Source organism: Achroia grisella, unplaced genomic scaffold, assembly GCF_030625045.1.
Source record: "Achroia grisella isolate CSIRO2021 unplaced genomic scaffold, CSIRO_AGI_Agris_v1 utg1112, whole genome shotgun sequence".
Classification (NCBI taxonomy): Eukaryota; Metazoa; Arthropoda; class Insecta; order Lepidoptera; family Pyralidae; genus Achroia; species Achroia grisella.
This window is the reverse complement of record NW_026712582.1, coordinates 1,161,729-1,233,817: the sequence shown is the minus strand read 5'-3', so window position 1 is coordinate 1,233,817 and position 72,089 is coordinate 1,161,729. Positions and strand designations below refer to the sequence as shown.

The following is a 72,089-nucleotide window of genomic DNA, read 5'->3' as shown; positions in this document are numbered from 1 at the left end:
GTTAAGTTTAAACTAAACTTAAATCTATGTTATCTGGAGAGGAAGAGTCTCGAGTGTTGACAGATATATTAAATAAACGTAAACACACACGCTAAAGAAATCATTTTGTAACTGAAGTCAGTTTGAGATTCGATTTTTTTAGAAACCCTAAAATTAGATGGTTTTAAATCGCTACCGCTTTTCACCAAGGCAGTATATAAGAGAGTGCTGACATGTAGTTGTATGTTATATAATTTTAGCTACGGCAGGTCACGTTGGTAAATCTGCTTGTTTAGTACCATATTGCTTACTGGACAGGTCTACCAGGAATTACACAAACTAAGGATAACGTATACAGTATAATATACCTTAATAATCCGGAATAAGATTTTTTTCGAACTTGTTACTTAAACTTAGAATCATAGGCTGAACACACTTAAAAAATTTTCTGTTACCAGTGTTCATAGGAATAAGCATGCTTTTAAACCCGATACTAGGAATAATAGTATGCTTAGGTACTAAAATCTTTCAAATCAACTGCATAAATTCCGTACTACGCTTAGTACGAGAGATTACAAATAATTGTTACGTTCTATCCAAAGACACTTTTAAACCCGCCAATGAATTATTAAAACCTCTTTTATATGAGGAACATATAAAAACATTTGTTCAACACGGAACAGTGTCGGCGACAAACAAATTCCTCGTCTCCACAAAATATTTCTAGTTTTATGCGCGACGCAATTTGGCGACCAATCTCTTTATCCCACTAAATTGCAAAAAGATTTGAATACATTGTAATAAATTTATGTTATGAAGGCAAATCTGCGCGTTTTAAGGATTTGTTCAACCTTCGGGAATGGAAAAGAATCGGAATGAAAATGAAAGGACAATAAATCGAGGATCGTGTGAGAGTAATTCAATTGATTTGATTGCTATGTATTCTTCTGGAGGTCAATTGCTGACAGTGTCCCATCTGCGTACGGTCCTTACTCTGTATAAATCAACTGGAACTATAAAGATTGGACGCTCCTGTAATTCTAACTATATAACATACTTACTTTTTTATATTATTCACTTTACTTCAGCCAACTTAATATTATTTATATAAAAATATCTGTCTTCAAATTCCAATTCAAAAATCATTTATTCATGTATGACTTTTTAGCCGTTTATAACCGTCAAATTTTTTATAGTATAACTTTTTATCTACGGTCCAGTTCAGTATATAGATCCAATTGAGAAGAACTGACAAGAAACTGAATTGAATTACTTTTTTTTAAAACCAGTTTATTCACAATGTATATAATATTTATATGGGTGTCTATGTCTAACATTAAATAAAAATCCCGTGCATGAACATTGAACATGAACTGTTGCCATGCACGCTCATTAAGTACTAACATATAAATAAAATATTAAAATTCTGGTCATCACACTCACTATGACAAGGTACGACGGTACACTCTCTTCGGCTAGTAGTCTTCCTTCATGACAATGGACAGAATGTTGGTCCCCACTAACATATCGCCCACCAGGGCCACAAATGCTTTGAAGCTCGTGTTGTGACTTGGTTCCAGCTGCGTCATCCTCAGGTTCAGATTACTCTTGATCCGAATATAGTCGAAGAATCAGAACGAGTAGAGGACCAGGTTGGTCCATGGCATAGTGTAAGCGGAGCAGGTACACTGCCGAAGTTGGTGTTGCAACATGCAAAAGAGTTGGGTCCAGTTGGTGCAGAATAGAATAGAAAATCCTTTATTCATATAAACTTAATTTAAGCACTTTTGAAGAGTCATAAACAATTTTTTTAATCTTCCACTCCTTCAGAATGCAGATTCATCACAAGAAGAATGAGCAAGAAAATTGTGTGTTGCTCTTTGCAAAGCCACAACATGTCGATAAAGTGACTTATTGTGTCATTATTTTTCTTACTTCTTTTTTCTCTAGCTTGGAAAATAACGACGAATTTGACGATCTTGGTGGAATAGCGGTCTAGCACACCGCTTTACATCCGATGGTCGCGGGTTCGATGAGTATGATTGTTTGTGTCGGTCTGGGTGTTTTCTATATATATAATATGTATGTATTTACGAAAAAAAAAATATCTATGTATTTGTACGAGTATCAGTTGTCTAGTACCCAAGCCTTAGCTAGCTTTACTTGGGTCTAGATGGCGCTGTGTGAATTGTTCTGAGAAAATAAAAAAAAATAGTTTTGACTTTGACTCTCGTTAGCTCCTATAACCACTATAAAAGTCATACATCTCGGACAAAAGTTTACCAGGTTGTAAGTGAGATATTCAGAAATGTTTATTAGTTCATTTTATGTCTCGTAACTCAGAAATACGGGCAAAAGTGACGTCAACTACGTAACTATAAGTCCGACAAAGTCTTCCTACATTTCCTTTACTAAAACTAACTTCGCAAATATGTGGGGCGACAGTTTCCCTGAAATGGCCTATGTAATACAGATAGTATATAACTTGTTATAACCGTTTAAGAGAGGTATATCCTCGGTAGAATGTGTATATATATATTTCATTTCAATAGAATAGCTAATAATCTAACAGATCACCCAGAAAACAAACTTTCCTGTTCATTCTCCTTGTGATTAGACAACTTTTTGAATGAGCATTAGATTAAAAAAATAAGTATTATTCAAATTGGCAAATATTTCAGTTTGTTTAAATAATGATTTCATCATTCTATTCCATTAATATATAACTCAAATGTGACTGACATAGTGATCTATCAACGCACAGCCCAAACCACTGGACATATCGGGCTGAGTGGTCGGTGGTCTAGCGGTTTAGCAGACCGCCTTAATTGCGATGGTCCCGGGTTCGATTTCTTGCAAGTCATATACGTTTGTATTCATGAGTATGATTGTTTGTATCGGTCTGTGTGTTTTCTATGCATAATATGTATGTAATTACGAAAAAATATTGTATTTTTATCAGTTATCTATTACCCATAACACATGTTTTAGCTAACTTGACTTGGGACTAGATGGCGCTGTGAATTGTCCTGAGATTACTATTATTATTGTAAAAAGAACTGTCAAAAGTGGTAAACAATTTATAAATTTATGTAATTGCAAGTAGCATGTATCATTTATTTTATTTAATTTAATTAAGTACTCTTTGTTTATCAATGTCGACTATTAATTAATTAAAATCACATCTCTTTAATTTGCAATCGGATATTTTGATATTAATCTGTTCCAATTACATAGAGTCGAATTATAACATGTACGTTTATACCTTGTCAGTTTAATATTCCACGAATGCAAATTAAAAATGTTCGAAATTTCCAATAATGCCAATATGACAAAGTACTAAAGTAAAAATAACATACAGTTACGTTTCCAAACGCATTGTCAACTATCTGTACATTCTTCATAGTAACATTTGACATGTTCCCTTTTTGCTGAGTATATGAGTTCAAATTTTCGCTATTCCGATTGATTCCCCGTTCAATTCAAATGGGATTAAAAATAAAAAGATCTGAGCTGTTGTTCGAACTCTTAGCGGTGCCTTCACACTAAGGTCTCTCCATCAGGCAGGAGTTTTATTTCGATCGCTCCATACGTCCTTTCACGCATTTGGACCACCATCTGTACTTGCCTTCTATCGTTCGATGAAGCTGTAAATGCGAGCGTCTGCTAACAGCAGAATAGTTCGAGAAAAAAATCTTCCGCTGTCTCTAGGATTAATTTAATTTGTCATCAACGTGTCCAGTAACGTCATCATCATTATCAGTAGTAATTCATTTCAAGGTTTTGTTGTTAATGATGAGAAAGATGCACTTCCTTATTTTAACCATGTATATTGCCAGATTAATTCTGGAAGATATGATTATGAATACAGGTCAATATGTTTGTCTATCTGTCTGTATTGTATCAGTAATATAAAGATATTTTAAGGCTCACCTGATGGTAAGTGATTACCGCCGCCCATGAGCACCCGCAACACCAGGGGAATTGCAAGTACGTTGTCGGCCTTTTAAAAAGGAATAAGCTCTTTTCTTGAGGGTTTCAATATCGTATCGGTTCGGAAATACCATTGCTGGAAGGTGATTCCACAATGTGGTTGTGCGTAGATATTACTGAGGTAAACTTTTTAAAATATATTTTTTTTATATGTTTGTTTGCGCCTTTTAGTGAGAAGAGGGTCTTGATGGTGTAATGCAAATCGGAGATTCCTGGCTGGTTTTTAATTTACTTGAAAATGGTTTACAATGTTTATGTATGATAATGCGTATGCGATCGTTAGTTAATTTCGAATCTGAACTTATAACGTATCATATTGTCTCTGGCACGCTGAAGATCAGACGTTGCAGGGTTGTTATATAAAAATAATATTTTTACATTTCTCTCGAACAAGTTAATCACTAATGTAGTTTTTTTTTTAAGATCAAAATCTGTATTAAACAAACTTATTACTATAACATTGCCTTTCCTCGATTATCATATGGTTAGTATTAAACAACTTATTACCTTTCCTTAGACCTTCCTAGCACTCCATGGAATAGTAGGTGCTGTTTGCGGATAATCTATTATTAAATTCCAGCAAAACATGTAAATTGTGTATAAAATTTACACTTCCTAATGTAAGACTAAATACAGTTATTGCTTAATAACGAAATAGTAAATTTTGTTAATGATACAGTTTTTAGGTATAACAGTGGACTCGAAATTACAATGTAACATGCGTATACCGGGTTCTTGTGTGGCAGGAAGAGAAACCCCAAGTAGCGCCCGAGACTTGTTACTTGTTGTATTGTGTAGTTCCAAAGGGCCCTATTAGAATGCATTAACTTATCTCCACCATAGGCGCCATTCTCACAACCTCAATAAATCCATCATGAACCTGCTAATGCCTCCAATATTTAAAATTATCTTTTCTCCTCCGTCATACTCGTGAACGAGTGCTGTTTGTAGGGACTGGTCTATCACTACAACTGATTCATTCTTATTGTATATTTATATTTGATCCTAATTAGTTAGTGCTGGTTGGTAGTTTGTTTGAATAAATGATTTTCTATTGTATTCTATTCTTTATGTTTGATAATCATCAATCAATTTAACGATCAGTTAACGATCAATCTACTTGCAAGAATTGCACCTTTTTTTTGCCCGCATTTAACTTTAAACTCTACCTTAGTCAATGATCAATCTACTTGCAAGTATTGCCTTTTTTTTCCCCACAGACATATAGTCCGTGCACTTATTATTTTTGTTTCCTTTTTGTTCCATTATGCTAAGCTTAATTATCCTACTTGTCAATTTTGCACCTTTTCTTTGACTATAGACATATAGTCCATGCTCTTATTAATTTGTTTTTTTTTCCGTTATAATATGCTAATCTTCTTATTTTATTCTCTCATTACTGTTTACAAGTTCGATTCTTATTCGAATTATACTGTATCTCAGATGACACATTCCTTCCCAGGGTGCATAATATTTCATTTAATAATATTTGCTATAGCCTATTTGCCATTCAAATCAAAATTCGCTAATCACTATGACTGATTTCCTCTTATTAATTGTTTAACCAGTTGGTTATATACTTAACATTTTTTCTATTTGAGTATTTAATTCAATTAGTGCTAAATGGTAGCTTGTATTCACACACTTAAACTTCAAAAAGTAAAAAAGGAATAAAATTATTTAAAACAGCAACACGCAAGTTTCTTGCTCGTTCTTCTTGTGATGAGACAGCTTTCCGAATTAGCGGTAGATTTAAAAAATGTGATGACTATTCAAAAGTGCTTCAATGTAAGTTTATTTGAATAAACGATTTTCTATTCTATTCTATTCGAAATAAAAACCTGACTGGAGCCTCCATAGTAAATAATGTAACCAGAAATAGCTGTTACTAGCAACTAAATAAATACGTTTACTTACTAGACTTATATTATCAAGACATTAAATCACCTAAACGAGTATTTTCCCCTCTTTCAGGGAAGGAGGTCAGGGTCAAAACAGAAATAGCACACGATAAAATATATATTAGAATGGCTCTTATTCAAACAGACCTAATTGGAAATAGCACTTCATCTGGGTGATAACATCTGCTGATATAAGTTCTAAGAGACCGCCGACCAGCAAACAGTACTGATAATAGTTTTGTGTCATGATACAATTAATTAATGACTTTTCTTTACCAAAGTATATGTATATAAAAATATATATGTATGTTTATTTTTTTATAGCAAACGATAAACGAACCGCACACCTAATGGTAAGTGATTACCGCCGTCCATAGGCGTCCAGTGCACTAGCAACATCAGGAGAATTAAAAATGCGTTGCAAATATTTAAGAAGGAATAAATCTTTTCTTGAATTGGTTTCAATATCATATCGGTTCGGAAATGTTACCGTTTGAGTTATATATATTTAGATAATACTTTTATTATTCTTAAATTTATATTTTTGAAGAGTTCTTTTTTATATGTCATGTTATCTAAATATATAAATTTAAGAATTGAATAAAAGTTCCTATATTTAGATAACAAATATTTGAACGTTTTTTTGGCGGTCGGTCGTCAACAGTTATAATTAAAGTAATATATAATTACAGTTATATTAAACCTTTTACATTCAAGTTAAACGGTGTCGACTTGTAAGTTAGTTCTTTATCACATCATTTGACAGCAACTTTGAAGTAGTGATTAAAGTGTAACAACTACTTCAAAGATGGTGTCCAAAAAAAAACATTAAATAACATTCTTTAACTGTGTTATTTTTCTTTGAAACTTAGTTCGAGAATAACAACAGGAAACGCTTCCGTAAACTTCGATCCTGGGCAATTGAACTTTAGTCCTCACATGAGAAAGCGCTTAAGAAATTTATCTCAAGAAACAACTCAGATTGTTCGTAGTATAGACTGTTATCTCACTCTTTAGAGAAATTCTAAGATTAACTCTGTTTTTCGGATTCTTTTCTAATAATTTAACTGCCTGCTGCTGTCTGCTTGTTCACTATATATATGGAGTGTCTGTTCGTAATATTGAAATAACCGTTTTTTACTACATGCATATGAATATAAATACGGTATATACACCAAAATAACATTTTTTACAATTTTTGTCTGTCTGGCTGTCTGTTTGTTATGGCTCTACCAATTTTGACGGGACTTTTTTTGGCAGGTAGCTGATGTAATAAGGAGTAACTTAGGCTAGTTTTATTGTAGAAAAGTTAAGTTAAATTTCAACTCCTCTATTATATAACAAATAGTTTTATTATATTTTCCCAAAACAAAAGCATCCATGATATATGTACATTTGACAGAATAGTCTATCTATATGTGTTCAATTTATGACATACATACACGAATTGCTAAATTCAGCGTTGAAAACTCGTTCATTGGAGAATGTAACGTTGGCAAAAATTGTTGGAATATCACAAAACACGATGGTTTTTCATTTTGGAAGAGTGATGGTGACTCTTTCATTCGACATGTAGGACCGAGTTTAAATTAACTCAATTTAGAATATTTTTTAAGCACTAGCGTATACTTGGTGCGTGCACCAAGTATACGTGGTTTCATGTTATGTAGCGATGTTTGTTTTATTTATAACTGTTATAAATGAAACAACTAGCTGTACACGTGAATTTAAATTTATTTTTCTATACCAAAAATTTTGTTTAATCTGTAATTTTAAATAAATAAATTTAATTTCAGGGCGCGCTTCGTCCAACTAGTTTTATCTGGTACTGATTCCCGCGACTTCGTCCGCGAGAAATATAACTTTATTTTTTTTAAATAAAAGTTTTTTTTCTAAAATTAAAGTAGCCTAACTTACTTCTTATTATATCAGCTACCTGCCAAAAAAAGTCCCGTCAAAATCCGTCCAGCCATTTCAGAGATTAGCCGGAACAAACAGACAGACAGACAAAAATTGTAAAAAATTTTATTTTGGTGTATGTACCGTATTTATATTCATATGCATGTGTAGTTATAGCAAAAAATGAGTTATTTCAATAGTACAAAAACAGTACAATTTTATTTATATGTTATAGATATGTATATATAGATACGCATGTGTGTGTATACATTCTTAATATTTCGTTAATGATTATATGTGTACAAAAACGAATTCATTCTATGGTAATTGCATAAGATTTTATAATAAACTGCCAGAATCTGCATTAAATCTGACAGAGAGGCAATTCAAATCTTATATTAAACAATTTTTATGTAAGAAAGCCTATTACAGGATAGACGAATTCATAGATGACAACATATCAAGTAAATAATTAGTTTATTAGCATACAACGTTATAATTTAATTTTCTCGTTCCTTTCTTGATTTAATTGATTGATTTTGGAAATATGAAAGCGTAGCGGTTTTTGTATTGATTGCCGCATGCATTCTTATGTAAAATGTGAATACTATAACTATCAGATGGCAATTGTAAGTAGCTTTGACGTAGTCTAGTGTTTTGAGTAGTCATGCTCACTAAAATGTCCAGACTTGTGGCGGCGTGGTGGGCCGGGTCATTGGGCTCCCTAAAATATGGTCGAGCGCAGTGATGGCTGGCTCATCCGTCATACTCGTGAACGGGTGCTGCTTGTAGGGACTGGTCTGCTCTAATCACTATGACTGATTTCCTCTTATTAATTGTTTAACCAGTTGGTTATATATTCAATATTTTTTCTATTTGAGTATTTAATTGAATTAGTGCTAATTGGTGGTTTGTATTCACACACTTAAACTTAAAAATGTAAAGTAATAATAAAATTATTTAAAAGAGCAACAAACAAGTTTCTTGCTCGTTCTTCTTGTGATGAGACAGCTTTCCGAACGAGCGGTAGATTAAAAAAAATGTAATGACTATTCAAAAGTGCTTCAATGTAAGTTTATTTGAATAAATGATTTTCTATTCTATTTTATTCTAAATTATTGACAATACATATTTCCTTTTGTTCTTTCTTCTTTCTTTCTAGATTATAAAATACCTACTTTCGATGTTTAACAAATCCACCGTCAAGATATCAAAGCTAGCAAGAATCTATCCACCATAATCCTAACATCCCTCATAATCTCTATCTTGAATAGGATTTTCTCGGCGGTGGCGTTATGTTTCAAGGATATTCTCTTGATATATACGTCGATTATTTCCGATTTATAACAAAAAAATATTTATCTATACATGTAAATAAAATTGGAGTAACTGTTTGTAATATTGAAATAACCGTATTTTACTACATGCATATGAATATAAATACGGTACGTACAGCAAAATAATATTTTTTTTTAATTTTTGTCTGTCTGTCTGTCAGTTTGTTACGGATAATTCAAATTCAAATTCAAAATCATTTATTCATGTAGGACATTTTAGCCGCTTATTAACGTCAAACTTTTACATTATAGTTTTAATTTTCTCCCTACCGTCCAGTTCGGTATATAGATCCAATTGAGAACTGGCCAGAAACTCAATTGAATTACTTTTGTTTTAAAAGCCAGTTTATTTACAATGTATATTCATATAGGTGTCTATGTCTAACATTAAATGAAAATCCCGTGCAGGAACAACTATTGCCATGCACGCTCGTCATTCAAGTAATCGTTTAGTGAGTAGGCCTTGCTCAGTAAATATGATTTAACAAATCTTTTGAATTTATTTAAGGGTAATTCCAATATATCCTTTGGTATCTTATTGTAAATTTTTATACCTATTCTGATAGACATAGATATGTTAATGAGTGATAGATAATCTCTGAAATGGGTGGACCGATTTTAATGAGACTCTTTTTGACAGGTACCTGATGTAATTAGGAATAACTTAGGCTACTTTTATTTTTGAAAAATACAGTTAAATTCCCTAGACCACCGCAGGAATGTTTTGGCATGAATCTCCTTTCATTCCGAAAGGAAATAATAAAATCATGTTAGACGTAAATAATAATAATAATATATATCAAATATATATACACTAGCTTTAAATATATATGTTGTACATAATCTTATATATAAAATTCTCGTGTCACAGTTTTAGTTCCCATACTCCTCCGAAACGGCTCGACCGATTCTCTTAAAATTTTGTGAGCGTATTGAGTAGGTCTGAGAATCGGCCAACATCTATTTTTCATCCCCCTAAATGTTAGGGATAGTCCACCCCTAATTTTTTTTTTATTTTAAGGCAAAGCAACTTTTGCCCGCCGTTTGCCGGGACAGCATATTCATATAAAACGCAATATAACATATATATAATTACAAGTTTTGTATTAACTCAAACTAACTTGTAGCACAGCATAAGAGTCAAAATATACTGTTAGTTAACACAATAAATCAGTCAAAGAGATCATAGAAGACCAGTCCCTACAACAGCGACTCACGAGCATGACATTCAGTTATGTCAAAGGAAACCAAATAAGCAATACATTTGTGGATATTGACAAGCAATTCTGAAACAATACAAATGTCTTCTGGACGTCTCATTGGTCCGGTGATATAATACATGAATGGACATAATTATAAACATTTATCAAATACCGACAATCAAACCTTTCAATATAACGACGGACTCCATTATTTATATTATTAACCGGGTCTTAACACGAACGTTAAGACCCGGTTAATAATATAAATAAAGGTATTTACCTCTCTAGACAGAAAAGTTCAGTAGCAAAAAATATCACAACCGAGGACTTTAAAAAAAATAGAAATTTCTTATAAAATATTTATTACTTATTACACCATTGGCAGCTCCACGATGGAAGCAGATTCTTACAATTCTCTTGAAATATAGTTTTACATTTAATAGGAAAGTGCTGCATCGTCAGCGAAATTGCACGTGGATGAATTTTGTAGCTGACGGTGCAGCCCAGATACAGATATAGTAAATTCATGTACTGTAAAGGTTGTTACACACTATTATATTAAGATAGGTACATATTATTGGTTACTAATTATTGTCCTGTATACACGTATATAACAAGCATCAATAGTCAATAAGTGTATGGATACCGAGTGCTGTGTGTTGCGAACTTTTGTTGAATAATCTAGTGACGGTAGAGGAAAAAACTGCTGTCACCTATCTACATTGACATCGCTGTTACTCCAGTCAGCTCGTGACCAGGGCTAGTGCAATCTAGTCGAAACGTCGAGAGAGGTAAATACCTTTATTTGCCATAAAATTAGTTCGTGTTAAGACCCGGTTAATAATATAAATAATGTATATTAGACGGTGTCCATTGTTTGAATTCATATGGTCTGAATGAACTTTATTAATTCGTGATTGGTATAATTCTGTTAATTTGTTTTTTGGTAAGGAAAACCAAATTAAACTTGACCTCTTCTCATGAAGCGTTTATTGCAACAAACATTTTTAAGTTATGTAGGGGTGGAGTATCCACCCTCTCTATTGGTGCTCATATGTGTTGCGTGATAAGCGGTGCTTCTTATTGGTCGACAGTACTATGCCGTTATCGACACGACGCCCGATGTCGACCAGTGGTGGCTGAGGATGGCGCCTATGGTATTGACCATTATACTGCTCACAGCAGATTAGCTATTACTGTTTTAAGAAATTCTTTTATTATTTGTTTTTCATACTAATAAAACAAAAGCTTGTGAGGACTGGTCTACAGGTTACGAACACTGATTAGACTTTTTAAATAGACTATTTGCTTTTGCAATAGCACATGACTCTATTGTTCCAAATTTGAATTTTAAAATGAATCCGTATTATTGTAAACATGTATAACATTTATTTGAAAAGAATACGAGCTGAGTTACTTGTCAGTTCTTCTCATCTCGAAATCATTCCGAACTGATGGTAATAGACCATGTAGATGTAGATGAATAAAAAATATTTGAATTTGAATTCTATTTGAATACTATAAAAAGGAAAGTATTTATATTACTGTATAAATTGTATAAATTTTGATAAATAAGATGGTCGAAATTAGACTGTAATTAATTTTAATTATATTAAACCAAATTAAAAATCATTTATTCCTTTTTTTTATACTACTATGATAGAATACAAGCATATGGCCTATCTGATAGTAAATGGTTACCGTATACTATGGACTCCTGAAACACCAGAGGTGTTACGTACGCGTTGGTGACTCTAAAACAGCATTTTAGAACCGCTTATGAACTTCAAATCTTTTTCCCCAACATCCAGTTCATTATACAGATTAATTGAGAAGAACTGGCAAGAAACTCTGTACTTTTTTTTTCATAGGTTTCAATCAAATGTTTGTACCGTGCGAGGAATAGAACCCGCGACAGTCGGAAGTAAATCGATGCGCTAAACAGATAGACCACCGAAGCCGTTATAATAATAATAATCTCAGGACAATTCACACAGCGCCATCTAGACCCAAGTTAAGCTAGCTAAAGCTTGTGTTATGGGTACTAGATAATAGATACATATACATAGATATATTTTTTTTGTAAATACATACATATTATACATAGAAAACACCCAGACCGATACAAACAATCATACTCATGAATACAAATGTTTATGCCGTGCGAGGAATCGAACCCGCGACCATCGGTCGTAAAGCGGTGTGCTAGACCGCTAGACCACCGAGGTCGTCAAAATGTAGATTAATGATAATGTAGTCTCAATTATAAAGTTCAGATTTTGGATTATAATCAAACCATTGTACGCTGTGGGCCTATTGTGAAGTTAGATAACTATGGAAATTCTAAGTTAAACAAAGAGCAACTTGTAATACTATATTTCAATTATGTCTGATTGGGAAGAAATTGAGCGTTTGCACGACTTCAGCAATCATTGAACGAAGTAAATTTGAAATTAATTAAATCAACTAAAACTTTATTCATGTAGGTCTATGACAGACTATGGTATGTCAAATCTACCGTCAGTTCGGTATGCTTCGAGCTGAGAAGTACTGACAAGAAACTTAACTCGTATTCTTTTCAAATTAGCTTAAGCCTAATTACCAAAATACACAAAAAACTTTTAATTTTTTTTATGCCTTATTACTATTTCGTCGCACAACCACATTGTGGAATCACCTTCCAGCAATGGTATTTCCGAACCGATACGATATTGAAACCTTCAAGAAAAGAGCTTATTCCTTTTTAAAAGGCCGACAACATACTTGCAATTCCCTTGGTGTTGCGGGTGCTCATGGGCGGGTAATCACTTACCATCAGGTGAGCAGCATGCTCGTTTGTCCCCTGTGTTATAAAAAAAAAAAAACTAAAATACAGAAAATCTTTTAATTTTTTTATGCCTGATTACTAAAATACAGAAAATCTTTTAATTTTTTTATGCCTGATTACTAAAATACAGAAAATCTTTTAATTTTTTTTATGCCTGATTACTAAAATACAGATAAACTTTCATTTTATTTTTAAATTAAAGTTCAACAATATTGAATATGAGTATAATCACAGCTAGAAAACCTAGATTAGTTAAGAACATTATTAACTATTGTCGTTGTGGTAGAATAAAGAGTAGAAATAATCAGTAATCAAATGAACTGATTATAAGCACTTTTGTTTTTAAAACACTTTTAAGTTTTGTAAGATATGTCGCATACATTTCATATTTTGACTGTTTCGATGTTTGTATAACTAAAGAGTTCATTAAAGATGTAAAAGACAAAGTGTTTAGCTTCACGGCAGTCGAGCTTCAATCACCAACAAGTTAGAATGTGATCTATGTATATTGGGGTTGATCCGTACAATTGGCTGATAGTGATAAAATGATAATGTTGGTGATATGTACGAATATAATATTAGTATGAATAATAAATAAGTGTTCTAATTCAAAAATAATTTATTCATGCAAGACATTTTAGCCGCTTATGAACGTCAAATTTTTTATATTATATATTTGTCCCTACGGTCCAATATATAGATCCAATTGGGAAGAGCTGGCAAGAAACTCAATTGAATTACTTTTGTTTTAAATAGCCAGTTTATTTCAGTATCAGATAACTGACAAATATACTTTTTATTAATTCTTAATAAAAAGCTTATTGCTTAATAAAAAGTATACAAAAGGCGAGTTTAATGCCATATGGCATTCTATAATATACCAGCTAACATATAGGTTATTTTTTTATACCACTTAGGTGGCAAACAAGCATACGGCCCATCTGACGGTAAACGGTTACCGTAGCCTATGGACGCCTGAAACACCAGGGGTGTCCCTTAAGCGTTGCCGACCCTTAAGAAACCTTGGTAGGTTCCTACCTACCAAGGTTTCTTAAGGTTACCTACCTAACCTTCCTAGGTAGAAATAGAAATCGTGTCCTACAGGCAATGATGGCTAAAAACTATGACAACATTAATTTATTTATTTAACAATATTTCTTCATTTATTCATAGCAATAATTATTGTGTTGAATTTAAAAGTACAAAATTATAATCTAAATCTAAAATAATAATGTCAAAATATTCACATAAATTAAGAATAATAATAACCCTACCCGTGAAAATAATAATAATAATAACGAAGGAAGGAGAGGAAGGAGATTTCTGTCGTCATCATATTATTATGCATTATCCTCATAACTTTTAGACTCATCCACACTTGGCTAAGGCCCGCGTGTTTGAACGTATTACTCCCATAAAAAGAGAGATATATAAAATATATGTAAATAATAATAATAATAATGAAAACCAGCAAAGGCTGAGAAAATGTAGCGTAAATAATAATGATAATGACATTGCATTCTTCATTCTTCTTCACTGCAATTAAGGAATTCTAGCTACATAGAGCTAAAGAAATCCACTGCATTAGATACGTGTTCAATAGTTAGGAAATGTTTGAACAGTCCTGTGAACAATATTTAAAAATACAATTGTATAAACAAGTGACTTGGTGATATAAGCCCGTCCGTGTGATCACTATAATATAATGAATATTATTATGACACTGTAGAAATGATAACAATAAATACCAATAATAATTTCCGAATAATATGAATAATACTGTAATATATAAATAACTAAATAATATATATATATATTTATGTTAAATATTTCTTTGCATTGTACATGAAATCGAACTAGCAACCATCAAAAGTGAGAATGATAGCTACACCATTGCAGTTATCACAACAACAATTTCTTGATGCAAAATAACTCAAGTTTCTCTATCCTGATAACGAGTAGGGCATCTTCGAGGGCTCCCGGATAAAATGTTGTTCTTTTATGTGGCAATGGCCATAAAGCTTGTAAAAGAGAAGCGGCTATGATTAATACGAGTAAAGTTGGTAAAGTTAGAGACTTTGTAACTGTCGCAGTTGATAATAAAATGATAATTATCGTAATATTTATTGCAATTGCAGTTTTAAATTTGTAATACTTTGATTTTATAATATAATCTCGACGACGATATAATCGACGACCGGTGGTCTAGCGGTCTAGCACACCGCTTTACGACCGATGGTCGCGGGTTCGATTCCTCGCACGGCACAAACATTTGTATTCATGAGTATGATTATTGGTATCGGTCTGGGTGTCTTCTATGTATAATATGTATGTATTTACAAAAAAAATCTATGTATTTGTATCAGTTATCTAGTACCCATAACACAAGCTTTAGCTAGCTTAACTTGGGTCTAGATGGCGCTGTGTGAATTGTCCTGGGATTATTATTATTATTATTATTATTAATACGAGTTTTGAGATATTCGTTCCATATGTAATCATTATCGCATCCCGGAAGATGTCCACTGTTGGACTTGGCCTCCCCCAAAGATCTCCACGACGATCGGTCCTGCACTGCTCGCATCCAATGCCTTCCAGTGATCTTGACCAGATCGTCGGTCCACCTTGTCTTCCTACGCTGCGTCTTCCGGTCCGTGGTCGCCACTTGAGGGCATTACTATGTATGTAATATTACTAAATATATTTATTACTATATATGTAATAATAATAAAGAATCCTGAGCAATTAATATAGCGACATCTAGTCCAACGGTAAGCAGAGCTTGTGTTAAAGGTACTAGACAACTGATATAAATACTTAGATATATATTTTTTATAAATACGTTTACAAAAGTAAACGTATTTACATGCTACTGCTTGCCTATTTTGATTATATATATAAATATATATATATATATACACACATATGTAAGAAGCACTTGTATAAGATGATGACTTAGGCTTTGAAGCCGGCTACCGCAAGGGAAACCCCAAGTAGCGCCCGTGACTTGTGACACGGGTGTAGGTTAAAAAGACCCTTTTAGAATGCATTAACACTCACCTTCACTACTTGCAACTTCCCCCCAGGCCCAACTAAGACCGGGATAAACCCATTGCTATTACAATTCACTTTAATATCCAAAACACAACCGGCACGCTCTGCGCTCGGCAACAGAATGCCGCGGCTCACCCAACGAAAGAGGATTATTCAACTACCGACCTCCGTATTTATAGACCAAAGTCAGTGTAGTAGGTTGGTCTATAAATACTAGATGGCGCTATTTACAATATTCGTAATAATCCTTACATTGGGTACTTCATTAGTACTAAAAACAAAACTAACTTCGTTTAATATATTTTTAAAATATCGGATTTTTTCTACAATAATGATGTGAATTCTAACACATATTACCAAAATAGACCCTATAAAAGAAGCTGCAGGAGCAGAAATAATAATAATAATAATATATATTTATTACAATTTATTATCTGATGTATTAATAATTGAGCTAGAGGCATACACGCATAAGATTTCGGAGTCTAACCTCAACATAATTAAATACTGTCTAAAAGCAATATCTGGAATATCTACCAAAATTGAAAGTCAAATTATAATTAAGTTCGAAGTTCATAAATTGTGGAACAAACCACAGAACAGGCGTTGCAACGAGGCCACAGCTTCTCATAGTTGTGACGTAAGAGATACACAATATTACAGTGGAATTAACAACTCTAGAAGTTCCGTGGAACAAATTCAGGGCGCACTTCGTCCAACTAGTTTTATCCGGTAGTGATTCCCGCGACATCGTCCGTGAGAAATATAACTTTTTTTATTTTAAATAAAAGAATTTTTCTAAAATAAAAGTAGCCTATGTTACTCTTTATTATATCAGCTACCTGCCAAAAAAAGTCCCGTCAAAATCGGTCTAGCCATTTCAGAGATTAGACGGAACAAACAGACAGACTGACAAAATTGTAAAAAATGTTATTTTGGTGTATGTACCGTATTTATATTCATATGCATGTAGTAAAAAACGGTTATTTCAATTTACAAACAGACACTCCAATTTTATTTATATGTATAGATAAACTAGCAAGATTAAGTTATGGGAACTTCGGTACTACGAATCGAGTTGAGATGGTTTAATTTCGCGACTACATCTCGGATTTCTGTCTGTCTGTATATGGACAAATTGCTTCACTTCATTTCGTTCGGATTGGATTTAAAGTTATTTTCTTTATTTCACGACCTCGGTGTTGTTGAGGTTTAGTACGCCTTACTTCCGATGGTCGCGGGTTCGATTCCTTGTTCTGTACAAACATTTATATTCAGTATAATAGTTTGTATCAATCTGGGTGTTTTCTATCTATACTAGGTATGTATTTACAAAAATAATCATTTTTCGGACTACTCTAATGCTGTTGGGCGCAGCTGGTCCTTAGAGCTTCACCGGACGATAGGGGGCGAGTGCAGATGACACTCCAAATTCGCGGAAGGACTTATGGAGCAGCTGAAGGCCAACTCCCGCCTGACAGATACGACTTTAGTCTGAGGGCACCGCTAGGGATTCTAACCTCAGCTCAGACCGTCATAATATCTATCCCCGTTTGAATTAGACGGGAGATGGATCGGAGGGGGGTTACAAAAAGAACTTATATATCTAAAATATTTATATAAGTTACCTAGTACCCATAATACAAGCTCTACTTACCTTATAACTAAATGACAATGTGTAAATCGTCCAGATGTATTGATATTAATGTAGTATTTTAAGTAATACTACAATACTAATTAGTGGCACGCATACCCCAAGGGGTACTTGGAATATCAAGGGGTACATCCGGCTATTAGTACAGTATCCTCATCATCATCGTAAAAACACGGAGCACCGAGCACTGTGACAGTTCGTGCGCCATCCCGAGCATCTCGTCATTCGGCTGCCCCCGTCACACGTTCCCGCTTCCCACCAGTTCGTAAAAGGACTAAAGGCCCTATTGCTAGCAATGTACCATGGTCAGGTCGAAATCCACGCGATTCCTCCTGGAAACCATCGTGATAAGTTCATGGTGAATTTACCACGATAGGCTGACCTGTCCTAATGTTCGTCTTATGATCCTTCACTGGTGCCCCGCCAGTTTAAACCGTTAGCGCAGACCCACCTTTGTCATCCATAAAAAAAACTATTAGTGTGATTACTACAATAAGAGGTACGCAAGGTTTGAGGTCGTTTTTTGAAGTGGTACGCAGTAAAAACTATTTGGGAACTAAACTGAACTGGTGTATTATATTTACTAACCTCTAAATATAGATATTAAGTGCTGCTCTTTTTTTAAAAATACATGAGCATTTCGGAAGCAACCTGCCGTGGCGATCGTATGACTTACTATAATCTTGATACAGCAAACAGATTGCTCATAAATATGCGAGGTCGGCCCGAGGTGGGTCACATCGGAACTCGTGAATAAAATCTCAAAGAATTTTATGTTCCATGAAGTTTCACTTATGCGCTATGCATTTTATGAAATATGGCGTATGACAGATAAGGTTCTATGTGGAGTAAAATGTTTTGGAATTGACAGATTATTTCATCATTATAAATGCAAAAGATTTAATATATAAAAATTGTTGTAACAACACTGATGAATATTTTCGGAATGTATTGTTTGTTTATTTTTAAACAAACATAATTAATAATATGCATACGAGGTTATTAACTTGCTACGTATATTGTATATGTGATGTCTATTTATAAAGTTAATAAGTTATGACCTACAACACTTTTTTTTCTCTCTGGCAACACTGCCGATAACAGTCTTTGTCAGTTGGCTCTTATTTATTTATTGTTTTTAATTTATTACTTGTGAAATAACGATACTAGTGTATATAATCAGTGAGTTTTGGGCATAAGTAACGTCGATTATTGTTGGTGTGCAAATCTGTGATTTCTTTGTGACAAAAATCTACGTTACAAAATTTGTGGGACCGCCAACTGTCAAAGTATTGGTAATTTACAATAGAAGTCTTGGATTTCTATTGACTCCTTTAATAATTAAATACAGTTATTACACTTCACTATTACTATATCCGTTTACAAATAAACAATAATATTAAAGTTAAATATTCGATAGTGAAAATCGGTTGTTGTTGTTGAGAGGAAAAAAAAACTACCCACTAACATAAAATATTATTGTTATTGCAATACAGCTCATAAAATTTATTTATTATCATATTGATAATATATTCCAAATAGCTGTGCGAAACTAAACTTATGTATTTGATTAAATAACAATACAATATTAGTAATCCATAGCCATTGCTAGATATCATATGACAAATTAAGACATATTTACTGTAGTGGTAATATATAAGATTAATTATTTTTTTGTAACAGTATTGGTATTTAAAGTTTTTACTAACAATATTTATTTATTTATTTATTTATTATTAAATTATTTTATTGAAGGGAAATAGCGCACTTTCAACACTGTATTTCTTCTATTGAATAATATTCATTGTTGTCTTGTTTCGTAGATATTTAACATAATAATTAAAAATGATGTCCCGCAGAGCATGTGATCTTGATGCTAAGCTCAAGGTGACACTCTTAGAGTTAAAAAAATCCAATGAATTAAATAAGGCCTTATTACAGGAACGAGATGAAAGTGAGATTGAAATTAAGTTGATGTCTGATAAATATGTGGCTCTGAAGAATGACCTAGTGAAGATCAGTACAGACTTTGAAGTTCTACATATCGAAAATGAAAAACTTCAAGAAATTGTAAATAAATATGATCTGTGCAGAGACACATATGAGTCAGCATTGCAGAAAATCACTCATCTAGAGCGGCACCTTGAGGAAGTTCAATCACAAAATAAATCTTTGTTGGATCACAGGCGGTTGAGTAGGTATAACGAGACCATGGATCTGTATACAGAAATGTTAAATACTACTAGTGATCAAACATCTGCTCTGCCCCTTGTGACCATAGATTTGACAAATACACCAAGCTCCTATAGTCCTAATAAAGTACCTATTAATAGTAGTAAGAAGTTAAAAAAATATGTAAAATTAAATAAATTTATTCGAAAATCAGAAAATTTAGTGAAAAGTCATAAAAAGTGTTTAAAATCAATTATTACTAGGAAGCAAAAAATTGACTTATCAATAGAATTAAATAATTGTAAAGAAAAAATATATAACAAAGATTTAGAAATAGATGAATTATCACAAAAAATTAAACTATCAGAGAACTCGTTGTCCAATTTATCTTTGAAATACGAATCAGCTAAGAATGAAATACATGAATATTCTGATCAGTTGGATAATTTAATAAAATTAGGTAACTACAACATGGAGCGGTTTGTTTCTCTTACGGATAGATGTCACTGTAATTCACCAGAGTCTGATAACTATATCCAACCGTCCCACCATAATCAGTTGAACATTGATATCTCATCCGTCACGGAACCAGACGTTTCATGTTTACCCACACGAAACAGTACAAAAGTAAATAAATGCAGCACTGTACATGAAACCATCAGGAGAACAATTATTTATTCAGATGAATTTGGCAAGGATTTAGGTAATTTATTATCGAACTGTCTCTCGCAACAAGTAATAAATAATTGTTTTCCGGGATCAGGTATATATAAGATTATAAGAAATATAGTAAATGAAAAATATGATATTCACACGACCCTAGTAATAGCGTTAGGGAATTGTTTGCATATGCGTAAATCTGATATAGTTAATTTAATAAAATCATTATATAATATAGTGGAGCTTGGTATAGGTAAAATATTATTATGCGCATTTCCCTACTCTCAATCCCTGACTAATGAACAGAATAAGTTCATTTATAGTATAAATAATTTAATTTATTCGATGACATATCATTGTAATGATATATTTTATTTTGAAAGTAACAAATTTGTTACAAATTATTATATGACGGGAGGTAATTTTTATCTTCCTAAAAAACAAAAAAAGACTATTGCTAGTTTACTAGCGTATAACATTTATGATCCCATTATAAGTAGTATAACGGATTTAATTAGTAATATTAGTAATAATACTAATAATGTGACATGTGTTAATTTAAACTAATATCTACGACATTGGTTAAGCCACAGGATATGGTCATTATTCATCAAAATATTCGTGGCTTCTCCAGCAAAGAATTAGAATTAAGTCTATTCTTAGAATCTAACAATGTACGGGTGTTATGTCTGACAGAACATTGGCTTAAACAATATGAAATAATTTGTCCTTTTGAACATTATAATATAGCTAGTTTTTTTGCTAGGAACAATGCCATTCATGGCGGGTCAATTATTATTTTAAAAAATGATGTAGAATATAAAAACCGTCAAGACATTGTAAATATTTCTATTGAGCAAACAATTGAACTATCTTGCGTAGAATTAGTTACTTGTATAATAATTTGCGTTTATCGTCCGCCATCGGCTTGTTTTGATTCTTTTGAACTGGCTATGGAGGAAGCATTGAGACGAGTCGCACGGAGGAATAAAACATTATTTGTATGTGGCGATTTTAATGTTGATTTATTATCGGAATGCTCAATAAGCTTAAGATTGATTAACTTATTTAAATCATTTAATTTGCACAATCTTTTTTTAGAACCCACTAGGGTCGCAGAAAATTCTGCCACTTGTATAGATAATGTTTTTTGTAATTGTGAAGTAAAGGTGAAAATGAATTTCGACTGTCTTGGATCTGATCATTATGGACAAAAAGTTATAATTGAAACTAAGGGATCCAAAGGGACTCAAACAATTACATGCAGACAAATAACACAAAAGAATTTGGCACGTTTTAAAAATAAAATTGAACATAAAATATCTAGTGTCATAGTACCTCAATATGACCCGGACATTGTATGTGAACATATTTTTAATTTAATTGAACATGAAGCTAGCAGTGAATTTAAAACAAAAACCTTTTCAACTAGTGTAAAATCAAAGTTTTGTGACTGGGCCACGTTTGGTATTTATAAGTCTAGGGCTAATCTTTACGAACTTTACGAAAAACGAAGCTATATATCCGATCCCTTATTTCATGAACATGTAAAATCTTATTCGAAAATATTTAAAAAGGTTTGTCATACAGCTAAGTCTCTCTATTTAGGTAAAATAATAACTAAATCTAAAGATAAAATAAAAGCCACTTGGAAAGTAATAAATAGCGAAACTGGAAAAGTTAATTTTCAAAATAGTAAAATAGCTTTAAATATTAATAACAAATTGGTAAATTCCGACATAGAGGTCGCGGATACATTCGAATCTTATTTCACTAATATTCCATTAATTACGACACAGGCTCTAAAATCTTCCCCGTCTGCTGCTGAAACTTTACTAACAGACAATGTTAGCAAGTCATCAGCTGTATTTAACTTTAGACATACATCATCAGTAGAAATAATGAAAATATTCAAACTGCTTAATAATAAAAAAACAGAGGATCTATGGGGTATATCTGTTAAAATACTAGATAGTATAATGGAAATTATTGCGCCCTCTCTTGCTTTTATTTTCAATAAATGTATAGATGAAGGTAAATTTCCTAACATAATGAAAATTAGTAAAATCATACCGCTTTTTAAATCTGGAGATAGGAGTGACCCAATAAATTATAGACCTATATCTATACTCCCAGCACTCAGTAAAATTTTTGAAAAAATAATCCTTATGCAGCTTGTCAGTTATTTCAATTTAAATAATTTAATCCACAATAGTCAATTCGGTTTTTCCAAAGGTCGTTCAACTACAGACGCAGGTGCAGAGTTGCTTAGACACGTATTTGCTGCATGGGAAACTAAAATGGATGCGATAGGTGTTTTTTGTGACCTTTCTAAGGCTTTTGATTGCGTTGATCATAATACATTGCTAAAAAAACTTGCTTTTTATGGCGTCAAAGACAATGCTTTAAATTTAATAAAATCTTATCTATCTGATAGAATACAGAAAGTGAAGGTTAGCAACGCTACGTCTGACGGGTCACTTGTGCAAATGGGTGTACCTCAAGGATCTATTCTCGGTCCATTTTTATTCCTAGTTTACATTAATGATCTCCCATATGCCATGCAGGATAGATGCGGCATAGTATTATTTGCAGACGATACTTCATTGATTTTTAAAGTTAATAGAATGACTAATAATTATGACGATGTAAATAGTGCTTTGCGGCGTCTCCTGCACTGGTTTACAACTAACAATCTTATGTTAAACGCTAAAAAAACAAAATGTGTTAATTTCTCCCTGTCTAAAAGTTTTAATACTAATTGCAATATTAAATTAAATGACGAATCTCTCGAATTTATAGAATCTACTGTCTTTCTAGGAATCACACTAGATAATAAAACACAATGGGGTGCACAAATTCAAAGCCTTGCAGCGAAACTAAGTTCAGCAGCTTTTGCCGTGCGTAAGGTTAGACAGTACACTGATACTGATACTGCTAGATTAGTCTATTTTAGTTATTTTCATAGTTTACTCTCTTATGGAATATTACTATGGGGAAAAGCGGCAGATATTAAAAATATATTCATATTACAAAAACGTGCCGTTCGAGCGATCTACTGTATGAAGAGTCGTGACTCATTAAGAGAGAAATTCAAAGAGGCAAATATTCTCACCGTTGCTTCTCAATTTATATATTCAAATATCCTATATGTTCATAAAAATCTTGACTTATTTCCAAAAAACAGCAATATTCATAATATTAATACAAGATTTAAAGACAAACTTGCTGTCCCCAAGTATCGTTTAGAAAAAGTTAATAGGTCTTTTATGGGAATAGCTATAAAAATTTATAATAAGATACCAAAGGATATGTTGGAATTACCCTTAAATAAATTCAAAACATCTGTTAAATCATATTTACTGAGCAAAGCCTATTACTCACTAAACGATTACTTGAATGACGAGTGTGCATGGCAATAGTTGTTCATGCACTGAATTTTCATTTAATGTTAGACATAGACACCTATATAAATATACATTGTATATAAACTGGCTTTAAAAAAAAAAGTAATTCAATTGAGTTTCTTGCCAGTTCTTCTCAATTGGATCTATATACCGAACTGGACGGTAGGGAAAAAAATAAAATTATAATGTAAAAATTTGACGTTCATAAGCGGCTAAAATGTCCTACATGAATAAATGATTTTTGAATTTTGAATTTTGAATTTTGAACAAAACTAAGTGCATTAAATTCACGCTGCCTAATGTAAAACAAGTAAATACGCAGCTATTGCTTAATGATGAAATAGTAAATTTTGTTAATGATACAGTTTTTTTAGGAATAACAGTGGACTCGAAGTTACAATGGGGGCCCCATATTTCAAAATTAGCCAGTAGACTTAGTTCTGCTGCTTATGCAATTAGAAGGATAAGGCAATTAACAGACGTGGCGACGGCAAAACTTGTATATTTTAGTTATTTCCATAGCATTATGTCATATGGCATACTGCTATGGGGTAAAGCTGCCGATATAAATACTATATTTATTTTACAAAAGAGAGCCATACGTTCTATTTATGGTATGGGTTCTAGAGAGTCATTACGTCAATGCTTTAAACAATCAAATATCCTCACCGTTGCCTCACAGTACATTTATGAAAATATTATGTATACAAGGAAAAACTTAGATAGTTTCAAGAAACTTAAAGACTGTACAAGTAGAAACTTACGCAATAAAAATAAGCTAATTTTACCTAAATGCCGTCTACACAAAGTTAGTAATTCATTTTATGGTAATTGCGTAAGATTCTATAATAAACTGCCAGAGTCTACGCTAAATCTTACAGAGAGGCAATTCAAATCTTATATTAAACAAATGTTATGTAAAAAAGCCTATTATAAGATAGATGAATTTATAGATGATAGCAATATATAGCAACAATAAGTTTATTTGCGGACAACGTTATAATTTTAATTTTCATACTGCTTTCTTGATATATGATAGCGTAGCGGCTTTTGTATTGATTGCCGCATGCATCCTTATGTAAAGTGCGAATACTGTAACTACCATATAGTAATTTATGTAGCTGTGACGTGGTCGTGTGGAATGAGTAGTCATGCTCACTAAAATGTCCAGACATGTGGCGGCGTGGTGTGCCGGGTCAATGGGCTCCCTAAAATATGGTCGAGCGCAGTGATGGCTGGCTCATTCGTCATACTCGTGAACGAGTGCTGCTTGTAGGGACTGGTCTGCTCTTATCACTACGACTGATTTAATCTTATTGCATGATTATATTTGACCCAAAAAATTAGTGCTTGTTGGTAGTTTGTATTCACACGTTTCGACTTGTAAATGTAAACTTACAAGGATTATTTAAAAGAGCAACACACAAGTTTCTTGCTCGTTCTTCTTGTGATTAGACAGCTTTCCGAACGAGTGGTAGATAAAAAACAAATTGTTATGACTATTCAAAAGTGTTTAAATTAAGTTTATTTGAATAAATGATTTTCTATTCTATTCTATGAAACTCAACCACTTTCAGTAAGTTATAGGTATATTTACATCCAACATATATCATATGAGATATATATATATATCATATGATAGATGATAGATGATATATGTATAATATATATATTATGTGTATATATATTATACATATATCATCTATCATTTAATATAATTATTTTTTAAATTATATCCTATTTATTATTCTGATGTATAAGCTATATTACTGTAAAGTTTCATCGAAATCCGTTCATTAGTTTTTGTGTGAAAGAGTAACAAACATCCGTACTCACAAACATTTGCGTTAATAATATTACTAGCTACTCGCCCCTGCTTCGCACGAGTATACATGTATTATATATATATAAACCTTAAGCATACACGTACATAGGGACAGACAGACAGCGACAGCCACTTTGTTTTATACTACGTAATGGTTAAGATCGTCAAAATAATTTCGAAATTCTTGCAGAAGCAATCACAATATTGCATTTACGTATATGTTTTTGAAAAACGACAAACATTGAAACCACATAACGCCGAGTTTGCCAAACAAGAACGAAGTTGGCCCGTGAAATATGTAAAAAAGTTCCGCTTTTCTGACTGGGAAACTTCCGTGTCGCGTCACAGATCAAAGAGAAATTTATATGGCGCAGGTGTCGGTGAGCCTTGGGTGGGATCTCACGGTCTATTTCACCCGGTCATTGCCAATAACGCGAAATGATAAAAGCTTCCAACGGTTATATGGAGATAGGAAATTTAATAAAAAAAATAGAAAAAAAAAACATAGTTTTTGCTCCAATAATAATAGCAGAAATAATTCATTTAAGGTCGGCAATGCGCACGTGACACCCCTGGTGTTTCAGACGTCTAGGCTACGGTTACCATTTACCATCAGATAGGCCGTATGCTTGTTTGCCACCATCGTCGTATAAAAAAAACCGCTGTCTAGTCCCAAGCTAAGCAGAAGTAACAATTGATATAAATACATAGATATATATATTTTTAATTCGTAATGTCTATAGAAAACAATCAGATAGATACAAATAATATGATTATTTGTATCTATGTATTCATGAATACAAATATTTGTACAGTATTGCGACGATCGGAAGTAAAGCGGTGTGCTAAACCGATACCTTGACCACGACCACTTTGTAATAATTTTATTTGACATTTGTATTCATGAGTATAATTCTTTGTATAATAATAATAATAGCAGGACAATTTACACAGCGCCATCTAGACCCAAGTTAAGCTAGCTAAAGCATGAGTTATGGGTACTAGATAACTGATAACATAGATTTTTTTTTTGTAAATACATACATATTATACATAGAAAACACCCAGACCGAAATAAACAATCATACTCATGAATACAAATTTTTGTGCCGTGTGAGGAATCGAACCCGCGACCATCGGTCGTAAAGCGGTGCACTAGACCGCTGGACCACCGAGGTCGTCGATATGTATCCATTTGAATTCATGAGTATAATTGCTCGGTCTGGGTGTTTTCTATGTAGGTATATTATGTATGTATTTATAAAAAATAATATCTATGTTTTCGTATCAGTTGTCTAGTACCCATAACACAAACTCTACTTAGCATGGAACCAGATGGCGCTGCGTAAATTGTCTAGTGTTATTATATATATGTATGTAATTATAATAATTACATACATATATGAATGCACGACTGTAACCTCGATTGGGACAGTCAGAGATATAGTTATTGTACCGACCTCCTTGATAGGTTTTATACTAATTTAAAATTTTATAATTATATTTATTTATTTATTCTTTTTGTTACGTTCAAATTTTTTTTTTTGTTTAGGTTTTTCCCTTTTCAGGGAAAGGCAAAAGGACTCAGCCCATACAGCCATTGTCTTCAGTAGTGGGTACTTATAATTTTTTTCAAATAATTGTCTTCATATATATTGCTGTCTCATAATAGTCGCATTTTATTTTATCTCCGTCTTTTCCTTATTGAAACCCTCAGCACCTCTCACTCATCAGACACACTATATACCTCCGCTTCAGTTATTAAACAACTGTGTGAGTGTGAATCGTCCTGAGATATTATTACCTTAAGATCAAGGAATTCCAGGTAATATTGTTATAAAAGCTAGAATCTTTGTTTGTAGCCATTACTTTCAACTTGCTTCTGAGATAAACTACTTAATTAGGCTAAGTAGAGTCTTACAATTAAGTGGAGTTCGTAGATAGGAAGGCGTCTAGTGGATTAGAAGTTACACAATGAAATAAATTCAGAGGTGCTCCGGATTCCATACAAATAGTATACCTACTGTTACACCAGTAAGGGTAAATAGAAGTATTGTTAACTTTCGAATAGTGGATGATTATGGATTGGTGCACCTGCCTGTGCATATAGTACGGTAAGTGTTTTTTTTATTTATTTCAGGCTACTTAGTCCATATTATAAATACCTTATAGACTAACATATATATGAATTTATATTATAAAACTAATACATTGAAATTGATTGTAGTCACGGCACTGACGACGGCAATCTGCCACGGTAGCGCCGATACACCACACTCTTCAGCCAGAAGACCTCCTTCATGAATCCTCCGTAATAAAAGATATATATATATATTTGATTTTCTTTATATCTTGTTTTGGGCCCCGAACCCTTCTGTGGTGTGCCTCGTTGCCTAAAACTGGGACATCTCAAATTAATAACCAAACGAGAAGCACTGAATCACTGGCAAGAAATGCCAGGATTAACACATTCAAAAGTCATAATATCGGGCTTCTCGAACAAATACTCCAATAGACTACTGCTATTGAGTAAAAACAACATATGCATGATGACTAGGGTCCTCACAGGATACTGCAAATTAAACAAGCATATGGCTAAACTAGGCCTATGCACGACAAGTATCTGCAGATTCTGCCAAACTGAAGAGGAAACGCCGCTTCACATCCTATGTGGTTGTAGCCCACTCATGCATAAACGAAATATCTCCTTTGGAAAGTTTACACTCTATCCTGAGGAGATAAAAACCATCGCTCCTAAGAATATCCTTCAATTCTTGTCCCTGACGGGTCTAGGTAGCGAACTTTGAAAAAGGGCGAGCACAATAGATCTATGTAGGTCGCAGTGCTACAGGTGCTACAAACATCTGGCAATAGCCCAATAAAAAAAAATATATATCTTAATGTTAATTATATATATATGTACAACATTATGTACAACATTGAGTTACACTACAAAAATTATATAGAAATACTTTATATACATAATATCTTATGTTGTTCATTATTATTAATTTATAATGTTATTACCATTATTATTATTATTTTACCATTCTATTCTACCACCTTTTGTCTTTTCTCCTCCACTCAAAGACTGATCTCTCTCGATCCAGCGTCCAATTCAAACCCCTAGAGGTTCGAACCCCTAGCGGTGCCCGCAGACTAAATTCGTATCCGTCAGGCGCGAGTTGGCCTGCAGCCGCATCATAAGTCCTTTCGCGGGTTTGGAGTGCCATCTGCACTCGCCCCCTATCGTCCTGTAAAGCTGTAAAGGCCAGCTGCGGCCAACATCATTAGTCCGCTTATGAACGTCAAGTTTTTACATTATATTTTTTTCCCTACCTTCCAGTTCGGTATATAGATCCAATTGAGAAGAACTGTCAAGAAACTCAATTGAATTACTTTTTTTTTATCCAGTTTATTTACAATGCATAGGTATTTATATAGGTGTCTATGTCTAACATTAAATGAAAATCCCAAACATGAAAACTATTGCCATGCACGATCGTCATTCAAGTAATCGTTTAGTGAGTAATAGGCCTTGCTTAGTAAATATGATTTAACAGATGTTTTGAATTTATTTAAGGGTAATTCCAATATATCCTTTGGTATTTTATTGTAAATTTTTATACCTATTCCCATAAAAGACCTATTGAGTTTTTCTAAACGATACTTGGGGACAGCAAGTTTGTCTTTAAATCTAGTATTAATACTATAAATTATGCTGTTTTTGGAAATAAGTCAAGTTTTTTATGAACATATAGGATATTTGAATACATAAATTGAGAAGCATCGATGAGTCTTTGAATTTGAATAAATGATTTTCTATTCTATTCTAGAGTAGTCCGAAATAAAAAGTACATTGTTATACATAGTGTTACCAGGATCTTAATCATTTCCCGGTCTGAGAGCTAATTATTATTTTTAGCGTACCCTGGTAAGACTGTGGTCGATCCATCAATTCCAACAAACTTTATGAACAACAAGTAACTACATTTATTGGTAAACTGTCCAACTGTACTACTCCTGACACTTTTGATGATAATTCTTCTTATTTTCGCTTAGTCCACTCATATCGATACATCAACAAGTTGTTTGACCGTGGAATTCGATTTGTTTGTTTTTATACAACAAGGTAGGTACGTTATTATTACGCATATGTTTATTTTTATCTGAAAGTCTGCATTGAGTTTGAAACCGACATCCAGGTTACAAGTCTGAGGAACTGCTCGGAGTTTCCGTCTCGGCCACAAGATGGAGCGGCACCCACACGGTGAATCCAATGAATGATGAGAAGCTCGTGTCAACGACAAACACTTGATAATATAAACAACGAATACAACTGATATAAAGGCGATCTGTTCTTATTGTTAAGCAACCTTTTCCAGACCACCTCTCAGTTGAAGGTAAAGAAGATATCGCAAAGGAGGCAAACGAGGTTGCAACTTATCTGATGGTAAGTGATTAGCGCCGTCCAAGAGCACACGCTAGGGGAATTGCAAGTGCGTTGCCGGCCTTTTAAGAAGGAATAAGCTCTTTTCTTGAAGGTTTCAATATCGTATCGGTTCGGAAATACCATTGCTGGAAGGTGATTTCACAATGTGGTTGTGCGGGGCAAAAAGTTTCTAGAAAACCGTACTGTGGAAGACCGCCATTCATCCAGATGATCAGGATGGTATTTCAGTTTCTGGCGGGTGGTAGGGTGGTGAAACTCAGCAGCTGGTATTAATCCCAACAATTCCTCAGAACTCTCCCCGTGATATATGCGGTAGAAAATGCACAGAGATGCAATATCTCGCCGCAAAGCCAATGGGTCGAGTCTGTCACAAAGACGTTGATTATTAATCAATATGGCTGCTCGGTTTTGAATGCGGTCAAATGGAAGTAACTGATGCTGTGCCTAGATATGAGAACTGTGTATATTTTCTTGTTCTTATGACATACTAGTTAACCCGCGTAACTTCGTCTGCATCACACTTACATGACATTTATTATTATATTTCACCCAATTTACGTAATATCTTTTAAAATTATAGCCTATATGTTATTCTAATGTATAAGCTATATTATTGTAAAGTTTCAATATAATCCGTTCAGTAGTTATTGCGTGAAAGAGTAACAAACATCCATCCATACTCACAAACTTTCGCGATTATAATATTACTAGCTTTTACCAGCGTCTTCGCAAAACCCAAAATGTGAAGGATGGAGACCAAGATGATGAGGAAAGAAAACGGCACCGGTTTAGTCTTAAAATATTGTATAATAATCAATTATGTCATATAAAAACAATATAATATTATAAAAAACATAATAATAAGATATAAAAATAGATCTTAACAACATATATACAAAATTTCATGATGATCGGTTCAGTAGTTTTTGCGTGAAAGAGTAACAAACATCCCTACTTTCAAATTTATAATATCAGTATTAATGTTAATTATGATATATATTTTTTAATAATAATAATAATTATGATATGATTTATTATTTTCCTCACATATATGATGGTAACAATACCTGTTCTTTATAATAAAATACTTAAATTTATTATTTTAATCGATTGACTCTGAGGAGCTGAAATAGGTATATACTGTAATACAGATTACTTATATATAAAATTCTCGTGTCACAATGTTAGTTACCATACTCGTCCCAAACGGCTTGACCGATTTTTATGAAATTTTATATGCATATTTAGTAGGTCTGAGAATCGGCTACTATCTATTTTTCATACCCCTAAGTGATAAGAGTTGTCCACCCCTAACATTTATTTTTTATATTTTGGGCAACTTTTTTTATTTATATTTTTTTATTATGTGTCATTAAAAAATACATACAACCCCAAATTTTCACCCTTCTATCACCAACCCCTAATTTTTTATAGCGTTATTAATTTATATGCCAAAACAACGTTTGCCGGGACAGCTAGTATTTTATATTAAGATGTATTAAAACCACAGAGCAAGTCTGTTGGCATATGGGAGTATATTTCAACTGATTGATAATGTTTTTTAAATATATAAAAAATGTTTTACTGATCCATATGATGCCGGATCTGTGCCACAGGTAGGAGTGGGAACATAAAAAGTGAATGAATGTGTACAAAATACAAAATTAACCCATAAAAGAAATTGATATGTCCAATTAAACGGGATTACACTTTAAATTTTCTTCATCGTAGATAGTGGAAGCAGTGAGAACGTTTAATGGAATCTATTTGTCTCAGGAGTGGCCCCCCGAGAGTTATATCTTACGGATGTCCGGTTTCCCGGAGGGCATGTACCAATGTAAATCTTATTCGGACCGTGATAAAGACTATTATCGTAAGGAAAGTAATACATTTTGTTGTTTCCTTTCAATGTTTATTTAGAGTTTTTTTTTATATATTGTATTTGTGCATAAAGTTTAGATAAATATATGAGGGAATGATTACCACTTACCATCAGGTGAGTCGTCAGCTTATTTGCTATCCGATTACATTTTCTTACAGTTTTTTTTCTTTGTATAATCCTTAGTAATATTATAAATGCGAAAGTAACTCTGTCTGTCTGTCTGTCTGTCTCGCTTTCACGCTAAAACTACTGGACCGATTTAAATGAAATTTGGTACTCAGATAGTCTAGGTCTTTAGAAAGGACATAGGTTACTTTTTAATGCGGTAAAAGGGTTGTGAGGGGTTGAAAGGAGATATGAAACTTTTTGCCACGCACAACAAAATTGTGGAATAACCTTTCAGCAATGGTATTTCCAAACCAATACGATATTGAAACCTTCAAGAAAATAGCTTATTCCTTTCTAAAAGGCCGATAACGTATTTGCAATCCCCATGGTGTTCCAGGTGCTCATGGACGGCGGTAATCACTTACCATCAAGTGAGCCACATGTTCGTTTGTTATAAAAAAAATGAAAGTTTATATGGAAGTATCATCATTTTTAAAGCTAGAAACTTGAAACTTGTTTTTCAGGCTGTTAATTAAATGTAAGTGAATATGACAAAGTGAAGTCGTGAAAATTTTACCCTTAAGGGGGTTAAAAATAGGGGATGAAATGGAAAATCGGCCTATGAAGCTAGGACGATGAAACTTTTTTCTTTGATTTTGTTATTATTATATATGTTTTCAATATTTGGTTAAGGTCACTATAACACGCGGACGGAGTCGCGAGCACAGCTAGTAAACTTATAAAAAGCACTTTGGAATAGTTATATTTTTTTTATTATTACACTAATTCGGAATAATTTACTTGCAAATGTCAATTTTGCTATTTAACAGTTTGTATTCACAGAATCTTAACATTTATCTAAAAGAGCAACTCGCAAGTTTCTTGCTCATTCTTCTTGTGTTGAGTCTTCGTTCCGAATGAGTGGTAGAATAAAAAATATGACTATTTAAAACTTATTGGAATAAAGATTATTTCTATTTATATAACAAATCATTAGTTTAATTTAGTTACATACATTAACAAGTAATATGTTTACAAATTCGAAGCAGAACATATAAACTTTCCTTCGATATCCCAACTTAAAAGTAGGTCAAGTGATAAGCATCGACCATGGCCCTGGGATACGAGTTCCCCAGATATCTCCCCTCCGGGACGTCTTACAATTGGAATAGTATATCTTACATATGACAGTTGAATTTCAATGCTTGTCTTTGTTAATTCTTGTATGGAAGATCTTAATATAATATTTAAGTAGAAACTGTTTGCCTATTCCAAAATCAGTATCGAAATCATCTTTATGTCTATTAATATGTGTTGGATTACAAATCCTTGTAACTTAATATATAAAGAAGAGAGTGGGCTGTATTTATTGGGAAGAAAATAATTAATGGAAAATGAAGTAAAAATACGATTTCGACCTGGAAGAACGTCTTCCACACTCCGAACACCCCAAAGTAAGCAATGTAACACCAAACTTACTCACCTTTGCTCAGGAACGTCCCGATGTGTAGTACTGTTTAGTGGCCACGCACTCTATAGTGTATATTATCATCAAAAACAATTATATTGTGTTAAATAAATCATTAATTATCTTGTTTTATATAGATAAAAATACGGAGCGTCCTTTTAATTCCAGTTCTTATTTTCAATTGTTTTATTATTCTTTTTTCGAAATTTAAGTGGCCACATGTTTTTATATGTGGCCAGTATTACCGAGCGCCCTTTGCTTCAGTAAGCAAGCCGGTGATACAACCTGCTTAGACTAAGGAGGTTCGGAATACGGAACAATATGATTATTATCTAAATATATATAACTCAAAGGTGACTGACGTAGTGATCTATCAACGCACAGCCCAAACCACTGGACGGATCGGGCTGAAATTTGGCATGTAGGTAGATGTTATGACGAAGCTAAGAAAGGATTTTGATTAATTCTGCCCCCAACGGGATAAAATAGTGGATGAAATTTTGTATGAAACTTTGTCAATTTTCAACCGATCGGGCTGAGACTTTGCATGCATAAAGCTACTATGACGTAGGCATCCCCTAAGAATTTTGGTAATATCCACCTCTAAGGGGATAAAATAGGGGATGAAAGTTTGTATAAATCTTAGATTTTGCAGGCCCTAATTTTTTACATACGCTATACAAAAGTAAAGCCGCAAAAACTACACCTAATTAATAATAATACTTACTACTACACGAGCGAAGCCACGAGCAAAAGCTAGTTAATAATAACATCCCTGGATAAGTTACACAACGCTATCTAATCTCAAGTTAAGTAGAGCAAATAATATATGGAATTAGATGTAACTGTTTTTTTGCACAATAAACTTAATAACTTAAATGTTATGGGTACTACTATACAACTGATATAAACACTTTTTTTTAATACAGAGAAAACAGACCAATTCAGACAATTACATTCATGAATAGAAATGTTTGTACCGTGCGAGGGATCGATCCCGTGATCAACTGTGGGCTATACCACTAAACCACCAAGAATACGAATTAAAACTTAAGTTTACAGGGAATACAGTGACTAAATTAATAATGCTGAACAAATGTAGATTAACCTAATCGGTACGTATTAATGCTAATATAATAGTTAAAAACTCGTTACTAAAAAAACCCTCTCCAACTCTCAAATATATTAATTTTAATGGAAGATAATGGAATGGTGCACCCTTAAACTAGTGGTTTTCATGAGCATTATTATTTGTATGGATCTGGGTGTTTTGTATGTATACATTTTTATGGGTGATTATGTAATGATGGACCTACCTGAGCTAACAATATACGCTCGAGGAATCAGGAATGAAATGGTGATCATCGCATCAGTGGAGGATGATAAGATGAGCATGAGGTCAGCTCAGTTAACCCACCGTGACAAATTCATCAGGAATTTATCAGATTCAACTTAAAAATAATTTTTACATATAGAATATTTTTGCCGATTACGAATGTCTATTTTTTTGTATTATAATTATTTTTCCCTACCGTCCAGTTAAGTATATAGATCCAATTGAGAAGAACTGGCAAGAAACTCAATTGAATTACTTGTTTTATTTAAAAGCCAGTTTATTTAAAATGTATATTTATATAGGTGTCTATGTTCAACATTAAATGAAAATCCCGCACATGAACAATTATTGCCATGCACGCTCGTCTTACGATGCTTACCAGAGGGAACCGCGTAGAGGTCAACCTACCAACATGGTACATTGGTAACAAATTACTAGTTCACATTATTAACACATGAGGGGGGCAGGTACTAGCCCCCAGCACTAGTAACGGTGGTTTGTATTCACACACTTAAACTTAAATTGTAAGTAAGAATAAATTATTTAAAAGAGCAACACACAAGTTTCTTGTTTGTTCTTCTTGTGATGATACAGCATTCCGAATGAGCGGTAGATACAAGGTTCGGATCTCTAGCGGTGCCTTCAGACTAAAGTCGTATCCGTCAGGCGAGAGTTGGCCTTCAGCCGCTCCATAAGTCCTTCCTTGGTTTGGAGTGCCATCTGCACTCGCCCCCTATCGTCCTGTGAAGCTGTAAAGGCCAGCTGCGGCCAACAGCATTAGAGTAGTCCGAAAAAAAACTCGTTGCGCACATTGCCGTTTAAAAGCGGGGAAGTTATTAGTACCCGTTTAAAATTAGTAATTTTAAATGACACAAGGGAAAAATATATATACATATAAACCTATTAATACAAGTACAAATACCTGCCCCGCTCATATTGTGTTAACAATCCTTTTTTATTCCCGCCCATCATTACATAGTATAAAACAAAGTCACCGTTGCTGTCTGTCCCTATTTATGCTTAAATCTTTACAACTACGCATCGGATTTTTTAATAGATAGAGTGATTCAAGAAGAAGTTTTATATACATAATACATGTACAGCCGTGCAAAGCCGGGGCGAGTAGCTAGTAATATTATACAAATCTGATTTTCATACAACAAATCTCTACTAACAAACTAAATCACACATGTACAACTGTACAAGTGGTTGCTAGTGCAACACAGAAAGTTGAAACATTACACTGTAAAGTACATTGTTTAAAAATAATACAGTGAAACTGCAATTTGGACTATAAAGCAACAAAGTTTGAGGTCTCTATGCAGTTGGTCGGACTGTACAACGGCATTGTTCGCTCTTTATTTTATCTTTTCAAGCTATATATATGTTTTTAATGTGGTCTAAATACGACTAAAATTATAATAATTTAACATTCAGTAAGACTATAGACAAATATGATTAGATACAAACGACGTACTTGCAATTCCCCTGGTGTTGCGGGTACTCATGAGCGGCGGTAATCACTTACCATCAGTTGAGCCGCATGCTCGTTTGTCCCCTGTGTTATAAAAAAAATCTTTGTCTTTATATTATACTAGCTAACCCGCGCAACTTCGTCTGCATTGTAGTTACTTGACAGTTATCATTATATGTCCAATGTCTAATATAAACTATATTACTGCAAAGTTTCATCAAAATCCGTTCAGTAGTTTTTGCGTGAAAGAGTAACAAACATCCATCCATACTTATATATATTTATTTTAATGGATGACAAAGTGGACTGTATACTCTATTGCTATTAAAGTACCACGCGATTCCCCCTGGAAGCTATCGTGATAAATTCCTAGTGAATATGTCATAATGGGCTGTCTAACCTGATCTGCTCATCTTATCATTCTCCACTGGTGCACAATTCCATTATCTTCCATAAAAAACTGTTTACACTCGGAGGTGTTCTCATCATCAGTGGAGGATGATGAGAACTGTTAGATACTTTTACTCAGAGGGTAAGTTTGATCATTAAAAGAGGCAACGGTGCCAGTATCATCTTCTATTCTTGGGTACGCTACTTGGATGTGCTACACTTTTTTTTATACCGCATAGGTGACAAACAAGCATACGGTCCATCTGATGGTAAGTGGTTGCCGTAGCCTATGGACGCCTGAAATACCAGTGGTGTCACGTACGCGTTGCCGACCCTTAAAAAATCCTAATATACCCTTGATACCTTCTTGAAAAACCCCATGCTGTAGTCTCTCGAGAAAACCTCGGCAGGTATTTCATTCCACAATCTAAATATATGCGGGAGGAAGCTCCTCTGAAACCGCACTGTCCGAGACCACTTAGGTACCAGCACACAAAAAAAAATCATTGTAATCAAAGTTACACACAAACTTGTTACTACAGAAACTTTTAGTATACACTGTTCAAAAATAATATAGCGTAACTAGCAATTTCAACTATAAAGCAACAAAGTTTGGGCGCTGTATGCACTTAAATTTGTACAGTTCACCTCTCATTATTATCTTTTCTACTAACAATTTGCACGCGCGGTAACTGCACCTTCTAACTCCAGTCCGCTTCAGTGTTTCTCTGAAATTTACTCCTTTATTTACCTCCTAAATCGGACTTAGAGCTTAGACGGAGTTTAACAGTCGTTTCAGAGTGCAAGGATCAGAGCTGTTTTATTTTTAGTACACTCGTATTGGTTTAGTGTTTGTATAAATTTGTGATCAAAATTCGACGATAATTAATTTTAATTTTGAACATTACTAAGGTTCTATTTCAAGGACTAAGAGTACATATGCGTTTATGTATTAAATGAATAGTAGTGTGTGTAATATTTTTTATTGATTTCATGTATTTTTATGCATATCAGCACTCTGCACCCCTCTCTATATCCTTACTACTATAATAAATGTGAAAGCGTTTGTTACGATTTTACTCAAAAACTACTGAACCGATCATCATGTTCTTTGAGGTATTAGAATGAACATAGAATACTTTTTGTTAAAAAAAAACGAAAATTTTTTAATAGAAATTAAAAAATAAAATATCTACATTTTGCTACTTCAGCGCCATCTAGCAGCCAGTAATGAAGTTATGCGAGCAAAGCCGTGCGTAAAAACTAGTAAACTATAAATGTGCGAAATTATATACTCCTCCGCGGAATTTTCGTAAAAAGGGATACAAAAATGTTGTTTGTCGTATTAATATAAATACATATTAGTAAGTAGATAACTTTGAAATACAATTTAGTACTACATAGCTCTAGGACTTACCCAAAGTTCGTTTCAATATATACAAATTGCCAGAATATATAAAAGAAGTAAGTATATTTAGCATTAAAACACTACTTCATATTATGAAGTAGATAGATAGATAGATAGATAGAAGTAGTGTTTTCAGGCTATTAAATTATTAAAGGCCATTAAGGAATAACTGGAGTATTTTTGTTTATTTATTTAATTTAAATACTATATTTAAATAAACTGGTTAAAACAAAAATTGATATTCTTGTCCATTCTTCTCAATTGAATCTGTATACTAAACTGGACGGTAGGGAAATAATTCTACGTTTATAAGCGGCTAAATTGTCCATCATAAATAAATGATTTCTGATTTCATTTATATAACTTATGTATGTATACATAGATATTGTTTAGTTATTTATATAATATTGTTATAGTTATTTTTAAACTTTCATGTTGATATACATTATTTATATTTTTAACCGGGTCTTAACACGAATAATTTTACTGCAAATAAAAAATTTACCTCTCTCGACGTTTCCACTGCACTGGCCGTGGTCACGAGCATGTATTATTCGTGTTTAAGACCCGGTTAATAATGTAAATAATATATTGTCACAGTTCTTCACCATTGCTACTCAAAATATGCCACATGTGTTGTTGTACAAGAAAGAAGCAAAAAATTTACATCGACCAAAATCGATCGCACAACCTTTAAAGGTGATAAAGCACAATGGCACGGTTTTCTCGCTGTACTGTACTAATTACAAGCAGTTATTATGAGTTTACATAATGAATGAGTTATGAATTCGTAAGCAGAAAAACAAAAGCTATTACCCGTCAACTGGCGAACTTTTAATTAGTTTCGCGGACTGGTACCTACATACTATGTATTGTGGGGCTAACCTCAGCCAAGTGCGTTCATTGTGTCTGAGAATTATAGTGGGTTAATGAAATTGGAGGTAACTTTTTTATACGCTAATAATATGGGTACGGTGGTCTAGCGGTTATCATACCACTTTACTTTCGATGGTCGCGGGATCGATCCTAGATGATTGTTTGAATCGGTCTGGGTGTTTTCTATGTATTTTTTTTTCTTTGGGATCATAATTGAATGGTTCACCTGTCTGTGCTAACGGTTTATGCTGGCGGGGCACCAGTGGAGGATAAGGTTAGGTTAGTTAGCCCATCGTGGTAAATTCACCAGGAATTTATCATGATGGTATCCAGGGGGAACTGCGTGGATATCAACCTGACTTGGTTCGTTACTAGCAATGGCGACCCCATTGCTATTAATGTACTATGTCAATTCCTGTTCATGACTGTCCACATTATTAACAATAACAATCTCTTTTCCTTCATCTAAGCTATATTAGTAGACCAATATATATATAGACTAATCTATAACCGCAAAAACCAAACTCACGTCATATTACCCAAAGGTTTACATTATGGTCAGTGCAACTAGAACTTTGACAAATGCTTTGCCATAATTCCTTCGATCTCTCCCGTCGTTCCAACATAACATGAACTCCCTTTCGTCCCCCGTTTAACTTGTTACTGATCTTCGAGGGGTAATCGCTGTGGATGGTGAGTGTCAAGTTACATCGGTCAGTGTAGGAACATCGGTCGGGGTATTATCAAGCCGGTAAATGTGCTAAGTCAGAGGCTACTTATCTGCACCATTACTCTTTACTAAGTGAAAGGCATTTGCATTCAGCATGTGGGCCTGATGGTATTCTTGTTATGATTATGGATAGTGGGATTAGTTTCAGTTCAATATTCAATTGGAGATTTCAATAAACCGATTTGAATTTTGATATTTCAGTCATCGATTATTAGACGGCCGCGATGGTCAAGCAGGTTAGCGCCGTCTTACTTCCTATTGATCGCAGGTTCGATTCCTCACGTCGTCAACATTCATGAGTATGATTGTATTGATCTGAGTATATTATGCATGTATTTAAGTATTTATATCACTTATCTAAAAGCAATTTTTATATTTAAATTTCTTTACGATTCGACATCAAATATAAATACAATGGGAATTTTTCACTCTACTACCATCAACCATCAAACGTTGTTTTGCCATATAAAATTTATATGGCAAAACAACGTTTGCAGGGTCAGCTAGTAATCTTATTAATACTATAACCGCGAAAGTTTGTGAGATGATAGATGTTTGTTATTCCTTCACGCAAAAACTACTGAACGGAATTTGATGAAACAGTAATATAGCTTATACAAAAGAATAACATATACGCTAGTAGATTTCACGCGGGTGAAACCACAGCTGGTACAATATATTTTTAAAGCCATCATTATCTATCAACTTCTACGTCTCTTGTTATATCAGCATCGTTTTCGATACGTTATAAATAAATTCTTATACATATATTACTAGCTGTTCCCACGACTTCGTCCGCGTGGAATTTAACTTTATTTTTCTAAAATAAAAGTAGTCTAATGAACTAAAAACTAAACTATTTTATTCGTTCCATTAGGTACTGATAGGTTCAAACTAATACATTTACACTCAGCATCATCCCTTATTTTATCCCCATGGGGGTTGAATTTATCAAAATCCTATTTAAGCGAATATCTTCATCATAGTAGGTCCAATCTTTAATTTCAGTTCAATCAGTCGAAAATCTAAGAAGATTTATAAAAACTTCCATCCCCTTCGAGGTGGAATTTATCAAAATCCTTTCTTAGGGGATGCCTACGTCATAGTAGGTTATGCATGCAAAGTCTCAGCTCAATCGGTTTAAAATTGACAAAGTTTCATCCCCTATTTTATCCCCTTGGGGGTAGAATTAATCAAAATCCTTTCTTAGCGAATGTCTACGTTATAACATCTACCTGCATGCCAAATTTCAGCCCGATTCGTCCCGTGGTTTGGGCTGTGCGTTGATAGATCACTACGTCAGTCAGTTACCTTTGAGTTATATATATTTAGATAGTATTTATTAGTCATTGATATTAATTGAACGACGGAGTTTCCCTATATTTCGCTTCAGTTAAGTATTAATAATATTAATCCGATTACATTACTGTGTATTTTCGTGATATCAACCGTCTTTTTTTACTTGAACAAAATCTTCTTGGAGTCCATCCCGACCTGGTAGAACCTGTACCAGGGCGGCTGGTCTCTATGTGGACTTACTATCTGACTCTTACTAGTTACTAATCCCAGTGGTAACCCTAACTGGGGATCAGTGGTCTAGCGGTTTAGCACACCGCTTTACTTCCGACAGTCGCGGGTTCGATTCCCCGCTCCAAATATTTGTATTTACTCATGGTATGATTATTGTATCGGTCTGGTTGATATTTTATTTATATTATGTATCTATTAAAAAAAAAATAAGTAAATACTTTTATTTGTCTAATATCCACAACATAAGTTAGGCTTAACGTGGGATTATGTAGCTGTCTATGTGTTAATTGTTCAGGAATTTTTTTATATACTGTTTTAAATAACATTTAAAACAATCCAATAAATAACTTATTTATTACTTAAAAGTAGGTACTTATTCTATTTTACATTTTTACACTACTTAATTCTACATTGGCCTATATATTTACTATACACATGGATATAGTTTTGTATCTGTCTGTCTACATTTCAATCATATAATTCATCAGAAGTTTTCTGCGTTTCTGGGAGGAGCTTGGCTGACTACTTTAGTAGTCTCGGCTCTTGCACAATGGATTGGATGAGAGGCCAAATGTGGAGAATAGAGTCCATATTACAGTACGTTACATTACATTACATTTCATTACAATATAATTTAATTTTTCTAAAATAATAGTAGTTTCAGTTACTCTTTATTATATTAGCTACCTACCAAAAAAAGTCCCATCAAAATCGGTCCAGCTATTTCAGAGATTATCCGGAACAAACAGAGACAGACAGAAAGACAAAATTTGTAAAAATGATATTTTAGTGTACGTACCGTATTTATATTCATATGCATGTAGTAAAAAACGGTTATTTCAATATTACAAACAGACACTCTAATTTCATTTATATGTATAGATATTAATATAATTCAAAACAAAGTAAATTAAATACTGAGACTAAGGAAAGCAATGCTGAAAGAGTTTTTACAGGGAATCGTACTTTGTTCCTAGCAAATAACATCATCTGTTTACTAGACTGTCTTACGAGACACATCAATGAAAAGAACACCATTCCAAAACAAGGATTGTGTATTATTTGCCGTACGATTTATGAATACAAACATGGCGCCGTCATTATAGCTTGTTTCCGTTGATAACATAAACAAATTGATATAGTTATGAAGTAACTAGGATACAGATAAACTTACACCCGTCTTATTCATAGAGGACCTTTCGACCTCTTATATATTTCGTAGCCAAAATGTTAGGGAAACTACTCTCTGCTACCAAAATGTTAGGGGAAATACTTTGTATATATATAGGGAAAAATAGGTGGAAGCGTCAGCCACGTACCTGTATGCTTCTGCAGATTTCTTGGGCTTCAGGGTCTCGAAGATATCTTCGCTAGCTTTCCAGTTTCAAAGTAGGTTTAACACAGTTCTAATGTATTTTAATTCACAATACAATGCGCGCGCGTCATGGCCGCCGTACAGTCAGTTCAGTACTGTAGGTAAGGGAGGGGAACAGAAACCACGGGAACACAAACTAACGGACTCTAATATAATAATCTGTGCTTACGATGTTACAGGGTAGATTTTGAACACATAGTATAAAATTAAAGTCGCTGTCGCAGTCTGTCCCTATATATGCTTAACTCGACCAGTTGGTCGTGTATTTATTCTTTTGACTCCAATGAATTACAAGATTTGGTTCAAAGTTGGTGAATATATACTCAGTGAGGTGCTTAATTTATAATAAAGTTCCTGATGCTATCAAACAATGTAATATAAGGCATTTTAGGGCAAAGTTACATTGTAAGTAACTTCTACAGTATAAGGGATTATTTGATACGAACTCTGACTTCATGTAATTATAGTTTTAATAATATTGATTCACATTAGTGGAATACTATAACATTTATTATTTTATTATGCTACCTATTATAATGTTTTTAATGAAACGAAATTTAATAACATATTGTATTAAAATAATTATAATATCATTTTCAATATTTGCATACCCCTACAGGGTGCTGCATGTCGTGTACTTATATTATATTATAAGATCAAAATTACCATATAGCAAGCAAGCAAATAAATATTTTTTTTTTTATAACACAGGGGACAAACGATCATGCGGCTTACCTGATGGTAAGTGATTTCCGCCGCCCATGAGCACCCGCAACACCACCGCATTGCAAGTACGTTGTCGGCATTTTAAAAAGGAATAAGCTCTTTTCTTTAAGGTTTCAATATCGTATTATTAATAAGTGACTACCTGGATGAGTAAACCAACCTCCACCAAACCCTCCATTCCGCGAACTTTTTGATCTCCCCATGTAGTCCCAGTTGACAGTTTGTAATCACATATTTAAATTTGAAAATATAAAGTTACAGCTAAATTATTTAAAAGAGCAGCGTATTATTCAAAATTGCTTAAATGTAACATAAATTTTTGAATAAAGGATTTTGTATTTTATTCTTTCTTCTATTCGTATTTTTTATCAATATTATTATTACTATTCAAAATTGCTTAAATATAACATAAATTTTTAAATAAAGAATTTTGTATTTTATTCTTTCTTCTATTCGTATTTTTGATCAATATAATCATTACTATTCAAAATTTCTTAAATTTTTGAATAAAGAATGTTGTATTTTATTCTTTCTTCTATTCGTATTTTTGATCAATATTATTATTACTATTCAAAATTGCTTAAATGTAATATAATTTTTTAATAAAGTTTTTTCTATTATTATATACTCTTTTTTCTATTAGTATTTTTGATCAATATTATTATTACTATTCTAAACTGCTTAAATGTAACATACATTTTGAATAAAGAATTTTCTATTTTATTCTTTCTTTTATTCGTATTTTTTAACTTTATCCCTACTATCCATTTTGGTAACTTGCTTTCCCAACTTACTGACAAGAATCTCAATAAGAACTAACTTAGTTTAATAAGACCTTCCCCAAAAATAAGTTTAATAGATGCATGAATGCTCGAACAGTGTGACAATGGCTACTACCATGGCCTGTGCGTACCATGCAGTTACAAACAGTCAGACACGACGACGGGTGACACTTCTCACGTAATTCGGTGGAATATTAAATACTATACGTTCTATAGTACAACAGCGGAATTGTCTATTTGGTTACGCAGCAGAATATCTATAACTGATTAGGTCGTTCACCCGCACTGACCCGTGTCCACGTGTGTTCAACATGTCCTGTTCTGTACAATGACATATTATATCACGATACCTAACGCTCTTCTCTATACAAAGTCAAACAATGTAACAAAACGATGCCCGCCCTCGACGGGAGCGCTTCCGCCCTGCTTTTGTTGGCTATTTAAACTTATTTTTTAAATATCCGTGATACCTGAAATAAAGAAGTGGAAAAAGGTTTATATATACAGTTTATTGCAGACAAAAAGTATTAACAACCCTGGAGAATACATATAACGCCATCTAGTACCAGGCTAAGCAGAGCTTGTGTTGTGGGTACTAGACAACTGATACAATTAAGCATATACAAGATATTTTAATTTATTAAGATCAACATAATTATATATATAATATAGCACTATATCTAGTACCAAGCTAAGCAGAGCTTGTGTTATGGGTACTAGACAACTGATACACTTAAACATATACAAGATATTTTAATTGATTAAGATCAACATAATTATATATATAATATAGCACTATATCTAGTACCAAGCTAAGTAGAGCTTGTGTTATGGGTACTTGACAACTGATATACTTAATTAAACATATACAAGAATTTTTAATTGATTAAGATTTTTTTTATATTGGTCTGGTGTTTTTAGAATACATATTAAAAAAACAACTTAAATATGTATTCTAAAAATACCAGATCAACATAAATTAAAAAAAAATATTGATTTTAAAATATATTGTCGGTTAATCAATAAAAATATATTGTCGGCCTCGGTGGTTTAGCAGTTTGGCAAATAGCCTTACTTTCAGTGATTGAGGGTTCAATGCCTCGGCTGACTTAAACATTTGTGTTCACAAGTGATCACCATTGCCTTCTTCTAGTGATCCCTATTGGCCGTCATATCTGAGCGTACTCTCCTTTTATACATATCATCTTTCAAACAATTTATTAATTTTTTTCGGTCGTTCTCTCCAATTTTAACCATGCACATTCATGATAAATGCTTACTTTAACACATAGTCCTCACCTCTCCGCATTATATAGCTGTACCAACTCAATATGTTACTACGGAACATAGTAAATATATATATTATTTATTCTATGTACATTAATACATAGAATAATAGTAATAGTACATATAATAAATAATATACTGATATGGAATGCTATCAGGCATTTATACATAGCGGATTTAATGCAATGTTGTTTGCAAAAAAATAAAATATTACTGATTAATAATTATTTCAGATCATCTAGGATAATTTATATAGCGTCATCTAGACCCAAGTTAAAATAACTAAAGCTTGTATTATGAGTACTAGATAACTGATATATATTTGTAAATACATACATATTATACATATAAAACACTTAAACCGATCATTACACCGCTATACTACCTCTGATCAACGCGACGGTTGACTGGTAGAGAATGCCATCAGGCATTAATTTGTGTGCAAAAGAATAAACAAATAAAAAAAAACTATAATATAATACACATAACATCACTACGTGCAGTTAAGCCGGTAGATTAATGGGACACAGAACGGAAAATCCAGTAGAGTGGACAAATTGACACAATTACGACGCAGGTAATATGATAAAATAATGACGGGCGGACTTCGTTGCGACCATTTGTCATCGCGGTCCCCGGGCGGCGCGTGAAGTAGGTAAATACGGGATTACAACCCGGGGAACGAGCTTAATAACATTACACTATTGAGAGATTTAATAACGATTTTGTTTCATCATTAATAATATTACTGATTATTAATTATTTCTGATCATCTAGGATAATTTATACAGCGTCATCTATTCCCAAGCTAAGCAGAGCTTGTGTTATGGGTAGGTACTAACTGACCTGACTGACTGAGTCGTCCGCTGGTCCTTACTGACCGCCGGGGCCTCGAGCTGTGCTAATTACCCGTACTGCTGGGGTGTGCCACCTCAGCGCCGTTCGTTTACCGGTCGGCTGTGGACGTTATGTGGCGGGAATCATTCTTTCGCTCGCCGAGCCGGCTTAACGCCGCCACGTCACGTAAATGACGTGATCACTCGGTGGAGAGTAGGTCGCGCGGGAGCGCGCGAGTGGCGTCCGGTGGGCGCGCGTGGAGGGGGGCTAGGTCGCGCAGGTGCGCTTCGCGCCCGCTGTCCGGTCAACCGGACGACGAACTGCTCCACCGATGGGACCTTGAGTGACCTGTCCTCATGTTCATCTTGTCATCCTACACTGCTACCCCGCTAGCGTATACCGTCAGCGCAGGTAGGTCTACCATTCCATTATCATCCATAACAATATTATCAAATAACACGAGTCGTTATGAATGATCCGTAGCGATACAAAAAGGTCAGTGTGAGATTCAGGTAACAAAAGACTGATGAATGTGAATGAAGAAGTGTCAACACTTCTTCATTCACATTCATAACTCATCACAGAAATAAGATATAGTTAATTTGATTAAAACAAAACATCAGTTTGTCGAATTCAAAAGGAAATTAATTTGGGAACGCGAAACAATAGCACCCATCGGGCCGGCGATAAATCTACAATTCTGAGGAAATTTGATCATTCTTTCTTACAGTAGTGAAACGTTAAATTGTCCCGTCGCCAATTATATTTGTCGCTGTTCATAATAACTGTAGACGGCATTCTGAAAGGGTGTAAATGGATGCATTAGGGTGGAAACAGAAAATCTTAGATTGGATATATAAGGTGCTCTAAATATATTGCCCCCTCTGATCGATCCCCGTCCAATTCAAACGAACGAAACGACGGCCTGAACCGAGGTTCGAACCCCTAGCGTACCTCAGACTAAAGTTGTACCCGTCAGGCGGGCCTTCAGCCGCTCCATAAGTTTGGAATGCCATCTGCACTCGCTGCCTATAGTCCGGCGGAGCTGTAAAGGCCAGCTGCGGCCAACAGCATTAGAGTAATCTAAATAAAATATGCATATTCCAATTGAGATTACCAGTCAGTAGTCGAAATTCCACCACCATATCCATATATATTAATTTAAAATTCAGTAAGACTATAAACCGTTGATGTCGTCATAGTTGATCGGCAATAGTTGTTCATGCACTGGATTTTCATTTAATGTTAGACATAGACACCTATTTAAATATACATTGTAAATAAACTGGCTTTTAAAAAAAAAAGGAATTCAATTGAGTTTCTTGCCAGTTCTTAATTGGATCTATATACCGAACTGGACGGTACGGAAAAAATTAAAATTATATGTAAAAATTTGCAGCTCATAAGCGGCTAAAATTTCCTACATGAATAAATGATTTTGCATTTGAATTCATATTAGTTAATATCTATTTATAGTGGTCCATATCGACCCCCAGGGTTCTATGACAGCGGTCATCTTGTCGTTTTTACTTTGTTTTTAACACTAAACTATACTACAGTTAGAAATTTACAAAAAAATCAATACCAGGTAAGAATCTACTCAAAATCAAAAAATATGGCAAGGGGTCTACGACACAAAAAAGTTTGTGAACCTCTGCCCTAAAGGGATAAATTTTACAATATTTCTTTCAATAATATCCAAATATTATGCTGCTCAAATTCCTTTTTGTAATTTAAATATAATGGGATTGCTGAAATTTCAAAATTATAAAGTATTAATAATATGATATTAAAATAATTTATACATAAAACAAGCCTGCTTATAATTATAGATTACAAAAAGGAATTTCAATACGAAAGAGAACCTTACGTCAATAATTATAAAGATGGGGTCAAACGCGAATTGTTGATGAGAAAATTTCCATTTGTTGTTCTATTTGCACCGGGAATGTGAACCTTCTAGTCATTATTACAGAGTTGAGAGTGTAATGTGGAGTCTGAATGAATTATCGTTATGCTTAACGCGCGGCCAAGAGAAATGAAAATGGTAAATATTAAATTGGTATCGAAGGGAGCCGATGCAAACTCAATTTTGTAACCGAATAAATCGTGAATCGTTACGGACGTTATGGCCCTCCATTCGTCCAGAACCACAAAAACAGTATTTGTATGGAATATTTTTTGTTCGCGTTCCAAATTCGTAAATCTCCAATTGAGGATTGTAATGCGAAATTTGAATAAAAACGAAAGTAGGTAAATGTTTTGAAGAGGACTGTACCGGTGTACCCAGTGGATGGATACCGTTCGTTTTAAATCATAGTGGTAACTGTAATCTTTGTTAGAATAAGGCCGTCGTGCCAAAGAGGATTTTACAAGTGTAATAAATGATATAAATAACTAACTCTCAATTAACACAGCGCCATCTAGTCCCACGGTCAACAGAGCTTGTGTTATGGGTACTAGACAACTGATATAAATACTTACATACTTTTTTTTTATAAATACGTACATAATATACATAGAAAACACGCAGATACCCAAAACCCGATACAAACAATCATACGCCTGAATACAAATGTTTGCATCGTGCGAGGATTCGAACCCGCGACCATCGGAAGTAAAATGTGGTAAACAGCTAGACCGCCAAGGTCGTCAAACCCCATAACCCTAATACAATTCACACAGCATTATTTAGTCCTAAGCTAAACAAAGCTTATGTTATGGATACTAGACGATTGATTGAAATCCCTATTACATTTTTTTTTAAATGCTTACATATATATACATTGAAAAGACTCATCTTACTCTTGAATACAAATGTTTGAGAGCTTATATTATGTGTACTATATGCAAGTGATAAAAATACTTAGTCATATTATTTTGTTAGAATACTTTCATAATATACATCTAAAACACCCAAAAAAAACTATCGTACTCATGAATCGTCTGTGCAGTGCGCAAAATCGAACCCGTAACGATCAGAAGTAAAGCGGTGTAATGTAAATTAATCTTTGAAACAGCAGTATTGAAATATTCTCGCAAATGTGAGTTTATCAATTGTTACAAACATCGACCATCAACATGACCATAATAGATTTCAATTTTTTTTTTAATTCAACTACCATTAGCATGTGTGAGACCACAAATATTCAGTGTGGAAACCTGACCACTGCTTGGTGATCAAATTCTCGCCGTTACTAAGTCTACATCCATATTCACATCGCTTTACTATCCGATGGTCGTGGGTTCGATTCCTCGCACGGTACAAACATTTGTATTCATGAGTATGATTGTTTGTATCGGTCTGAGTGTTTTTTATGTATAATATGTATTTATTTTAAAAAAAATGTATCCTTGTATTTATATCAGTTGTCTAGTACCCATAACACAAGCTCTGCTTAGCTTGGGACTAGATGGCGTTGTGTGAATTGTTCAGAAATATTATTATTATATTGCCACGTGTTTCACTTCTAAACGAAACATCATCAGGCACTGAATAGAGTTCTGATATAGCTAGGAAGCCTATTGTTGACTATTTGACGTCCAAACTGCGACATCGGCTGTAACTATTTTGTGAAGATATTTATTTTTCGTATCAGACGAAATTCCCACCCTCTTTACGCACCCCTGTTTTAAACCTCTTTCTCAATGAAATTGGCGGCACGAGTAGTTTGCCTGTGAGTGACAGTGAAGCCTCCTTATAAAGGTTTCTTTTATGCTCTTTCTTGGAAGAAATATCTTTATATATATATGTAGTTACATATTGAAACGACTGACGTCAATTTTTTTATATGACTACTGTCTGACTAGAAGTTTACTTGAACCACTATATTTCTATTCTATTCCATACACGGGACAAATTGGAAGGAAATTAAGGAGTTACTTAAACAAAATCGGTGACAGAATCCATATATCGCTAGTTCATATCCGGCTCAAAGGACCAAAGACTACTTATAAATCGTAGTTTTAAACTGTGGAGTCTCTATACTAATAAATTTATTCTGTTGTTGTTATTCTCGAGTGTATTAATACTATATAGTAATATGAAAGAGGTTTTATATCTTGTACAAATTGAACATAAATCACCCGATTCCAGTTCTCTCCAGTCTCCTACTTTTCATAACAATCAACATTAACCGAAGAGCTTCTTAATTACTTACACGCTGGCCGCCCTGATCCGCCCGCGCCGCCCGACCTTGCACTGAATCTTCAACTTTCTCCATTTATAAAACTGAGTTATATACGAAATTAAATAACATTTATATCGATGGAAAGTTTGGCAATAATTCCTTGAATGTCTCAAACTTGCTCCACGGTCGACTCTCACTTCCCGTAATTAATAGGATCGGGTTTTGATTAAGCAAATAAATGATTTCTACGATTTTAAACATTAAAGTACGGACTTTTCGCTCGGTGGCGGCAATTAAAATGTTTTTGTGCGGGTTGACTAATTATTCTTAGAGCCGACGGCGTGCTCCGTGATTTTTACTCGATCTCCAGTATTTTAGAGATATTGTTTTTTTTCTTTATGAAATTGAATGGCTTTGGAAACTAGTATCAATCGTTCATATGGCTGAGTATTTATTACCATATGCACAACAGAATAGTGACCCTCGCGACATCTGTCATGCATTCCTATTTCTAGGTACTGTTTATTATGTTATTTCACCTACTTTATCTCATAAATTCAAATCAAATCATGAAGTAGAAATGATTCAAACGGTGATCGAAATTATGGCCTGGGCCGAGTTTCGAACCCCTAGCGCTGCACTCGTACTAAAGTCGTATCTGTCTGGCGGGAGTTGGTCTTCAGCTGCTCCATAACTCCTTCCGCGGGTTTGGACTGCCAACTGTATTCGCCCCCTATTGTCTGGTGAAGCTGTAAATGCCAGCTGCAGCTAACAGCATTAGAAAAAAAAGGAAAAATTATAATACAATAATATGTATTTATTTCAGTTTATTATCGAGTGTATTAATAATTCAATTGAGTTTCTTGCCAGTTCTTCTCAATTGGATCTATATCCCAAACTGGACGGTAGGGAAAAAAAATTATAATGTAAAAACTTGACGTTCATAAGGCGGCTAAAATGTCCTACATGATTGATGATTGAATGAACGATTTTTTAATTTGAATTTGAATTTGAATGCTATATAATAATAGGTGAGACAGAAGCATACCTGCATACGTTCGTATATACCGCCAAAAGTAGATCTTCGCAGACGATTTTGTATTACAACGTCTAACCTCGAACAGACTAATGATTCCAACGTTGACAGCTACGCCCTCTGCGATTTTTACGTCTCTAGCAAAATTTATTTTACAGATATAACTGTTTTCTTTTCATCTACTTGGAAATTCTGTAAGATAGGTAACAAGAAAAGTCCTGTCCAATTAATCGAACAAAAGGCCACGTCTAAGACAGAAGGCTTTTTGAAGGAATAGAATTCTTTATGTACTATAAAGGCAATGGAGTTGTTTTTTTTTAGGATTATGTTATCTACGCTTTAACTTTGTTTATTTATATTTTGTTAATTAATATTAACAATGGGCTACTTTTACTGGAATTTTTTACTAACAAAGAATTTTTATACCTAAAATTATGTAATGTTGGTTAACCTTGTGCCTATATAGTTAAAACAGTGTAACCTAAATAAGTTTTATATTTAAATTTATCTGGTTCACGGGATACAAGCCTTAAGCTTATTGTAGATATTGTTGTTAAATCACCTATGCTAATACTATAAAGCTGAAGAGTTTGTTTGTTTGAACGCGCTAATCTCAGGAACTACTGGTGTGAATTGTTTTTGGATAGTCCATTTATCGAGGAAGGCTTGAAGCTATATAACATTACGCTACGACCAATAGGAGCGGAGATGAATAGAATAGAATAGAAAATCATTTATTCAAATAAACTTACATTGAAGCACTTTTAAATAGTCATTGATGGAATGAAAAATATTGCAAAAGTTGGGGAAATTAAATGCAGACGAAGTTGCATGGTTCAGCTAGTTTTATCCATATTTACGCAAGTAAGAATTTTAAAAAAACATAGATAATTTTACAGTATTCAATTTTTGTGTTATTGTGGATGCAGCAAGCTAGAAAAAACTCAATGTTATATGAAATAGAAATAATCTTTATTCTAATAAACTTAATATAAGCACTTTTGAATAGTCACATTTTTTTATTGTACCACTCATTCGGAACGTCTCATCATAACGAGCATACGAGCAAGAAACTTACGTGTTGTTCTTTTAAATCAACGTTCTAAGTAAATACACATTAACAAGGATTAGGCTTGAGACAATCAACAACAAAATGCAAGACCATTTTTTTCGTAAACATTTTTTTTAAAGTAACTATTTTAATTTATTATAAAAAGAAGGTCTATAGTACAAACTACAAACAATCAAAATATTATAAAACACGAACAAAGAACGAACTATGTGTCACAAATGACAATAATACTGCTCATCTTCAAAAAAAAAGGAATCATTTTCTCGCATGGCTGATTGCGCATAATTCCTGATAGCCAGAACGGCCGGGCTCGCGTGTATCCACAAAGAGATTGGTTCCCGGATAACAATTCACTTATTACAAAATTTTTCTTGCCTCCATCGGCTATCCGGATTGGGCGACGCGATCTCGCGATTTACTTTGTGAATCAAAGAAACGTTCGTGCGCCGAAATCTGATGGCCTGGTCTTTTATAACTCTGATTTTCGTGTATATAAATTCTATTATTCGGGTAATTTTTCTATTCCTTTGTCGATTTTGTAGAATATTTTTTAACTACCGCCGAATAAATTTGTCGTTATCCCAAAAAATATACAATCTAAATATATATCACTCAAAGGTGATCTTTCAACGCAAAGCCCAAACCACTGGACGGATCGGGCTGAAATTTGGCATGCAGGTAGACGTTATGACGTAGGCATCCGCTAAGAAAGGATTTTGATTAATTCTACCTCCAACGGCATAAATAGGGGATGAAAGTTTGTATGAAACTTTGTCAATTTTAAACCGATCAGGCTGAGACTTTGCATGCATAAAGCTAGTATGACATAGGCATCCCCTAAGAAAGGATTTTGATAAATTCCACTCCTAAAGGGATAAATTAACGCGAGTAAAGCCGCGGGCAAAAGCTAGTTATAGAATAAACGTGTAAAATTAGAAAAATAAACGTGTTAAAGATACAATACTTGGGCGACTGGGTTTGTCCTTGCTTTCTTAAATAATTTTTTTTCGAAGAAGATACTACTATCGATAAACTTTAACAAAAATAGTAAAATATTTTTATATAGCAACATTATTTGGTAATTAATTCAATACTTATAAAATTAGTTGTGTGTGTGTGTTTTAGTTTTTTCTTCTACTGAATAAATATCATTTCATTACAAAATCTAAATTATTATATCAAAGTTATAAAACTGAGGGGAGAAAATCCTCGAGATTCGTCAAGTCACTTACGTTAAACGGTAGGAGGATGTAAAAACAAATATTAGGGACGTATTCTATTGGAATTTGAGACTTCCGCAAAATATAACCAAACATTTTGTAACATGACACGTTTGTATGAAGTTTCAGCTCTGCTTACAATATTTGTATAACCAGTGATATATGAAAACAAAGTTCTGGAAACGAAGTAGAGTCACTTACATCAATTCGTTGGTACATATCATTACATAGTATAAAACAAAGTCGCTGTCGCTGTCTGTCCGTCCCTATGTATGCTTAAATCTTTAAAACTACGCAACGGATTTTGATGCGGTTTTTTTTTAATAGATTCTAGAGGAAGGTTTGTATATGTAATACATGTACATGTATACATAATATATAATGACCATAGAAATATTAACACAGCGCCATCTAGTCCTACGGTATGCAAAGCTTGTGTTGTAAGTACTAGACAACTTATATAAATTTTTTTTTTTGTAAATACATACATAATATATATAGAAAATACCGAGAGCGATACAAAAACTTTCACTTTGTTCCCCCTGGAAACCATCATAATAAATTCCTGGTGAATTTACCACGATGGGCTAACTGACCTGACCTCATGTTCATCTTATCATCCTCCACTGGTGCCCCGCAGGCGGGTGCACAATTCCATTATCATCCATAAGAAACATAATATATATACGTAGAGAACACCCAGAGCGATTCAAACAATCATACCCTAGGATGGTATCCGCGACCATCGGAAGTAAAGCGGTGTGTTAAACCACTAGACCACCGTGGCCGTTAAATTCAATATCCGTTACAGTTGTCCCATTATCGTAATATATCTTATATATAAAATATATATATATCTTGTATATAAAATTCTCGTGTCACACTTTTCGTTCCCATACTTCTCCGAAACGGCTTGACCGATTCTCATGAAATTTTGTGAGCGTATTGAGTAGGTCTGAGAATCGGCCAACATCTATTTTTCATCCCCCTAAATGTTAGGAGTAGTCCACCCCTAATTTTTTTTTATACTTTAGACAAAATTTTTTGTTTCTATTTTATTATGATACAACATACAAAAATACATACAATCCTAAATTTTCACCTTTCTATCATCAACCCCTATTTTTTTATAGCGTTATTAATTTATATGGCAAAACAACGTTTGCCGGGACAGCTAGTATACATATATATACATAGAAAACACACAGACCGATTCAAACCATCATACCTTAGGAGAGTATCCGCGACCGTCGGAAGTAAAGCGGTGTGCTAAACCTGTGTCTGTTTCAAAAAACTTTCAGTTCTGAAACACTCTATATCGTTTTGTTCTCTAACATCATCTTCTAGAACATTCGTGCAAATATTTGCTCTGTAAAAGGTAAATCCTCTTTGGTCGACGTATTCAGTCTTTAAATCGTTCTATTGTTCTGTAGATGCATCCTCGTTTGGCAGTTTGCTCAGTTACTTGCCAAAGTAATTGGTTCTTAGCATGTTTGTGTAACTGCTTATTTTCGGGAGCTTCAGCAATACTATTAAAATGTTACCTTATTCTTATAGCAGGATAGTTCATATTGGAATAACAAGATTATTATCAAAGCGTATACTATATTTAGCTGTATTATATGATTATATAACAAAAGTAAATAAGATCTTGTTATAGAACTTAGATAGTTACAAAGCAATTTCAAACATAGTAACATTAATAATATGAATGGTAGGAATTAATATTTTGAAACTAAAATTCCATCTTGGTATGGCGGTCATCCAACATTTTTTCTAGAAACATCTCCACTCCAACGGTTTTCCTAGAAACTTGTTACGCAATACATTCTGGAATCATCTTCCAGCAATGGTATTACAGAACCGATACATATAGTTTATTCCTTATTAAAAGGCCGGCAATGCACTTGCAATTCCTGTGTTATGGGTGCTCATGGGTGGCGGTAATCACTTAACATCAGGTGAGTAGCAAGCTAGTTTGATCCCTACTAGGGTTCATTCCCGGGAAATCGTTGGGTTTTGTTCCCGGGAAATCAAGCTCGAGAAAAGTCGAGAACTCGAGAAATCAAGTACCTATATAGAAATTAAATTGCCGTTTGTTTTGTTGCATGGCGGCGCAATAATTCAAGATATTAACGTTTTCTTTCATGTAGTTTTTTTTTGTTTTACAGAAACTATTTTTGTTTAAGTTACCTGAAGTTTTTTTTTTTCACAATGTAATATTCCATCCATTTGTAAGTATAATGTAAGTTGAGTGACCCAAAGAAAAAACCAAGCATATGTATTACGGTTTTCGAAAAACAAATGCATGAGTGAATAGCCGTATAAATTTGAAATTGGAATTCCTAACCAAACTACTTACTGGCCACTTTGATCTTAAATATCTCCTATTTAAGATCAAAGTGGCCAGTACGACAAAACGCTAATTTCATATGTAAGAACCTAATATATTTCAGTAATTAAAAAAAAATATTGCTTATTCATAATATTTATGTTTTTAAAAATACCTACTCAATAAACGTTTTATAGTTAAATTTTATATTTAATATTTAACAAAAATTCACTGGTTTTCCTCTCAAATGAAACCACTGAGTTTTTTGATGTTATTGGAACCAAATAATATGAGAAAACGTACGTAAATGTAAATTTCTCGACAACCCCGAGAAAGACTCTTCTCGAGAAGACCCGAGAAATTAACATCGAGAATTCTCGAGACCCGAGAAATAGAAAAGCTCGAGAAATCATGAACCCTAATCCCTACGTTATAATAAAATGAGTAACAATATGTTACAAAGTTATTGTGTTTATGGATATTTATTTATTACTCTTTATTGCACCAAAAACATATTACAAAGAATATAAACAGAGTAAGTAATAAGGCACAAAAGGCGGTAATATCGCGTCAGGAATCTCTTCCACGCAACCTTTGGGTAGAGGAAAGAAGACAGAAAGTGGTAGATGACGCAAGAATGGACTAGAGAAATAAAATTCCTTTGAGTCACTTTTCATTGTTGCTCTGCTCTTATATTATACTAGCTGTACCCGCGACTTCGTTCGCATTAAATAGTGATCTTGACCAAATAATAAAAAACATTTAATAATCCAACCTAATAAAAGCCAAATAAAAAAGTATCATCATTCTAGCTTTAAAAAGAGAGAGAGAGACGCTGTCATCTTAGTAACATTAGCTCCGTAATATTGGCTGGCTGAATGGCTGCGTGAATTCTTATCTGTTGATATTCGAATCAAACTGTGCGAAGCGTTAGTGTTGTCTAAGTTTAATTACGCTGATAATGTGTTTGGGGAGTGCCTTTTAGCTCGAACTAAGAAAATGATACAACGTATCCAAAACGCATGTGCTCGATTTTGTTTTCCTATTGCTCGTCGTGCTCATATCACTCCCTTTTTGGAACAGAATAACTTGTTAAATATGTCAGCACGTCGAAATTTACATTTTGCTTCATTGCTTTTTGGCGTAATACACAGTAAAAAGCCCTCATATCTGTATGATAAATTAAATTTTTCAAAGCGTAACATAAGAATAAATTCTCTTTTACTTTGTCCGCGATACAGAACAGCTGCTTTTCGTGGTAGCTTCCAGTACGCTGCTACGAAATGCTGGAACAATCTTCCACCGCCAGTTAGGAACGCCAAATCATTATTCACCTTTAAAAAACTATACAAGAATTATCTATGTACTATATAACCTATAAATCTTACGGCAAAGTAGTTGTATATATATGTTTAATGTTCATATTTATTAATGTTATTTTATTCTATTTTATTCTTTCTAGTATATGTAATTGGTTTGTAGTAATTTTTTATTAGTTGTAATTTTGTTTTAATTATTATCATGAATATTATAAATAGTGCCCTCTCTCTCCCCCCCTTTTATATATGTATTTTTGGTGCCACTGAAAACCAGCTGTATGTCCACCTAGGACATACATTAAAGCTGAGTGGAGCCATTTCAGTGCATTTTTGGATGTAAAAAATGATTATTTTATGTTTATTTTTAATTATGGTAAATTAAGTTTAATTATATGTACATTTTATTTGCTCATTTTTTTTTTTTTTTTTCTCGTTTGTTGTTTATATTGTATTTTTGTTACATTGCACTGAATAAAATATTTTTCTTTCTTTCTTTTCTTTCTTTCTTTCTTTCAAAAATAACGAATTTCCATACTATTCCATACAACTCAATCATGAGCATAAAAATATTTTTGAGGTTGCTAACTTTAAAAATGACGATACTTCTATTCAAACTTTTACAACCCTTCTAACCCTCTTCATTTATATTTAATAAACAGTTTAAAAAATAAGTTTCAAACTCCTAGATTTAAAAATTACGATACATTCATACAATCTTACATCGTGGAGATGCAAGGTTGTATGGAATGTAAATGTTGAATGGGATGAACTTGTATGGAAAAATCGTCATTTTTGAAGCTAGAACGATGAAACTTTTTATTTGTCTACTTTATGTTAGAATATATTTTTTTTTTATTTGGTCAAGGTCTCTATAACACCCGATAGAAGTCATGGGCACAGGTAGTAAAATATAAATGAATCATTTTAGTTCCGAAGTGTACGATAGATGGCGCTACTGTAGCATTTACACTATTTTCTACATCGCGATGTTAAGATTTTTTCGCTCCGAATGACTACCCCAGGGCGAAGTAGTGTATTCATACTTACCTGGCGTAGGGGACACCGTGATCAAGAAGGCGGTTCCCCCAGGATGAGGCCCTCCCATTGCACTGCGGTTGGGTTGACCCCTGCGATTATCCCTAATGTGGATAACTCGGACGCGTAATTTTTGGTAGTGGGGACTGCGTACGCGCCGTCCCCCTCAAAAGCTTAAAAATATAGAATTTTATTACTGAATAAATGGCCAGTACTAAAATTATTTAGTGCATTTATATATATATATATATATATATATATATATATATGGTAAATTACTTAATTAATTTCTGAGAACAAAGTAACCTATTCAAATCAAAAAAATAAATAAAATAAAAAAGTATATGTATTTCTTTTTAATTCAATTAAAATATTAAGATTAATTTAATATTAAAATATAAATAGAATTAAAAAGAAATATGCTTTTTTATTTTAATTATTTATTTCATTTGAATAGGTTACTTTGTTCTCAGAAATTAATACACAATTCCATATTCAGTTACATTTTAAACAAATTTAAATTTATGTTTAAATCCGTTTGTTAAAATTAAATTAATAAATTTAAACATTAATAATGAATATAATAATTATTTCCAAAGAATGAAATGACAAAATAATATGTATGTCCAAAACTGAGTCAGATAAATTTATATGTAATAATAACAATTTATAATTTTCAGGTATAGTAAATAATTTGTTTCAGGTCGAAATTCATTGTACTATAGAATAATATTCTGCACTGTATGTATATAAAAAAATTAAGCCAAGGATTCATCCTAAAAACTAATCTTATTACTAACATTATTATAAACGCGAAAGTAACTGTCTGTCTGTCTCGCTTTCACGCAAAAACAACGACTCAACTACTGAACCGATTCAAATGAAATTTCTTACACATATAGTCTAGACCCTGAGAAAGGACATAGGCTACTTTTTAATGCGAAAAAAGGGTTCTAAGGGATAGAAAGGGGCTATGCAAGTTTGTATGGAAGGATCGTCATTTTTAGAGCTAGAAGACTGAAACTTAGTTTTTAGGCTGTTAACTGAGTTGTTCTAGAACAATGAAACTATTTTATTGGGTTAGATTATTAAATATTTTTTCATTATTTGGTTAAGGTCACTTGTTTACGCAGACGAAGTCGCTGATATAGCTAGTATTGTTAAAAAATGTTATTTTACAGCAGCACTTTTTGCCGCTGGTCTAACTATAATTTATTTCGCGCGCCATCAACTGTTATGGAAAAATGAATGTGAATAGTTGGAGCTTCAACACCATCGTTCATCGTTATATTGGATGTAATATTGTTACTTTGTTCGATGACCAATCGGCTGAAACGACGGCAAATATTTGCAAAAACACCATGGTCAGTGTTGTGAAGTCAAAGCGCCTACTTATTTTATTTACGCAAATACTACACTTTTGCGATTTGTGCTCATACAATTTTGTAGTTTTTATTAAGTTAAAAATATAGAAGTCGTACAAGTTACTCTGCGTCTTTTAATTTCATTATTCCCGAAAATCCGCTATGATTACTCCAGAACATGGTCCTATATCGAAGCCGGATGTGAATTAAATGCGGATCAGTTATTATTTTGTGGAATTAAATCGAAATACAAGAAATAAAAGAGAAATTAATTGGATGCAAGTTGACCGGCAGAACTACCTACCATTGGATGTGAATCGAGTGTAATTTATAGTGGTGTTAAGTATAAATTACTATATAATAAACTTATCCCAACACTCTACAGGTAATATTATAAGTAAATCAAAAACTTTATTAAGGTTAGTAAACGATAATTACGTTATTTATCTGTCACATTATTTTAACTTCATTGGTTTCCTACCTACTGCATTGTGAATAATATTAGTACTTTTTCATAATTTGCTAAAATTAACTACAAATCTACTTAATTAAGTATAGTAAGCACTAATGCTACATTGTTTGAGTTAATTATCAAAATATATGCCTTATAATTGCAAATTTCAATAGTTATTCACGTCAGTTGTATGTAAGTAAAGTAGGTATAACTAATTCTTTTGTGTTAAATGTTACTTTGGTGTTTGGTGTTTAATTTTATTGTCAGGTTCTATATTATATTACAATTTAGGTACTTAAGGAATCTGTACATTTATGTTAAACAAATAATTTGCCGTATGTACGACAGCAAGTTAAGAAACAATCTAGTATTTTCTCTATTAATGTCAATTTGAATCGGTACTTATGCTTGTGCATATGTAATATATGTAATGTCACAACATTTACAGTACATTTACTAGATTTATATAATATACATATAAATATATTTCTTTATCGAATTAACATATTGTTAGCTTAATATTTTGTATTCATACCTATTGATCGTAGATCTTTATTTCATTAATTAGAATTAATTTTTTAAGTGTATAAATTCCAGGTCGACAACACTCGAATCCCATAATGACCGAAGAAAAGGAGTTAATAAAAAAGCGAGGCAGTTTTAAAGGCCGTTTAACTGCATTTATTAATTATTTGTATACACTAACTGATGAACCGTTAAGTCTCTCGGATGCCAGAGAATTACAATTACGTATGGGTAAAATTGAGTCGTTGTATGAACAGTATGATCAGGTACAGTTGCGCCTTGAATGTATAGTTGATAATAGTGAAGAGCAATTTAAAGAGCGCTCCGACTTTGAATCACAATATTTCAAGGCAATCGCGAAAGCCCAAGGTTTACAAAATGTTAATGTTGAGACTATGAGCAATATGGGTAGTGATGGAGGTACTCGAGCGAGCAATAATCATAAGCTGGTGCGTCTTCCGACCATCCAGCTACCGCGATTCAGTGGTTCATACGATGATTATTTGGAATTTAGAGACACCTTTACTAGCCTTATACACAACAATGATGAAATAGACGAAGTGAATAAATTTCACTATTTGCGTGCATCGTTAGAGGGTTCTGCTGCCGTGGTAATTCAATCAGTTGAGTTTTCATCTAGTAATTATGCTGTTGCGTGGAAACTTTTGTGCGATAGATTTGACAACAAACGTCTGTTGATACAAAATCATGTGTCTTCTTTGTTCAATGTGGAAGCAATAACAAAGGAGTCATCAGCAAATTTAAAGCGGTTAATTGATCAGTTCATGGCAGTCATCCACATCAGAATTCCAATACAGCAGAATCACATAATCGAATCTGCCCTAAGTGTAAGGGTGACCATAGTCTAACCGGTTGCCCCCAGTTTCTTGCGTTGAGCGTTGAAGCGCGCCTAAAGGTACTACCCAGTTTTAAGGTATGTTTCAATTGCTTTCGTGTAGGTCATTTTGCTAATCTATGCAAAAGGCCAGGTTGCAAAATATGCAAGCGTCGACACAACACTCTGATTCATGCAGCCAATGATCATCATATTCGTAATGAAAATAGAGTCGTATCTGAAACTACACATTTAGCGTCGTCTTCAACGACTGCTGCTTCTGACAATGTAACTTTAGCAGCAAATATGTCTAGTTATAATAAAATTCAATGTGATGTATTATTATCTACTGCGTTGGTAAAATTATATGACAAGAATAATCACGAACATATAGTACGTGCAATATTAGACAGTGGTAGTACATCAAGTCTAATGACTGAGAGATTGTGTCGACAATTAAATTTGGAAACCTGTCAGGTAGATAAGTCAATCATGGGTGTAAATAACGCAACTTTACGCGTAGGCAAAACTTGTCATGTGCACATGACGTCGTTGAATAACAGTTTCTCTTCTGAGCTTCAATGTTATGTTTTGCCATCAATCACAAGTAATGTACCCGGTCACGAAATTAATATTTCTAATATTGACATCCCTACTGACATTAGTTTGGCGGATCCTACGTTCTTTGTACCAGCAGATGTTGATATCTTGATTGGTGCCGATCTCTTTTGGGATTTGGTAGGGACGCGGAGAATAATATTAGGTAAGAAAAAGCCTGTATTGTGCGAAACCAGATTAGGGTGGATAATTTCAGGTCCTATCTTTAGTCATCATGACACAATTATGCATTTAAATGATATAAAATGTAATTTTAATAAAATTGATTCTAGTGCAAGTCATGATTTGGACGACATTCGAGCTGACTTGACACGATTCTGGCAGCTGGAAGAGATATGCTCCAAATCAAATTATTTTCCGGAAGAAAGAATGTGTGAGGAACATTTTGTTGCGAACACAACGCGCCTCGATGACGGTCGTTTCTGCGTCCGTATACCGCTTAAACATGATTCTTCTGTTTTAGGTAATTCGTTTCATCGAGCGGAACACTGTTTATTTTCTTTAGAGCGTAGGTTGACGAGCAATCTTGAATTGAGAGATATGTATAGCAACTTCATGACAGAGTATAAATCGCTTGGCCATATGTCAGAATATAAACAGCCTGAGGTAGATGAAAAGGAATATTTCATTCCTCATCACGGTGTTATGCGAGATAGTAGCACGAGCACCAAACTCCGTGTTGTATTTAATGCCAGTTCTCCTACGACCTCAGGTGTTTCTTACAATGACATCCAATTGATTGGTCCCACCGTCCAAGATGATTTGATATCCATATTGCTTCGATTTAGGCAGCATAAATATGTTTTGTCTGCAGATGTTGAAAAAATGTACAGACAAATAATTGTCCACCCGTCTGATAGACATCTACAGCAAATACTGTGGCGTAGTAATGTAGCTGAGCCAATTACAAAATTCATATTGAACACGGTCACTTATGGAACATCCAGTGCTCCATTTCTGGCTACACGCTGTCTAAAGCAGTTAGGAATCGACTGCAAGGATGATAAAATTTCCGAGATCATTCAACATGATTTTTACGTTGATGATCTATTAACGGGCGGTAACGATTTGGCTGAAGTTCAAGCTATACGTAAGCAAGTTACTAATGTACTTGCTTCTGCATGTATGCCATTAAGAAAATGGAAATCGAATAATCCTCTTTTGATGATTGATCCTCAGGACGTTCAAGCATCATCATTCGATTTGAATATTGGGAGTGATGAGCCAAATAAGTTATTAGGTCTTAGTTGGCACACAGAATCTGATGAACTCTGTTTCCCAATAAGTTCTCTAGTTCCTAATGGTAATACAAAACGTGATATTCTTTCGATGATTGCTCGAATTTTTGACCCATTGGGACTTTTGGCTCCATGCATAATTAATATGAAAATATTGTTACAGCAGCTTTGGATTAAAAAATTAGCTTGGGACGAACCATTAACTGATGATATTAATCGTCATTGGAATTACATTCGTAAAACTTTGCCTCTTTTGAACGATCTTCGTGTACCGAGGATTGTTATTTGCGACTCCTGTAAGTCGTTAGAGTTGCATGTTTTTTCGGACGCTTCAGAGCGTGCATATGGAGCTTGCATTTATTTGCGTAGCGTCAGTACTTCTGGTGAAGTTATGGTTCGATTGTTAATGGCTAAGAGCCGAGTAGCTCCTATTAAGCCTACCACAATACCTAGGTTGGAACTGTGCGGTGCGTTGATGGGAGCGCGGCTATATGATAAGGTCATCACGTCGCTTAGATCGGGAATAGATCAAGCTTACTGCTGGACAGATTCCACCATAGTTTTAGGTTGGTTACGTATGCTGCCTTCTAGACTTCAGCCTTTTGTACGTAATCGTGTTGCTGAAGTCTTAGAAAGGACAGAAAATTGTACATGGCGACACGTACCAACTGATGAAAACTCAGCAGATCTAATATCTCGTGGTGTGGATATTAGTAATCTGCAAGGTTTAAACTTATGGTGGTCTGGTCCGCAATTTCTCATGAATGACTTGTCGAAGTGGCCTACGCAACTGAAGTGTGTTGAAGTTCTCCCAGAAATTAAACCAGACATATCTCTAAATGCTATTGTTATTAACAATAACAATTCCCGTGGGCTCATTGAATTTAGTCGCTTTTCTAATTATTTAAGACTATTGCGATCAGTTGCCTATGTTTTAAGATTTATCAAATATTGTAAAAAGGTACTTGTAGTATCAAATTTTTTAGAAGAGGTAGACTTACGCGACGCCTTAGTTTTAATTATTTCAAATAGTCAATATGAATCCTTTGCCGAGTACAAGTTACTGTTAAATAATGATAATTTGCCAAAAAACAGTCAACTATTAAAACTGAACGTCTTTATGGACGAAAATAAATTAATGCGCGTCGGAGGTCGTATTGATAATTCAAATTTTTCACAAGATAAAAAACATCCTATAATTTTACAGTCCAGTCACATTTTTACAAAATTATTATTTATTTATGAGCATAAACGGCTAATGCATGCCGGTCCTCAATTGTTGCTAGCATCTATAAGAGAAAGGTATTGGCCTATAGGCGGGCGAAATTTAGCGAAAACCTGTTATCACAATTGTATCAGATGTACACGCATGAAGGGTAAAATTGTAACCCCCCTGATGGGAAATTTACCACGGCAGCGCCTACTTTCTGGTGGCTATCCCTTTGAAACGGTCGGTGTCGATTATGCCGGACCTATTATGTCCGCTAGTCGACAAGGCCGCGGTTGTAAGCTAGTAAAGGTTTATATTTCAGTTTTTGTTTGCTTCACTACCAAAGCTATTCATTTAGAGTTGGTAGGCGATTTAACTAGTAATAATTATATACTTGCTTTACGTCGATTCATTTCGCGAAGAGGTAAACCTGTCAATATTTATTCCGATAATGGTACCTCATTTGTGGGTGCATACAACGACATTTCAAAATTTCTAAAGACGAATTGTAATTCTTTAGGCGAAAGTGCAGCCTGTGATGGCATTGACTTCCATTTTATTCCGGCGTATGCTCCTCATTACGGAGGTTTATGGGAAGCGGGTGTAAAGTCGACAAAATACCACTTACAGAGAGTGTTGGGTAATTGTACATTAACCTATGAAGAGCTTAACACCACTCTCATACAAATTGAAGCAGTGCTGAACTCTCGACCCCTGACACCACTTTCTTCGGATCCTGCGGACTATAATCCATTAACCCCAGGCCATTTTTTAATTGGGCGGTCTCTGACTTTTTTGCCAGACCGAGATTATCAAAGACATTCCACAAATAATTTAACAAGGTTCCAACGCATTGAGCAATTACGACAACATTTTTGGGCTAGATGGAGCAAAGAGTACATTGCAGAATTGCAACAACGTGTTAAGTGGCGTACTTGCAAGGATAATTTAAAATTGAATACGTTGGTAGTAATTAAGGAGGATAATCTTCCGCCATTAAAGTGGAAATTGGGAAGAGTTGTGGGAGTTCATCCTGGTCTTGACGGCATAGTACGGGTTGCTGATATCCGGACATCCACTGGAGTTATTCGGCGAGCCTTTAGCAAAATCTGCCCATTACCAGTATCATCGGAGTCTGATTGAAAGCGCAGCTTTCAATGCCGGGGGGCATGTTGTGAAGTCAAAGCGCCTACTTATTTTATTTACGCAAATACTACACTTTTGCGATTTGTGCTCATACAATTTTGTAGTTTTTATTAAGTTAAAAATATAGAAGTCGTACAAGTTACTCTGCGTCTTTTAATTTCATTATTCCCGAAAATCCGCTATGATTACTCCAGAACAGTCAGTATGACGTATTTGTAACAGAATATCTGTGTTATGTTATATGATCTTCGGGCTAGAGGATTTTTTCGTTAAAATAACAACAAAAAAAGACATAATAATATAATAAACGCATTATCTAGACATATAAATAAAATTAGACTGTCTGTTTGTAATATTGAAGTAACCGTTTTTTACTAAATGCATATGAATATGAATACGGTACATACACCAATATTGTAGAACGGTACACACACAAAAACTGTAGAAAACGTATCTACAGTTTTTGTCTGGTCAGACAGACAGTGTCCGTTTGTTCCGGCTAATCTCTGAAATGGCTGGACCGATTTTGACGGGTAGCTGATTTTATAAGGAGTAACTTAGGCTACTTTTATTTTAGAAAAATAAAGTTAAATTCCACGCGGACGAAGTCGCGGGAACAACTAGCCTAATGTATAAAATTTTAGTGTCGAGGTGTTTGTCATCAAACTCCTCCGAAACTTTACCGATTTTTATGAAATTTTGCGTTAATATCGGATGTTGGCAATATTATCAAATTGTAGTTGTAAATGGCCATATTGCTTTTTATTCTCTCTAATTCGTGATGTTTAAAATAAGAACTAAAGAATAGAATAGAATAGAATAGAAAATCATTTATTCAAATAAACTTAATTTAAGCACTTTTGAATAGTCATAACAATTTGTTTTTTATCTACCACTCGTTCGGAAAGTGTTATCCAAAAGACTATTTTATTTTTTCACTATATTTGATGAAAGTTATTCCCCAGATCGGCTCGGTCAGAGAATCGGCTATTTATACCCCTCAATCATAAGCGTGACCACCCTTATCCTTAAAACATATATTTTTTATACAAATATTTTTATTTTTATTGTATTGTGATTTAGCATTGAAGAATACATACAACTATTCACACTTTACGTTCAACTCCTGTTTTTATAGTTATTAGTACTGCAATGTATATACATTATACTATTACTACTGTAGCCGATACAGTTAAGCGTGGAGTGGTGAAATATTCAGTAATGAAAATCGATAGAAGTGTACAGCTGTCCGTGTCGCTTGCGCATATATAGCGTGAGGATAGTGGATGCGTTCGCGTGCGGTGCGAGGGAAGTGATAACTGCTATAGGTGTCGCTATCTACGCACAAGCGGTGGGATCAATTTAATTACCAAACAAGTAGGTATACAGGTATGTAACATTGAATTTTACAGATACACCCTACAAACGAACAATATATTTTACCAGTGAAACATCAATTTATACATATATATAGTAAAAGGTAAGTATGGATTTATATATACATTATGGTTATTTCTATATGTTTTATGTGTTTTTATTTTTATTAATATTTTAGTTTTATTTTACAGGTCCGGTTCGCAGTCGCGAGGCACGTCGGCTACAACTACTTAGCTTACTTTAGATACTAGCTGATCCAGCAAATGTTGTTTTACTATTTAGTAAAACAACGTTTGCTGGATCAGCTAGTCTAAATATATATAACTCAAAGGTAACTGACATAGTGATCTATCAACGCACAGCCCAAACCACTGGACGGATCGGGCTGAAATTTGGCATGCAGATGGATGTTATGACGGATGCCTACCGCTAAGAAAGGATTTTGATTAATTCTACCCCCAAGGGGATAAAATAGGGGAAGAAAGTTTGTATAAAACTTTGTCAATTTTAAATCGATCGGGCTGAGACTTTGCATGCATAAAGCTACTACAACGTAGGCATCCCCTAAGATAGGATTTTGATAAATTCCACACCTAAGGGGACAAATTAACGCGAGCGAAGCCACGGCCAAAAGCTGGTACATAAATATATTAGTTTGTTATATATTAAAATAAGTGTAATTTTCAAAATTTTGTATTTTCTTCACGTATTAATATTATATAGATTACACAGTAATGTTTCATCACTTTATCATAATTATACAATAACATCACAAATACGCAAAAAGGTAATAATATATATTATACCTCTTAAGTAATCTTTCCACTAAGGAACAAAGGAAAGGAAGTTTTCACTCCTTTATCAGACTTAATGTTCTCAGAAAAAAGCAACATACATTAACGCAACGAATGGCAAAAAGGCAGGCAGGTAACGAATTAACCCTGGTAGCTCGTTAATCGTTCAAACATTCAGCCCAGGCCGACTGGAGTGACGTAAACTTGAGCACATACGGTAGTTTATTTTAACCGGACAAGTTATGCTAACTTAGTAACTGGTAAATAGTAATAATGATGATAATAATAATCTCAGGACAATTCACACAGCGCCATCTAGACCCAAGTTAAGCTAGCTAAAGCTTGTGTTATGGTTATGATAAATACTCAAATACATTTTAGTACTAGTACACTTAACACAAGTTCTGCTTAGCTTGGGACTAGATGGCGCTGTATAATTATCTCGATTTATTATTATGGTAGAATATAAATGTTTTCATCAACTTACGACCTCGGTGGTATAGCGGTCTAGCACACCGCTTTAAGTTCGATGGTCGCGGGTTCGATCCTTGCACGGCGCAAACATTTGTATTCATGAGTATGATTATATGTATCGGTCTGGGTGTTTTCAATGTATAATATGTATGTATTTACGAAAAAAAATTATCTATATATTTGTATCACTTATCTAGTACCCATAACACAAGCTTTAGCTAGCTTAACTGGGGTCTAGATGGCGCTGTGTGAATTGTCCTGCGATTATTATTATTATTATGTATAATACACATAGAAAACACTCTGACCAATACAAACAATCATACACATTGCTAGCAATGGGGTTATTAGTCCACTTTACTAACAATACGCTTCCCTCTCCCATCTGCAACCATGCCCTTTGTTTACAGCATCTTGCGAAAGAAGATCTGAATATGGCGACTGATAGTGCCATTGTAGTAGCCGATATCTGGTCAAAATATAGAATAGAATAGAGGAAAAAAAAATATGGAAATAAGCTCACATTGAAGCACTTTTGAATTCATTCATCAAGTTTATTTTTTTAATCTATCGCTCAATCGGATAGCTGTCACAAGTAGAACGAGCAAGTAACTTGCATGCACGCAAGTTACTTGCGTATTGCTTGCGTATTGTTTTAATAAATATTTTAGTTGTCACATTACATTCTGAATACAAACTACCAACTAGATCACAAAAAGATCAAGCAAGTAAATTGCATGTTACAGTTTTAAATTATTATTATTATTATTATAACACTTTATTGCACCAACATATAAAGGACATGAACAAATTAAAAATAAAAAAAAAACTAAGTACCAAAGGCGGTCTTAACGCTAATGCAATCTCTTACAGACAACCTTTGGAAAGAGAGTATTTACAAAAAAAAAAATAGAGTAGGTGGCGCATTAGTAGAAACATAAAAATTGTATACACTTATGTAAACAAAATAAAATATAGTACATACACAAATTTACATATATATACATACATATGAATACATAATAATATAATATAGTAATTAGTTATTAACTCACATTCTTAAGTTGAAATGTGTGAATACAAACTACAAACTAGCACTAATTGAATAGAGTTAAACACACAAAGAGAAATTACAACTTGTTTAGATCTATATTTGACACGAAAGAAGATCTAGACACGCGGGAGACTGTCAAAGCCAAGTTCAAGTAAGTGAACTGGCGAGCAGCTCCGTGTGCAGTTTTACACGAACCATCTGGAGCCAGTTTTGATCCCCTTATAACTCAAAAACTCTTTCACATAAAACTGTCAAATTTGGTTCATATATTCAGACTTGCGAGACAAAAATGTGTTCCAAATTTCATAAACACATCTCAAACGGTTATTTAGATATTAACGTCCAAAAATCTTCATTTTTATTACTGACTCAAATATAGATCAAAATTATTACCCAGTTCCAGATGACCTAGGAAGATCAAATTTGCCATGCAGATAGGTAATTAGGTGAACAAAAGAACAAAGGAAACCTAAGGTCTGACTTGGCTAGTTTTCATATACGAATACTATACCTGTTACTTGTCGATTCCTATTTTATTACTATTAGTAACTAGCCATCGAAAGTAATAATTGGTATATGACAACTAGCTAAGTCAGACCTTAGGCTACAATATATTATCCTAAGTTATAGGAAGAAATTATATTTTATATTTATATAAATACATTTCAGGACTTACTATTAAACTTGACACCAATTTAGATCTCACTTCTTTTGTCGTTGAAGTCAACAATCAAGGCATATACAGCGTTACATATACAAGGCATATACAAGTCACATTCAGCGTTACTAGTATGTTTTAGCTTTTAGCTTTTAAGTTGTATAGTATATAAGATAGATAGCATCTAAGAATACTGTAATGCTGAATAAATGTCTTTATTATTATTATTATTATATCATAATATTGAACTTGGCTATTACTTCTCATTTATGTTTTTGATTATTATCACATTCATTGACTTCGCAGTACCGTTCGCGTGCCAGAAACCGTGCCGTATATTCCGTAGCTAAGCGTCAAACGTGTTGCTCATTAGTTTTAATGAGTGCGGCTCGCTCGCACGCGTTCATTAACACGACCCAATTGAGTGGAGATGACGATGAATGAGCTCACCAATTAAATATAGCTTCTTAAATAATCGGGTATTCATTATTGGTGGACTATTGATGGGCTATGTCAGCTGAGAGAGGGTGTAGCGCGGTGGTATCACCTCATCGCTGTACTGTTATATGTGATGTTGAGGTGTCCCTGCATAATGTAATCTCTACTAGCTGTACACACAACTTCGTTCGCGTGGAATTTAACTTTATTTTTCTAAAATAGAGGTAGCCTAAGTTACTCCTTATTACATTAGCTACCTGCCAATAAAAGTTTCGTCAAAATCGGTCAAGCCATTTCAGAGATTAGCCAGAACAAACAGACAGAGAGATAGACTGACAAAAATTATAAAAAATGTTATTTTGGTGTATGTACCGTATTTATATTCATATGCATGTAGTAAAAAACGGTTATTTCTATATTACAAACAGACACTCCAATTTTATTTATGTGTATAGATTGTAGTATATAAGTGGTGAGTACACAGGTGTAATAATTGTACTATTTTTTAATAAGTTTATTGGATAGTGTGCTACATGGCTTATTAGTAAGGCGTACATTCGACGCGGAGTCGTAACGTGGACTGACTTTACACTGAACTTAAATCTATGTTATCTGGAGAGGTATTAATGGAAGGGTGTCGAGTGTTGACAGAAATATTACAAGTGTAGTCATAAGGAGAGCATCTAGTCTCCTGATGACGATGTTAATAATAATTAAAAATAATAATTTCTTTCACATATTTTTGTTAGGATATTTTACAATTTAAGTAGGTTGGTGTAATCGTAGGAAAGTGTGTGTGTATGTGTACATGTTTTCATAACATACAGTATACCGATCTACATGACTTCCATACAGTCCACCGATCTATTACACTATCTATGCTTAAATCTTTGACCTACGCAACGGATTTTGAAGCGGTTTTTTTTACAGAGTTATTCAAGAGGTAGGTTTACATATATGTATAATATATGTACACCCGTGCGAAGCCGGGGCGAGTAACGGTACGGTATTTTCGGTGTACTTTGTTTAAGGGAAGCAATAGTTTTTCTGTCTCGTCACATTTTTTTTTTATAACACAGGGGACAAACGAGTATGCGCCTCACCTGATGGTAAGTGATTACCGCCGCCCATGAGCACCCGCAACACCAGGGGAATTGCAAGTACGTTGTCGGCCCTTTAAAAAGGAAT

General features: G+C 33.8%; 2 protein-coding genes and 1 non-coding gene across 3 annotated transcripts; all 3 read left to right on the top strand.

Annotated features, from left to right (window-relative positions):
• Positions 1-58,720: 58,720 nt before the first annotated feature.
• On the top strand, positions 58,721-58,882 carry LOC131850056 (U1 spliceosomal RNA). Its single transcript, XR_009357820.1, has one exon. It is a non-coding gene; the product is annotated as a U1 spliceosomal RNA (small nuclear RNA).
• Positions 58,883-62,737: 3,855 nt separating this feature from the next.
• On the top strand, positions 62,738-63,927 carry LOC131850004 (uncharacterized). Its single transcript, XM_059200150.1, has 2 exons — positions 62,738-63,815; positions 63,914-63,927. The coding sequence occupies exons 1-2, from the start codon at positions 62,738-62,740 to the stop codon at positions 63,925-63,927; spliced, it is 1,092 nt and encodes a 363-aa protein (XP_059056133.1).
• Positions 63,928-64,156: 229 nt separating this feature from the next.
• LOC131849997 (uncharacterized) lies at positions 64,157-66,103 on the top strand. The gene is made up of 2 exons (XM_059200139.1): positions 64,157-64,619; positions 65,481-66,103. Exons 1-2 carry the CDS (start codon positions 64,157-64,159, stop codon positions 66,101-66,103), a joined length of 1,086 nt encoding a protein of 361 aa, XP_059056122.1.
• Positions 66,104-72,089: the final 5,986 nt, after the last annotated feature.

What these genes read in the sequence shown, in the direction of transcription:
- LOC131850004 (XM_059200150.1), top strand. Translation starts at nt 62,738, where the DNA reads ATGCATTTAAATGATATAAAATGTAATTTTAATAAAATTGATTCTAGT.
- LOC131849997 (XM_059200139.1), top strand. Translation starts at nt 64,157, where the DNA reads ATGGCTAAGAGCCGAGTAGCTCCTATTAAGCCTACCACAATACCTAGG. An exon ending in TATTAACAATAACAATTCCC is followed by an intron (nt 64,620 to 65,480) that starts GTGGGCTCATTG and finishes GTAATTCTTTAG; the next exon opens with GCGAAAGTGCAGCCTGTGAT.